General features: G+C 33.6%; 3 protein-coding genes and 1 long non-coding RNA gene across 12 annotated transcripts; 2 read left to right on the plus strand and 2 right to left on the minus strand.

The window, feature by feature from the left end:
- Positions 1-19076: 19076 nt before the first annotated feature.
- On the minus strand, positions 19077-20956 carry LOC132065664 (osmotin-like protein). The gene is made up of 2 exons (XM_059459154.1): positions 20437-20956; positions 19077-19649 (listed from the first exon to the last, which is right to left on the minus strand). Exons 1-2 carry the CDS (start codon positions 20891-20893, stop codon positions 19342-19344), a joined length of 765 nt encoding a protein of 254 aa, XP_059315137.1. The 5' UTR covers positions 20894-20956; the 3' UTR covers positions 19077-19341.
- Positions 20957-38118: 17162 nt separating this feature from the next.
- LOC132065665 (inner membrane protein PPF-1, chloroplastic) lies at positions 38119-53044 on the minus strand. 9 transcript variants are annotated; one of them, XR_009416766.1, is made up of 13 exons: positions 52607-53044; positions 50756-50866; positions 50435-50509; positions 50029-50089; positions 46547-46620; positions 46356-46460; positions 46056-46163; positions 45855-45958; positions 45223-45372; positions 45024-45150; positions 43632-43743; positions 43305-43414; positions 38119-38963 (listed from the first exon to the last, which is right to left on the minus strand). XR_009416766.1 is itself a non-coding variant. In XM_059459157.1 (12 exons), the coding sequence occupies exons 1-11, from the start codon at positions 52916-52918 to the stop codon at positions 43636-43638; spliced, it is 1335 nt and encodes a 444-aa protein (XP_059315140.1). In that variant the 5' UTR covers positions 52919-53044; the 3' UTR covers positions 40326-40645; positions 43632-43635. The 9 variants fall into 9 exon arrangements, 4 of the variants coding, with proteins under 4 accessions (XP_059315140.1, XP_059315139.1, XP_059315141.1 ...); XR_009416763.1 differs by lacking the exon at positions 38119-38963 and adding an exon at positions 40326-40645; XR_009416764.1 differs by lacking the exon at positions 38119-38963 and adding an exon at positions 40326-40658.
- Positions 41282-41765, plus strand: LOC132065667 (uncharacterized). Its single transcript, XR_009416767.1, has 2 exons — positions 41282-41405; positions 41483-41765. It is a non-coding gene; the product is annotated as an uncharacterized LOC132065667 (long non-coding RNA).
- Positions 53045-67388: 14344 nt separating the features above from the next.
- Positions 67389-68191, plus strand: LOC132062979 (uncharacterized). The gene has a single exon (XM_059455430.1). It carries the CDS (start codon positions 67473-67475, stop codon positions 68010-68012), a length of 540 nt encoding a protein of 179 aa, XP_059311413.1. The 5' UTR covers positions 67389-67472; the 3' UTR covers positions 68013-68191.
- Positions 68192-71154: the final 2963 nt, after the last annotated feature.

Below are 71154 nucleotides of genomic sequence, written 5' to 3' on the forward strand. Positions count from 1 at the left end.
AATCAAGTGGTAAAAACCTTTCAAGCTTCAAGCATAAGAAATTTACTAAAGGGTCAAGGAGACCTAAGGTAGATCCTCCATGGAAAGAAACTTACTTAATTCCAACAAGGAAAAGTGGCATTACAAGAAGAAAGATAACATTAAGTTGCGATCACCACTGTCAATGTTTGTTCTTCTTGTATTAGGTTTCTCTTCATCAACAAAATTGTGAAAAGTACTCTAGAGAATCTTTTTTTTCCGGTGGTTCCGGACACTTAATGATGATTTATTTATGTTAAATAGTTATCATTCCACTTATGACTATTATGTGAACTAATATATTATGACATGCTATTCGAGTAATAAAGATGTTGTTGTTATTGCATGGCATTTATTACAAAGCATGCAAGATTGGGTCACATCGGGCAAGATATAATGAATTGGTTGGCTAAGAAAGGACACATGAGTTCTTTCTCCAAAATAGACATGCCAACTTGTGAGCATTAGCTTACCGGAAAGATTACATATAAACCATTTGGGAAGGCTAAGAGAGCTGACTTTTTATTGCAATTAATACATTCAGACGTCTGTAATTCAATAAATATTAAGGCTAGGTTTGTTGTGTTTCTTTTCATTATGTTTGTCAATGATTTCACGTGCTTTGATTATGTCTATTTGATTTCTCATAAATCTGAAGCACTTGAATGCTTTAGAATATATTTAAATGAAGTTGAGAATCAATTAGAAGGTGTGAATATCGATCAAGATAATTTGATAAATTATGTAATGAAAAAGGCATTACCAGATAGTTAACTATTCCTAGCACACCTCAACAAAATAGTGTAGCAGAAAGGAGGAATAGAACACTATTGGACATGACAAGTTCCATGATGGCGCAGGAAAATACGTTATTGACTGTGGCCTACATATTAAATAAAGTGTCTTCTAAATCAGTTACTTCCACTCCCTATGAGCTATGGACTGGTCATAAACCAAACCTGAATGATCTACGACCTTGGGGTTGTGTTGCTTATGTAAAAGATCGTTTTAATAAGTTTGGTATACTTGGTCCAAAAGTTAAGAAAATTATCTTTATAAGATACCCTGAATACTCCAAGGGGTATGTGTTCAATGGTGATTAAAGAATGGAAGTGTTACTAAAACTGAATCACGAGACATCATATTTCTGAAAAAATAATTTTCCAAAGTAGGGTGAAATTAGAAATGGAGAGTCTCTTTATGAAGTGTTGAATTCAGATAGTTAGCAAATGTCTTCAGGCATGTTTAATAATCAGTAGATCAAGGATTGGTTCTTGATCTAAGTGGTATCTCCCACAGAATTCAATTAGCCTATTTCTGTGAGTGAGGCTTGAGTGAGCCCCGGAAAAGATGAGTGGATGAAAGAAATGAAAGAAAAATTAGAGTCCACGAGAACCAACAAGGTCTGGGATATGGTTGACCTTCCTCCTGGCGAAGAGCTATTGGAAACAAATGGGTTATCAAAGTTAAATGCGGAGTGGATGATTCAGTAGAAAAATACAAGGCATGATTGGTGGAAAAAAGTTTTACTCAAGAAGCTGAAATAGATATTGAGAAAACCTTTTCACTAGTTGTGAAGCTTATCTCAATTCGCTTACTTTTGGCTATTGTTGCATGTTTGGATCTAAATTACACGGACGTGAAGACGACTTTTCTCAATGGAGAACTAAACGAGGTAATCTACATGGAACAACCAGTAGGTTTCATCGTTAAAGGTCACGAACATAAAGTTTGTAAATTGAAAAGATCTATTTATGGCCTAAAACAGTCTTCAAGGAAATGGTATTTGTAATTTCACAAGGAGGTGGTCTTATATGGTTTTATCATGATCAATGAAAACTACTGTATCTATGTGAAAAAGTCCAATAGAATGTTTGTAATTTTTTTCTTTACGTGGATAATATTTATTAGCCGAAAATAATTTGGAGTATGTGAAAACTATCAAGTCATGGCTTTCAAAGTCATTTGACATGAAAGACATGGGTGAATCTGACTATATATTGGGTGTTAAGATCCAAAGAGATCATTCCAAATTTTTTTTTTTTTTAGTATGTCTCAACAAACATAGATAAAGAAAATTCTGGAAGTTTTTGAATGAATAGTTGTAAACCCATGGATGCTCCTATGGAAAGAGGTGAAACTTTGAGCCTTGATCTGTGTCCAAAGACCTGGAAAAAAAAAAAGGAAGACATGTCTCGAGTTTTATATACAAGTGCTATCGGGAGCTTGATGTACAATATGATGTGTACTCGACCAAACACTTTTTATGTCGTAGGTATGGTTAGTAGGTATCAATTTAATCCTGAAAGAGATCACTGGAAAGCAGCGAAGAGGATTTTTGGATATCTAAAGTGAACTGCAGATTACTCACTATGCTAGTGGATCTAATTTACTCACGAGTATACACATATGATGATTGGAGTGGTGACCGGAGTGATAGAAAATCGACCTCCGGTATGCTTTCTTACTTTATGGTGGTGATGTTTTATGAAAAGTAAGAAACAAATTTTCACGGTCCTTTCGATTAAGCAAGCTGAGTTTGTGGCTTGTGCATCTGCAGTACAAGAAATTGTTCGATTAAAAAAATTCTTTGAGCATTTGAATATTGCAAAGAATTTGCAGGATCCCATGATTTTATATTGTGATAGTCAAGCAGCTATTCCACAGACAAGGGATCCTAAGTATCACAATGAGACCAAACAAATGGATATTCAGTATAACTTCGTATGATATCACAACAAGTGGAGAAATAATATTACAATACATACCTACGCAAAGATGATAGTTGATCCTCTTACAAAATCAATATCTAGAGACAAGTTTGAAAAACATGTTGTGGCTCTAGGTTTGCGAAGGATATGTTAGTATCGATGTATTGTAAAATGTTTTGGTTATAATAGTATACTCGCCAATGAATTATACTTGATGTTATGTTGATATTCTATATGCATGTAATGATATCCTAGTGAAGGCTATAAGTGTGTCGAACAAGTCACGAGATCGGCTCTCTCACACGAGCGATCGCCTCTAACGTCGAGGAACGTGTAGAGATTAGACCTATCGAAATCTTAATTAGTGCAAGGTCATGTATATGTTTCGATAAAAATTTAGTCTTGGATAGAGCTCAGACTAACGGATTACAATATCCTTATGATTTGTTTTGAAAGCCAGATGTAAGTTTCTCTAATAAGATGAATTTGAGGATCATTGAAGAGAGATGCTCGGGTTAGACATCTGAAGATGTCTAGATGAAAATCTTTACGGTGTTGAATGAGTAAAAGAATGAGATGCACGTGCCAATATAAGGTGAGAACACTGTAGCATGTGTTTCATACCACATGTGCTTAGCGACCATTGAGTTAATGGAAGAATGAATCTCTGCTTCTTTATTGTGTGAGACCCAGAAAGTCGAAATTGACTTTCCACAGGAATACCCTTTGACCTTTACTGTATCTTGAAGTACCAAGAAATGTTGCTACTTTAGCATGTCACTAATAGCTACGAGTGATTTGGCAATGCAGTGCATGTCTAGGAAAGCAGTTGATTTGGGATGGATAGTTTCGCGTAGAAAGGGAAGACAACGAAGATTAAAAATGTAGCTTGTATTCACAGATTGACCATTACATTTACCATAAGCGTAACAAGTGCAAGTGTGGATAAAGTTACAATGAAGTCGAGTTCGCCTCTTTCAAGGATGAGGGATCGGATGACTAGCTACTGGAGTAGCGAATGATGTCTGGGGTGTTGTGAGTAAGAAGATCCTTTTGTTAGTGGTGAATTCTTTCCGCATGTGATTGGATTTCTACATGGAGCTATTAGACAACCTTAGTTGGTTTTGGAATGTTATAACTCTTGATGCTCGCAGGTCGCACGAACTATTTGCCAATGTGTGTTATCGATATGATACTTATTTGGGTCTAGCTCATCAAGAGCGAAGTGGGAGATGTTGGATTTTCAGTTTTGGGTCGCCCTATATGGGCTGACGCGATCCGTATGTAAGGGATAAGGATAAGAGAAGTTAAAATAAAACTTCCCAGTAGGGATGTTACTACTCCACGTTAGTTTTTCTCTTTTAAAGGTGAACTGCTCCTCTTCTAAAAACAACTGTATCTGCTCCCTTTTTGAAGAAAGAAAATTCTTTCTTTCTCTAATTCTCTTAAGAAAATAACACACAAAATCGATTAAGGTATTTAGTTTGTGAATATTAACTTTGTTTCTTAGTGATTTGTCACGATCCAACCGGAGGGCCATGACGGGCACCCGGTGCTAACCCACTCGAGTACCTCTTATCGTACTCTCATATTCACATCTAGGTGAGCCACATGGCTTACTCGTAATTTATATGCATCAATAGTGCTAATCTCGTTAGGCAACAACACATTTATATCATCATCAATAACAATGCCCATATCCATATATACAAGCCGATGAGGCTATCAAAATGATATACAAAATATAAGCCGACAAGGCTACAAGACATCTAACCATCCACAACTGTCTACGAGCCTCTAAGGAGAGTATGTCACATCATATAGGCGGGATAGGACCCCGTCTTGCCCATAGGTATATACACAAAAGAATAATACCAAAAGCTGTAGCTACGGAATGAAATGGAGCTTCTCTATGTAGTCCCTGAGTGAGAAGTCTATGGATCAGTCCTGTCTCCCTGTCCACCTGCGGGCATGACGCGATTTACAAACAAAAGGACGTCAGTATGAATAGTTTACTGAGTATGTAAAGCATAATCAACATCATAATATGAGCATAAGATGGGAGAATCGGGCAGTAGTAGAGCCATCATCATAATTACTTACTTGTCTTTCATAGGGACCTTCCATTTCTAATGCGTGCTTGTGTACATACATATATGCGTATACATATGTCCATATCCGTATACATATCCATATCCATGATCATATACATATTCGCATCCATATTCATGTCCGTATTCATATACATATTCGTATCCATAGCATACCTGACCATAAAGGTTCGGTGGTTTCACATACCCGGCCATGATAAGGCTCGGTGTCATACATACCTGGCCCTACCAAGGCTCAGTGTTATCCGTACCCAACTGCAGTGGTGTGCGCGCGATAGATATCATACCCGGATATATAAGCTCGGTGTTACATAATAGTCATCTATACTTAGACACGTATACATAAAAGTCCATAAGTATCATCAACATCATTGCCATCATTGTTTCGTTACATCTATCCTTATAGGTTCAACTATCATACAAAGGAAGTACTAGTATCGTGAAAGTATCGAGAATCATGAGCTTTGGTATCCTTAGAGGTAGAGTCATTTATAAATCATTATGAAACTCCTAAAAGGATATATATATATATATATATATATATATATATATATATATATATAGAGAGAGAGAGAGAGAGAGAGGGCAAGGGAACCATGCCTTAATGAAAGAAGGATTAGCCTTACATAACTCTTCTTCTCCTCAACTATTTAACGCTCGCCGTTGAAGCTTGATTAATCTACATTTAGAAGGATTTTACACCATGGTTAAGCTTTAATGACACTCTTAAATTCAAACTAGAATGGTTCATGATTTAATGAAAATTGGACAGCATTTCCCCTATTTCGTCGACTTCCACCATATCACAAAACAACTCCCAACAACCACAATAATATCCACAATATCATAATCAAGTAGTCACATTCGATTTAGCCTTCAAAATTCATCCTTGTGTTCAACTTATGCTAGCAACTTCATACCCATTTTAGCACATTTTCATATAATGCGTCTTCATCACCATTATTACTTTCCATAGCAATATTATACCCATATTATACTAAGAATCATAATTCAAGTTAGCTTACTACTCAAAAACCTCATAAAAACTACATTTAGAACTCATCTTCCACTTTTTCCTTCTACCCAAGTTGTTCAACAAATAAACATTCTTGATAGTATGTAATAAGTATGAAAACTAACCTTTTATCTCATAAGAATGAGCTTTGAAGCAATCTTATCAACTTATATGAAAACCCTAGCTTCAATATCCAAAGAATTCTGGGAGTTTATTAACCCTAGCAAGACCTCTAGCACATGGGTATCTTGATTCTTGTCTCTTGATATTTAATCTCCCTTGGATTTTGGCTTGGATTAGTTTATGGAGTGGAAGAGAGGGTTTTTTTTTTTAGAGAGCTTTTGGATCTGATTTGGTAAAATGAAATGTCCAAATGAAGTGGAAAGAATTATATAAAGCAGAACTTAAACTCCCATCGGGCAATTCTGCGCCCATTTTGACGGGCCGTATAAATTCACTATGGACGAGTCAAAATGGTCCGTAGAACTTGCCATCAAATATGGTTCACCGTGACCGATTGACGCTGGGCTGGTGCAATTTGACGGACCGCAAAATTTTTTGCAGGCCGTCAAATGGTCCGCAGAAATTTTCTGCTCAGACAGACTGTCGTAGAATAGCCATAGATTTTTACTCAGACGTCACATTGACGAGCGATTTGTTGCATTAGAAACTAGACTCGATGAACTTCAATTTGGACAAAAGAAACACACCAAAACTCCTCATATTCTAGGAGATGTGCCTCACCCAATCTGGACCAAAATCCTGTCCGAAAATTTTGCAAAGTTTTACCAAAGTTCCCACAAACCCCATTCCTTTATTTGTTTATTCTTAAATCCTTCCATAGCTCATTTCATGGGCTTAAACCCCCATAACTATAATATGGGAACATGTAATCTCAAATATCCTAAGGTAACTCGTGTTTCCACGATTAAGACAACTAACGCCTAACGAATTTCAACGGACGAACCTACGAGGTGTAACATGATTCAAAGTTCCACTTGGGGCGATTCTTTTAGTGGTGAGTTCAACGATCTTCTGCTGCGCCAAAAGGTACACAATCATTGTCTTGCCTCGCAATTTTTTCTGACAATATATATAAATTTCTTTATATATTAACTGTCACTTTAGATCTTTTCATGTCTAATAAGAAAACAATAAATACAAATTATAATTTACTAAATTATTCCTATTTTATAAAAGTTGATTGATTATTTTCATTTCAATACTTGACTATTAAATACTTTCCAAGAATTACACAATGCTAAATGGGAAGAATTTTATGGGCAGAAAATGGTAAAATGTCTATATTGTCCTTCTTTACTTTTGGCTCCAAACTCTACTATTTTCCCTCCAATTATTTCCTTCCAAAAAAGTAATAATTACATTTTAGCATGTTCATCTTTTTATCTTTTCAATATATTAAATATTTAAATTAAATTTATAACTTCAAATACTTTAGCATTGAATTATATGAACTGAATTTGATTCAATATTATTTTTAACTGGAAATTCTTGCTTGTAAGAATTTCTAATTATATGTTTATATTTTAATTAATTTAATTAACTACTAATGTATTGAAATTGAACTACTATCGAATTTTTTTTTATTTTTTTACCTTTTTTACTAATTCATATTATGATATTTAATTTATTACAATATGAAATATGTATAATACACATCATATATATTTTAACTAGCTTCTCTGCATTTTACATACACATCATCTATACATTTTACCAGTAAACAATTAATTTATGACTCACATTTTTGCATACACGTTTTTATATATTTTAAAATTAAGAAATTGACTCTCTTGCATTACGAATATATGATGCTATACTTTAAAAGTAAATAATTAACTCTTTTAATATACATCCTTAAATATTTAAAAACTGAATGATTAACCATCTCATATTTGAAGTTTTGCTTTTCTTATATTAAGAATTGTGTTAATCGACTTGGACAAATACTAATTTAATTTTTATATTATTCTTAACCTTATATTACATATATGATTGATTTTAATTTCCTTTTTTATTCTACAGTATCTTTTTCTATCTTTAATAGTCCAATAAACTGATATATAGAATTTTATTAGTATATTCTTTTATCTTACCAAACTTATTACTACATTATCCTTTTTATTGAATTGTGCAGTTTTATTTTGAATGCATATTATTAATTAAAAATACAATCTTTGTGGGATTTTTATAAACTATTGAAATTCAAATGTGAAAAATCATTATACATAAAGGTGAAAAATCACTCTACTTATATAAGACAAGGTTAAGTTATAAAAAAAATGGTTTAAATAAATTGATAATATAAAATAATATAGGACATTGGATGATTTACACAAGTGTATATGAAAACATTAATGATTTGATTAAATATATTGTAACTACAGTATTGTACAAGACATTAACTACTATACGACAACAAGTTCGTGTGTAAGCTTTAGCTACATAAGTGAGTAAATATGTGTAAGACTTGAACTTATTGTTATAATTCAACCAAAATAATGTAATTATACAATTATCAAATGTATTATCTTGTGTCGTCGTTCTATCATAAAAAAAAGTTAGTATTATAGTCTTAATTCTTTAATTTTTTTTCCCTAATTTCTATTGTTCACTTAATTGACCATCACATGACTGTTCGATGGATCAACTAAGTTAAATTTTTTGTTAGCATTCAACAAAAATAATATAATAATACAAATATTCAAATATATTTTCTTATTTATACTATCTAAGGATAATATGTTTTATCACAAAATTATGTTCTACATATATAACTCTTGTTACAGTGTATAGGCAGTGAACAAAAACTTATTTCTTCAATTTTCTAAGGAATAATCAAATTTTATACAATTGTTAATTAAGGAAATGTGAGAAAAAAATATAAAACAATATTAGCTCCACATTTTTAGACGAATTTATTCGATTACAAAAAATTTTAACCTGTTATATTATCCTATGATGGTGTATGTTCAAATTGAAAAAAGAAAATGTGACGCGGTCAAATTCGAACCTGTGAATCAATGGTCACAAGGTTGGACTGGTTATCACTGGGCTGCAATAGCTTCATCTGTCGAGTGATGTTAATCAAATTGTATTTATCTGCTTGATAATTAGAGGGACAAACTAATAGGGTTAATTTTATAAAGAAATGGTTTAATCAACCCATAATACACAACAACATAGGACATTGGAGATTAACAGAAGTATATATGCAAAAAATAATATTTTGATTAAATATATTGTAACTACATTATCGCACGAGACATTAGCTACTATATGACAACAAGTTCGTTTGTAGAAGTTAGCTACGTAAGTGAGTAAATATGGGTAAGTCGTGAATTTGTTGTTATAATTTGTTGTTATAATTCAACCAAAATAATGTAATTATACATGTTATCAAATGTATTATCTTATGTCGTAGTTTTATTACAAAAAAAAACATAGTATTGTGGTCTTAATTTTAAATTATCTCTAATTCCTATAGTTGACTTAGTTGACCATCAGATGACTTCATTCGACGAATCAATCAAGTTAAATTTTTGGTTAGCATTCAACAAAAATAATGTAATTATATAAGTATTCAAATATACTATCGTAGGCTATAGTACTACCACAAAATTATGTTCTACATATATATATAACTCTTGTTACAGTGTATAGGTAGTAAACCCGTAACTTATTTCTACCATTTTTCAAGGAAGAACCAAAATTCAATACAATTGTTAATTAGTGAAATGTTATAAAATATTTAATATATATATATATACACACACACACCATTTTTTAAGGAAGAACCAAAATTCAATACAATTGTTAATTAGTGAAATGTGAGAAAATATTTAAAATACACACACACACACACTTTTTAGAAGAATTTATCCAATTTTGAAACACATGTTTAAAATTTTAGTTACAAAAAATATTTTAACACGGTATATTATCCTTTAATGATGCATCTTCAACCAAATCTTATTTCTTCTATGTTTTAGAAAAAATAAAAAATAGTATTAATTAACAGAATGTGAGAAAAATACAAATCAGATTAAATTTTTTGATGAATTTACTCGGTTTTAAAACTTAAATATGTTTAAAATTTTAGTTTTAGATTTAATTTAATTCATTATATTATCCTTTAATGATGTATGTTTAACCAAGTCAAATTTGCTGTTAGAATTCAACAAAAACAATGTAACTTACAAGTAACGAAATACATTATCTTATGCTACAGTTTTATCATAAAATTATTTTCTACATATATAACTCTTGTTTCCATTTTCTAAGAAAAAGCATAATTTAATATAATTATTAATTAATGGAATGCGAGTAAATATAAGAAAGTTTAATTTCACAATTTTTAGATAAGTTTACCCGATTTAAGAAATTAAATATGTTTAAACATACATCATTAAAGGATAATATAATAGATTAAATTAAATGTAGAAAATATATTTAAACGTGTAATCAAGATAGCCTTTCATTATTTTACTACATATGCAATTCTTTGGATAAAATGAATAAGGTGTATATGCTTTAGCACATTCTTTATTCTACACCAAGTAAAAATTATTTTCTACATTTAAAAGTAATCACTCTAGCCTTTCATTACTTTTTCCTTTTAAAAGAAACTTATAAGATTGTCACTATTTTTAGTTAAGAAAAAAACTTTTAAATTGTAGATATGAATAAGAAAAGAAAAATAAGTTGATATTTAAAATCTTGAAAAGCTAAACCCATTAAATGTGTGTAAGAAGAGAGAGAAACTTTACTTTTTCTATACATTGAAAACATAAATCTATCATTATTTTAATAGAAAGAGTAAAGTTCAAAATTTTCATCCTACTTTTTCATTGAGGGCATAAGCGGCACAAAAAAAAAAATGAAATGTCCATAATACCCTGTTCTGCTACCCGTTCTGTCCACAATTTCTGTCCAAAAAATCATTTTCCTTTAAACTAAAGTGTTTTTAAAGCTAAGACGAGGAAATAACTATTGTTTACAGAGCCCAAGACTTTTGTAACCCAAAAATAAATTTTTGGAATCAAAATAACCCATTAAAAAAAAAAAAAAAACCTAAAAAGTCTTTACGCACATATTATGTGCGTAAAAGGACCAAAGTGTAGTTTTACGCTTTAAGTCCTTTTACACACGAAATACGTGCGTAAAAATCGCTTGACCTCTATTCTTTGCAAATCAAACTCAAAATTAAGCTTTTTTCCATACTTTGACCGAAAACTAGTCACGTTTCAAAACACCGGAATATAAATATTTTATATGGAACTTAATGTCTTTTTTAGCGTACAATAATGTCGGCTCATTATATCAGGTATACATATATGTTTGGATCGTCGTTTTAGAGTTGTAAAGTGCTCCCAAATAAGTTTAAACTTGTTATCTTTAAGTTTTTTTTTGGTACATTCACCAGAAAGATTAGTCACGTTTGAAATGTCGGAATATAAATATTTTATATAGAACTATATATTTTTTTTGAGTGTGTACAATAATGTCGTCTCATTACATCAAGTATACATATATGTTTGGATCGTCGTTTTTAGGGGGTTGTAAAGTGCTTTCCGTAAGTTTGAAACTTGTTATCTATCGGTTTAATTGTCATATTTTATAGGGTTTAATTAATCCGGGACGTCGCATGAGTTATTAATAATCGACAATAAATACTAAAATAACTAATTATCATTAAAAAAAAATACCCAAAATATATATAATATTAACATAAAATGTATATTTTATTTACAAATACACGATCTCCTAACGCCTAAGTAAGACCCCACCACCCTCACTATCATCAGGATCCTCTTTCCTCCTGCTTTAATGATAGGATGATCTATGCCATGATCATCGCTTTCTTCCCTTCTTCGGACTACTTTGGGTGAAAATATGCTTCTGTGGGAGACGGCGACGGTTTTCACCTCGTAGCCTCGATAGATGTCTCGGGAGATGACTCAATCGGAGGAAATGAGACTACAGGGACCACTTGAAGAATGAACTGAAATAAAATATAAACAATTTAATGTTTCATAAACTAAACATGAAATAACATATAAACAATTATTTAATAAATTATTTCTTTGTAAAAAAACAAACGGTCGACTCGCCTCTGAGATAGGCGGTCGGAAGGGCTCCTTAAGCTAGCTCCTCAGCAGTCTCTGAGCGCTACCCGTAGCATGTAGGGAGGTGGAGACGGGTCAATCTGGACAGGCGGAGACGGGTCCACAGGCGCAGAAGAATGAACCTATAATACATGTAAATAATTTAGTTTAGATTAATAAAATACTTAATTAATACATTATTTTATTGTAAAAAAATAAATACATATGTCGATGGGGCTCTGAGATGGCATGTAGAGGAGCTCTTGAGAGGCGATGGAGCGAAAGATGCGAGATGGTGCAGGAACACCGTGCAATTTGCCAGAACGAAAAAAAAGTAGTCATCGAAAATAATATCCAAGTCCTCGTCTCCGCCTCCAATATGTAAGATCCTAAGCCTTTTGTGGAAATGATGCCAAGGATCATAACATGGGAGCATCTGCAGCGTATATCGAGTCTTTGTGAAGTTGACGGCTTTGGAAGAAGAAGGGGCCACATGGCCAGACGGAGCACGACGGAGCTATATCGTCGAGGCTGTCTACTAGACCTCTGCCGGCCCAGGCCACCTCTACCCCGGCCCGACCACCTCTGTCGGGCCCTACCTCATCGACCCTACCACCTCCCGGGGAGACACCTGCTGGTACATCCTCATCGACACGATGCCACTCCTGTGCTGTGTCATACCAGTGTCGGTAAGATGAACAACGTTGCGTATATACGCTATCATCGGTCGGTGGACTCGTGGGGAATGCTCTCTCATGGCGTATCACGAGCAGTCATCCGTAGCTGCATATATTTGTAAATTTTAAAATTAAATAAATTCGTAAAGCAATACATAATAAGACGACGATTGAATAAACTTACCCGGCGCCTCGTACGGCTGCGAGAGTGATGCGTATCCTCGGCCGTGGGACGCGACGTCGAGGGGTTGGCAATCGAAAGCGAGTGATATGCATGTACCACATCGTACTCGTGGACCGGAGTGTCATGTCCGACCGCCGCTAGAGTCGTCATTCTCGCGTTCCAAGCATTGACTTCCTGGTGCATACGCGCCTGCAATGCCGCACTGTCAATCGAACACTCATCTCTGGTGTAGTGGTAGTGCTCCTATTGTGTAGCCGCAGGTATGTTCTGCACATGCCCAAACTGCCGTAATACGCGGTCGGGTGCGTGATGCTCAACGATGTCTATATGGATCAATGGACAACGTGCAGTCCACATGTGCTCACCGGCAAAACGCTGGCTTGGTGACCCAAAATACGATGCGTACGGCGTCCGTATGAAAGCTATAAAGGAATTCAACTAGTTAACAATAAAAGACTAACAAAAATAACAAACTAATGTTAAATCAAAAAAAACTTACCTCGAGCGTCGTCATGCGGTCTAAGCCCGATCCTAAGCGGGAGAATGACATAGTGCGTCTCCACGCCCCTGCGAGTACCGGCCTCGCGACCATCTCGCGCGTATGGCATATCCTCGGCAACGTAGTCATCGGGAGGGTGGCGGCTATAAGTGAAAAGGTCTCAACCTAGTCCACACCCATGCTCTGTCAGTCGTCAAAAAAAAAAAAATTATTTATCGGTCGTCGTTTTGAAAAAATATATTTAGTGTTTTATCTACACACACTTAAATATATTACACGAAGAAAGGGCTAAATGCGAGCGACCTCAACCCTCTCACCTATAGAGGCTCGATCAAATCCTCTCGTACGTAAGCCGGAGACGGCGGCGCCCCCATAACATCCCGGTTTGGTCTAGGTCCTCGATAAAGAACGCTCATATCCGCGCCGACGTGTTCGGGGACATGATGCCCCGAATATGATGAGAAGATATAAGCAAGCACGTCGGTCAACATCGGCCCCAGGGCGTCGCCTCGCCAATCGGATGCTTTGCAAATCTACGAGGCGCGAAGTGAGCATGGAGGGAGGGACCGCAACAACCGACTCCGTCCACGCATATCCTCTGCGGAGGCTCGAAACCGGTGAGCCTAGCCGTCTCACCGCGATACGGCGGCATCTCGGAGGGGCTCCGCTCTATATAATGCTTGTCCCGTCATACGTGCAGACCATAAATCACCTCGACGTCCGCGGGGTGGGGTAGCCTCGCTAGTGCGGAAATGAAATGTATGGGTCTCCGGTCGCCGGCCTCAATCATAACGATCACTAGAGCCCTATGGTGCGCAAGCCGACCAACCTCGATGCACTTCGGTAGATACCGCCCCCGACGTAATATATCCATGACACGGGGATGTGGGGAATAGCCTCTAGAATATCCATGTTGACTCCCCAAATAGGTACGGACCCTCTCTTGAGGATGCTTGGTGCATCCCCGTACATGCGGGACTATGCCCGTCTTTAGATAAAGTACCTCTCTGTTGTCGAAGGGTCCTAGCTCCATGGTGGTGTCCTATCTATTTTAGGCATTTTAAATTAATCATTAATACATGAAGTAAGGATTAAAGTGGTATATTTTTTACGCATTTTAAATTAATCATTATTTTTTTAATTAATCTCTAATACGTAGTATTAGTTATGTAATCTTTTACCGAGAAATTATACAAAGGATTGAATCCTAAACTAAGGATTTTCAATTTCTAATTAGCAAATAAATAAATTAATAATTAACAAATCAAAAAATTAACAATTAGCTAGCAAACAATTAGCATATAATTAATAAATAAACAATTAACTAACTAATCAAATAATAAAAAATTAATTAGCATATAATTATTAAATAAAGCGAGACACTAACTAATCAAATAATTAACAAATTATTAACAAATAAACAATTGGCTTAACAAAAACTAAATAAATAATTCGCTAGTCTAACAATTGAAATAACAAATCTAACAATTACCAAATACTAAATAAGCAACTAATAAACAATTAACAAATTAACAACAACTAAACAATAAAAAAAAAATGAAAAAACGGGCTGAAAACAGTCCTTTTGCGCACAAAAAAAGTGCGTAAAAATTTTTTTTGTCCATATTCACACAATAGTGATGCTTAGTTTAATAAATAAACAATTAACAACAAATGAAGAAAAAAAAAATTAAAAACGGGCTGAAAACAGCCCTTTTGCGCACAAAAAAAGTGCGTAAAAGTACTTTTTTATCCAAATAGTAATGCTTTGGTTAATAATGTAATAGAAAAATCGTAGTGAAATACCTAGATTGAAGCTTTGATTTTGAGTTTTTGAATTGAATGCTACGCCGCTTTATTGCGAAGAAACTTATTCTTAGACTTCAATCTACCACTTTTGGGTTGGAAATCAACAAGAAAACGATGTTTTTGATCGCGTGAGGCCCTCGAAAGGGACCTTTAATGGGCGATTTTCATTTTTTTTTTTCGGGGGGACCAGGTGGGGAAGAAAATAAGACGGTAGATATATTTTCTTTTTTACGCATAGATTCTGTGCGTAAAAGGACTTAAAGCGTAAAATTACACTTTGGTCCTTTTACGCACATAATCTGTGCGTAAAGCCTATTTAGGTTCTTTTTTTTTTTTAATGGGTTATTTGATTCTAAAAATTTATTTTTGGGTTACAAAAATCTTTACATCGCTCATTTTTTAAGCGGTGAAGTTTTTAGTAACGACAATTATTTATTGGTCCAAAAGGAAAAACATAAATGAGAAAAGAAAAAGGAAAAAGATGTTTGAGAAAAAACTAGAGAGTACACTAGATAAGGGCAAAAGCAGGGGACGCTAGAACCGATGAGATAGATTCTTGCTTAAAGTAAAGAAGGGTGAGAAAACACATGTCAAAAGAAAAGAGTTAAAGTCATTTTTGGTCCCTCAGTTACTAATAAATTTTGATTTTAATTCTTATAATATTTGATTAAGCATATTAAATATTAATTTAATTGTGCAGTTTTGATGTCTTTGGTTGCGAATATTCACTAATGTACTATAATTATTAACTATTGTATTACTTAATTACTCATATATTATATTAAGTTTGTATTGTTACACCATGTTTACTGGTAATATAATTCCATGTATAGTCAAATATAATATTTTCTACATTGAAGGACAAAAAATACACATTTGAATTGATTGAAGGTTAAATATATTGAGGTATATATTACAAGGAGCAAAAGAAAAACTTACTAATAACTTAGGGATCGTTTGGTAGTTGATTAGAGTTATGCTAGTATTAAAAATATATAGATTAATTATGAAGGTATCTATGTATTATTTTACGCATCATAGTTGGTATATAAAAGCGAAGCATTAATGAAAAATCTTCATCTTCAATAATAATACAATAGTTTGGCTCATACTCTCTCATAAGTATATATGTATTGGTTATGTGTTTCTAAATTACAAACCAAATAACGTGTTAATTTTATTATATGAATAATTTAACTTCTAACCTGCTATCAAATGACCCCTAATAGGGATTAAATAGGCTAATTATCTCAAAAAGGTCAAAATAGAAGGAAAAATAAGTGGGGCCACGGAGGAAGAGATATTGGTGTTTTGCAAAATCCAAAGGTGAGTGTGTCATATGTCAGGAACTCTGAAAACACTCCACACAAGCTTGTACCGTATGACATGTCTTCAGAGATCCATGCCTTACGCTCTTAGGATCGTTTAGTAGGTAGCCAAAATTATTTAGATGGTATAAAATAATTTCAAAATAAGTGGGATAAGAAGAGATATTTTATCTTTTAAACTGAGATGTATTTTATATTTTATTTGGTATAAGGTATAAATTTATTTTTAGAATAAATTTATACCTTGTATTAAATATGCTATAAAAAAATTAGTATTAGGATATTCCAGCTTATACCATGCATCAAACGACCCGTTACTGATACTGGTCACCTTTGATTTTCTTTGATTTAATAATTGAATAAGTCCAAAGCTTTATCAGAAAGTACTCAAAGGGTTGGCTCCTTTTTACAGGACACTGGAAGGTGGCATCCAATGTTAAATTTTGAATTGGATACGGAGTTTTTATTTTATTTTATAGATGCACCTTGTCAAATTGAGTACTACTTCCATATTAAATTCCATGTTGTTTTATAAACTTGCTAATTTTGAGAAAGAATTTAAGTTTTATATATATTGATAATTACTATTTTTATCATCTTATGTATTTCAAGAAAAATACGTCCAATTAGCTAATACTCCCTCTATTCCTTTTTACTTGTCTCTTATACTGAATAATAAATTTTCCTTTTTACTTGTCCATATCATTAAATAACAACATAGAGTACTAATAGTCAAATTAAATTTTTAAAACATAATTAATAAGGTTAATTTGGTAAATAAATTCTTAATAAATACTTTCGCAACAGGAGTGTCAAATCAACATAAGCCTAGTAAAATAAAACGGAGGGAGTACCCTTTTGGTCCCAAATTATGTCCGTGTTTGATTGATCATTAATTTAAGAAAGAAAAAAAAATTAAAATTTATAGTTTAAAACACATCATAAATATATTAGTGTAGCTATAAATTATCTCGTTAAATTTAAATATAGAATAAAAGATTTAAAATTAAATTAACCTTAAATTAAAAATATAATATTTTTTAACAGATTAAAAAACCTAAGCTCTTTTGGGAAATTGCACCTACATAACAAAGAGTATCATTCTGTCATTAGTTTAAATGGTTAAATCACATTCTGGAAAAGACAGAATTGTAAGTCCCCAAATGGTTTGTAAATTGAATAAAAAGTGTGACGGTCTTTTGATATACTCCCATATTTTTAACCATTAATAATTTATTCATCTTGGAAAGCAAAATATATCCAAAAGTAGCATTGTTTACTGGCTGGCGTTTCCATTTAGGCAATTTGTTTGGAAGATAAAGAAAGGTTGGAGACACTCAAACAGACGGCAAATAAAAAAGTGACTCATAAGGTGTTTATCCGATACACTCAATCTCTCAATTCTTTTTTATTAGTACGTCTCGAAAAGAGCAAAATATTTTTAAATTTGTATCTTTTTAGGTTTAACTTCACTCACATAAATATTATAATATATATATTTAATATCATTTTAAAAGTTTAACACGTAAGAATATACTCCCTCCATTCCTTCTTATTTGTCCTCCGTTGATTTAGTGCTTTTTAAAATTACTTCCTCCGATTTAAAAAGAGTATCCACTTAACTATTTACACTCCATATAAAAATTAGTAATTTGACTAAACTATCATTATTTAAATAAGTATACTGAAATTTAGTCACTTAACACTTCATAAGAATAAATCTAAAATAAAATAAGATTAGCTTTTTCTTGATTTGAAAAAATTAAATGGATGCTCTTTTTGAAACGGAAAAGTACTATTTATTGATTAAGGATCAATTTTTCCAAATCATTCATATTAATTATGTTTTAAATTTTAAATTTGACTATTAATATTTTATATAGTTATTTAATGATAGTGATTATATAACAAGAAAATTAATTTTTAGTTTAAAGGACTAGTAAAGACAACGGGACTACAACATACGTAAACAACAAATTTCAATTTTTTATTTATTTCTTTAATTAATAACGAGTTCAAACTATGTCACATGATAAAAATTAAAATGAACTGCAGCTGAATTTATCAAGAAAATGTGTGCACTAACAATGGGAACTAAGAAAGTTACAAACTTTAGCATTATAAACTCACACTTCTCCCTCGAATCCAAAACACTAGTGAAACAAACTTAAAACAACATGACAACATTACCTTACAATTTCAAATCCATACAACATAAAACACCCCAACCCCCACCCCCTTCCAACTGTAACAAAGCAAATCTAACCTAATACTTACACTTAACACTAATCCTTACAAATATCCAAATTTCGCTTCCCCCACATCAACTTTCAAATTTTCTTGAACTTCCAACAAGGTCATCTTAAAATGCCATTGACATCAACAAGAGCTTGATTTTCTCCAATTAGTGACAGAAAATGACCTTTAGCTCACGAGAAGACGAGCATTCATGCATCAATCATCATCTAAGGGCTATCGCGAGCATATGCAAAACTATTATGACAATTTATTTCTTAAATTTCATATAGAGTCAAACTATATCACATAAATTAAAATAAAAAAGAGCAGATTTATAAGAAATTTTGTGCACTGGGAATTGGAACCTGAACGCATTATAAATCACACTTCTTCCTCTAATCGAAACATTAATGAAAGAAACTTAACAACATCATGACATTACCATTACCATTACAATTTCAAATCTCATACCACACAAACAACCTTACAACTAAATGTAAACGTACAGAGCAAAACTAACCTATACTAACACTTAACACTAATCCTTACAAATACCCAAATTTCCCATAAGGTCGTCTTCAAATGCCAACGACATCAACAAGAACACCTTAATTTTCTCCATTTTAGTGACAGAAAATGACCTTTAGTTCACGCGGAGATGAGCACTCGTGCATAAGTGAAGGGCTATCATGAGCATATGTGAATGTAGCAGGACAAGCATGCTTAAAGAACTGTGAATAACTCGATGGTTTACAAGTCTGTGGACTATTAAAATGATTCCTACAACAAAGTTCATCAGTTTTATAAGCTTCACAACCACTTTTACACCCAATAACAGGACCATGACCACCATGTGACCTCAATTGCAAAACTGCAGGACATGTTTCCAACAACTTAGCCCTGCACCCAACAACTGGACACTGCCCTTTACCTGTTATTAAAAAAAAAAAAAATGTGAGAAGATATTATGTAATACATACTCCAGAAATCAATTATTCTTAAGGATATACATTACACGCGTATGCTGTTTTAAGAAATACCGACAAATCTCTACAGATTGCAACCGAACCAACATACTCCCTCTGTTCCATCTTATGTAACTTTCTTTTCTAGTTAAAAAAAGACCAACACATTTTTATTTAGTAATAATAATTTAATTTAAAAATATCTATTTTGCCTTCAATGAGATACTTATTGGCACACAAGAATCTTCACATCCTATTTTAAACTTTATACCCAATCAAATACCTTCACATAACTTTAACTTGGGACTGAGAAAGTATATTGTAGCAGAGTCAACAGAAAATCATCTTACTTTATAAAAACTTTAAACTTACAATTATATTTAAATTAATATCAAGGCCTTTTGACATAAAAAACATCCCATATTATCATTTTAACCCAGTTTAACCTATCCTTTTTGTTTCAATGTACTATTTAAATTTATTTTTTTGAAAGATTATCTATAGCTCTCTCTCAAGAGACTGATTATTGTACGTTCACATACACATAAGTTAAACTCATATTCCATCGTTCATTGTATGTGCCCCTGTTTTGAGTTGGCAGAATCTAGAATAGGAAAAGCTGCCTTTATACATGCCATGATAATTTTGTTGCTATACAAACATGTGAAAATGAAAGATAAAATGTATAAAAAAAAAATAAAAAAAAAAGCAGTGCTACATAAAATGGATACAAGCAAGTATATCTAACATTACCTTCATGTGGTGTAACAGTAAGAGGAATATTAAACCCATCAACAAGGCTAACACCATAAGACGAAAAATCAGCATGTCCATGATGTAATACAAACTGTGCCAAGGTGGCAGGTGGAGCCCCACCAAGTCCATCACATTCAATACGTCCACCACAATCACCAGTGGCACAACTAAACTTACCCTGCACATAACTGCACTCAGTTCTAGCCCAAACACGGCCAGACCAGTGTGCAGTTGGTGCAGCAAAAGAGCGGTGGGTTAGCGAATGAAGCGCAAACCCACCGCGCTCGAGCACTGGGTGGCCAGCATTGGGTTGAATAGCTGGCCAGATTGCGTAAGGACAGTTGTTAACTAGGGTTAACATGAGACCAGAGTAGGTGGCTTGTGAGAGGGCAACAAGGGTAAAAAGGAAAGAAAGTGAAAGTAAAGTTTTTGTTGCTGAAGAAGAATTAGCCATGGTTAATTTTGTTTTGACTTTGTGTGGTGGTGTTTTGTTGTGTGGCAAATCGAAGATAGTTGAGGGGTGTTTATATAGAGGAAAGAGTAGTAGAAGGGGCGGATCCAGACTCGTCTGCTGGACAAACATAAATAGTCCATAAGAAAAGTTAATACTGCTGGTGAATCAATAGTATTAGGATTAGTTATCCTTAGCTAAAATAATAAAAATGATAAAAATACTCCTGAGGTCTCTCAAATATTTTTTTCTACTAAATAAGATGGGGGTATTTTTGTAAAAGGATAAAAAAAAATTCAAAATTATGTAATGCATGTTATTTTTAATAGAACAAACCAAACAATCAATAAAAAATAATATCACGATAACTAATTCCAGCATAACTAATCACAATATAACTAATTTCAAAGATAATTTATCTTCAAACTAAACGACCTCTTATAGTATCGGGTTCATCTCAAGCAGTGTATTAGTAAGTAAAAGTTCATTAAAATTATGACAAATCATAAATATAAATTAAACGACCTCTTATAGTATCGGGTTCATCTCAAGCAGTGTATTAGTAAGTAAAAGTTCATTAAAATTATGACAAATCATAAATATAAATTCTAACTTTAAAAAAATACAATGAATTAATGCTAAAAAAATTGAAAAACGAAATTCATAAAATCTACCTCTATTTTTAGTAGAGATGAAGAGAATGACGGAATTGTCCATTGTTTGTTTTTTTGTTCATAGAATGGAAAAGGCAATGGGAAAAGGGAAAGTTTCCTCTAGCGCTGGTTCTGAGGCACGTTGTTTTTGTCCTTGAACAGTGCGACTTTTCTGACTCGGTAAAGATTCATTTTTTGAAAAAGGAAACCGATCAAGTTGCTAGTGATCTCCACTTTGTCCAGAAGAAAAAGGGATGGATCTACGACAAGGGAATTCAGCCAAATCCATTGCATTTTATTTTAATTCGAACACTTTTTTTTTTTTTTTTTGGAAATTCCTAGTCGCTACTCAAAGAAATCAAGACTTGCAGAACTCCGCTTCACCGTTCATAGGCTCACAAACCACACATGAATGTACACCGTTTTGCGTGCAGCAAGTTCACGTCCGATGAGCTCTGACTTAGAAGGTTGTTGGTGAGGAGAATCGATCTCAGGTCTCACACGTGGGAAACCACTCACCCAACCAACTCAGTCAATCCTAGCAAGTAATTCGAACACAATTCGATATTTGAATACAAGACTTCACTTCTTCCATCCCAAAATAAGTTTTGTATTAGCTCATTTCACGCTAATAAGAAAAACAATAAATATAAGGTATAGTTTATAAAGGTTACCCTTATTAGAAATCTTTAATATAAGGGTATAGTTGCAAACGGAGTATTATTTTTGTCTTGGATTGCTAAAGGCACACTTATTTTGAGACAATTTTTTTTGCTAAAGTGACGCTTATTTTGGAAAGGAAGGATTAGTCCACATGCAATTCAAAGTGTACTTTAAGCTTTTTGTACTAGTTCGTTCATCTCATTTTGACTTCTGTTTAGCTATTTTCACGTCTATTAAAAATAATAAATGTAAGGTATAATATACTAAGTTAACCCTATTAAAAAAAATAGATTAAATTTTTCTTCTTAAATACTGTGTACTTTTATTTAATATCAAGGATATAGTTGGAAATAACTATTACATTTATTTCTAAATTTCTAAAATGACAATTATTTTGTAATTTTTTTTAAAGCTAAAGTGACTTTATTTGGAACGAAGGTAGTAACTATATACTCGAGTAGAATTCACCGGTCATTATCCAATTTTAGGCCACACAAACTTATTCCTTTTTACTATATAAAAGTCATCCAATTGTAAAGTTTGTCATGCAAAAATTACTTTTTTTTTTTGCAAAAGTCATCCAATTTTGATCAAGTTAATTAACTAAAAAGAAATCTAACCTGAATTTTAAATAGATTAAAAAGAAAAATGAGACACATAAATTAAAAAAGGAGGAGTACAATATTTTGTTGATTAAGCTGATATATAATATTAGGTCTTCCCTATATTCTAATTTATGTGACATAGTTTGAATCGGTATAAAAAAGAAACAAATACTTTTAAAATTTTGTGGTTACATTTTAAATATGTATTGTACAGTTATAATTTTTTTAAAATTTTTGATCCTAAACATACTATAATATTTGTATAGTTATAAAAATTTCTCATAGTAAAATGAAAGATGTAAAATTAATTGTGTTTTAAATTTGAAAGTATCGTACTTTTTGCGGCGGACTTAAAAAAAAATGTTACATCAACTGAAACTGAGTAAGTAATTGCCGATAAGGCTATAACAAGCCAAATTTGATAAGTTGAAAAAACATACGTAACAGAGATGATCAGAGGTGAATTCAGATTTCAAGAGAATGGTTCATCGTTACTTTTAAGATAAAATATAAAAAATGTTAAAGGCTGTTTAGAATTAAAAAAAAAACTATAAAAGTGCATTTAGTAGAGTTTGATTCCGTAATATTATAGAATTAAACTCAATGCTTAATCAGTGCTCTACTCAGTACAGTTTGACTATGTGTTTCTACAATTAATATTAGATATATTTTAAAAATTATATACATAATAAACTAAGACTATAAGTTCACCTGACCCATTTTTTATACATAAATTCACCCCGCGCGGGAGATGATCTCTTATAAAAATGTTAACAATGGTGATTGAGTAAAATATCTTACATTGTCTTCATTTATTTCGGATGTGAAAGGATAGCAAATGATAAAAATATCAGTAAATATGACAAAAGAGTAGGTGAAAACGACAACTCAAATGAAACAACTCTCTCTATTTGCAAGTGATTAACATTTACTGCCGAACGTTGGAGGGAATGAATATGATTTTTTTTTTTACTTTTAATTAGAATTTTAGGATTTAATTTCGAGAATGAAATTTTTTAAATAGAAAACGTTTTTCCTTTAATAAAATTTATGTAGCACGAATCCGAACTAAAACGAGCACGCAATATGAGAAGAAAACAATAAGATGATTGACATTTCACTACAACTGTTGGCTGTTCAACAAACTATTGCCTCAAATTCATTACTATTTATATAAAAAAAAATACATAAAATTGTTTTTCACCAAAATTAGATTACTCAAAAGCTAACTGTAGAGAATTCTTTATGATAATCCGAAAAATTAGTAATTAACCTACTTCGAATTATCACACTAATTGTAAAAGAATAATTTTATATTCACGTAACTATAGAAAAAATAATAGCAAAATATAAGTTGTAATCGACCAGTTAATATGTTGATCGGCTAATCATATTATTAAACAGCCACAACAGTATCATATCCAGTATAATTCCACATGTGGGGTCTAGAAAAAGTAGAGTGTACACAGACCTTTCCCCTAATTTGGGATATCAATCCCACCATGTTCAAGTGATCGAGATAAGTCGAGCGAGATTGAGAATCGCCTTAACGATTGATTGTAATGGGTCTATCATTTAACGTATATATGTCATGTCGTTTTTGTTTTAGTACCTTTGTCGTCCTTCAGTCTCTTTGCCACCTTACCTTTTTTATGAATCATTAGACGTATGGCGGGTAGTATATCTATATATAGGTCGCGAGGCTATCAGTCGGTTCATCCAATTGTCTCTCCTGATGCTTTTGCTATTGATTCGACCACTTCTCATTATTAATCTTCGTTCGCCTTGGACCTCGCTCTAGAGTTCTTATGAAGACTCCGGTGGTGCATAAATATATGATAGGGAGTTTATCAAACTATAGTAGGGGTGTAAAACGGTGACCTTCTTTTTAAAAATAACTTGATACAGTTTTCCTGGGTCAATTTGGACTACCTATCAACTCATCTAAATGGGCTGAATTGTGCGGGTCAAAAATAGACTTAGTTAAAAATTAGACAAGTCAAACCTATGCGAGTTTGCATGTTATATTTTTATGGGAAATATACAGTCAAATACCATTCGTCCATCTAGTTTACAAAATATGTACACAGTATATAGGTAGTGTATACTTTATACTAAATATACATATACTATACATATAACACTATTAGAAAAGTGCGAATTACATGGGGAATTTCCTACGGAATAAATAAGAAAATTCGCAGGTAACCTAGTTTCCTGCGAATTTTCCTACAAAAAAAAAAAAAACAATCCAATGAAAAAACCTTCGTGGATAATTATTACCTACGGATTTTTAAATCCCCAAATAAGTTACATGGGGATTTAGAAACCACATATAAATTACCTGCGAATTTTCTTGCAAAAATTACTAAAAATTCGCAAGAAATTTTTGATAAAAATCAATGAAAGGAAGGATATTTCTTGCAGATTTTCATGTTGGGGAGGGGGGGGGGGGGGGGGTTGTGAAAATAGAGGTTATAATTATTTTGTTTAATTTTAATTGACTTTAATAAAATATTTTCTATTTTATAATTTAAAATTTATTTGCAATATAATATTTTAGGAATTTATTGTAAAATCTACCTCTATTCTTATGGATTATATTTTTGTATTGCATTGAAGTATGGTTATAAAGTTATCACTCTTTGTTATTTCACGTATCTAAATAGATATTAGAGTTTTGATTATTATTATTATTATTAAAATTAATTTTTCTGTTTATGCTCATTTGTTTCATTATAGAACATCATTTACTTACACTTGGTTTGTTGTTGTAATAGATTTTTTCAAAAAAAAAAAAAAAAATAGATCATGATTTTAACAAAGTAAAAAGAAAAGGGCAAATGTTGATAATATAAGATTAAAATAAGCATTAAGATAATTTAATTGACATATGAGAAGGAGAATATGTTCAAAGTTGAGGGGAGAATTTGATTTATAAAGTAAAGTTGGAAGAGTTTTACTCTAAATAAATTAACTAAGTATGATGATGTTATTAATAATTATGTCTAAATTACTCTGCGTTAAACCTTTTCTTTTCAAGACCTTATTAGGGTGAATTAAACAGTATGTCCAACAAAATATTAATACAAACCATAATATGCCTAATGACATGTTCAATCCAAACAAATTTCACATCATTGATTTTCATATGGAATCAACATTTTCTCTAAATTTATACAAGTATAAATAATCAATAAATATAAAATAGATAAAGTCAATATCGAAGGACGTTGTTTGAATATTGACTTTTACTTTTATTATTTGGAGATTAATTTTAAATTATTTAATTTGCATACAATCACTAATTTTTGTAACTGGTAAAAACTATATAATTCCTTATATCTCTAATAAATAATTCTCAGCTAAATTTACAGCAGTAAAATCTCCAAATAATTCCCTATGTAAATCCCCACGAAATAATTTCCAGCTAAATTCGCAGCAACAAAATCCCCAAGTAATTCCCTAGGTAATAAAAACTCCAGGTAAATCCCCAAGAAATAATCCCTAGATAATTTGCAGCAAAAAAATCCCCAAGTAATTCCTTAGGTAATAAAATCTCCAGATAAATCCTCAAGTAATAATCCCCAGCTAAATTCGCAGGAACAAAATTCCCAAAAGAATTCCCTAGGTGATAAAATCTCCATGTAAATCCTCAAGAAATTATCCCCAGATAAATTCACAGTAATGAAATCCCCAAATAATTTCCCAGATAAATCCCCAAGAAATAATCTCTAGGTAAATCTGCAAGTAACATTACATGGGGATTTTCCTACGAGTTCACAAAGAAAATAATTTTCTTATACTTTTGGTTGTTTACCTGCGGAATTACCTACGAAAATGATACGTGGGGATTATTTTTCCAAATAAATCTGCAGGTAATAATTTGGCTCTAAATGGCGCCAAATTTACTTGCGGAGTTACCTGGAGAAATAGTATCCGCAAGTAAATATTCTAAAAATTAGGAATTTTTAGATTTTCGCATGAAAATCCGCAGGAATTACATGCGGAAAATATTCCCAGATAAAATCCCCATGTAAATTGAGTTTTTCTAGTAGTGTAATATACTTATCTATAGATAAATATACACAACATATACAAACAAAGTATATAGGTATAGTGTATACTTCGGCCATATTTGATAAACTAGATGGCTGAAGGGTATATTTTCGTAAGTTTTTCTATGTTTAGGGACTAATTTTGTCACCCTAGATTATAGCATTCACTAAACTATTGGCTTGTTAGCATTTACTCAAACTATTGGCTGTTCAAAAATGTTTTGCTGATTAAAGAGATGTACCGTCGAATTCATCACTGAAACAATTTTAGTGCCTAGTTTGAGATGAACTAGCTTGTTAATTGTATATAATACTTCTAGGTCCCACTCCCCTGATCAACTCAAGTGTTTCGTTCTTCATTCCGTCGTCGACCCTATCTATGTTTCTATGATGCCCTAAGAACACGCTCATTCTTCAGCCGTAGAGAGACTTTTGAATTGCGAGGTACCATTACAAGCTCAATATATACGAGTGATTATTTTCGATGCGAATTTGATATGACATAGGAGAAGCCGCCCTTTATCAAAAATTATATTATTATATTATTTTTAATAATAAAACGGGGTTCCAGGGGAGGGAGAAGGAGCCCTTGACCCACTGGAGGATTTATTCAAGTAAAACTTACATAAATAACTACCTTTTAACAGCTTCTAACAAGTTATAGCTATAAGTTGAAGATTTACAATTCGTAGCTGCTTTTGGCTGTATTTCAGTTGTATCTCGCATTTTTGAAATACAGTGAAATATAGCGAAATACAGCGTGACTGTTGAATAAAAAAAAGGCTATATTTATGGCAATAAAAATCTTTTTCAAATTATACGGTAAGTTGTATTAATGGTTCCATGATTCACGCAAACCTCATGAGGTTCCATTACAGCTAACGTCTCTCTATCAAAATCACGCCATTCAAAAGTTTTTTGCTGGTTTTTGTTGTATTCGGTTGTATTTCGCATTTTTGAAATACACAAAAATACAAAATTTGGCAGAGTAAAAATAGGTTGTATTTATGGAACATATTCTCTTCTTTCATTTTAAATGATAAGTCAAATTAAATCAACCATGTATCACGCATAACGGCTGAAGTTCCATAACAACCCACGTTTCTCTCTCCAAATTACTCCATTCCAAACTTTTAGAAATACTTCCAAATACAGAAAAATATACACTCGAATGCAATGAAATATGGTTGATTGTTTAAGAAATATAAAATTGTAGTATGCGTATATACAATGGAATACAATGAAAAGTATCAGAAACTGTGTCGTAAATTAGAAATACATTGAAATATAACGAAATATACTGAAACAGTACACTGAAATATACAGAAATATTCTGAAACAGTACATTGAAATATAGCGAAATATACAGAAATATACTGAAACACCACAACCACAAACCCTACCGAACTACCACAACAACTGGAAAAACCCTCCTCCTTTCTCCGCCGCCTTTCTTCCGATCCACCATCCTACTTCACTCCAAAAACCCTACCGAACCACTACAACAAATTGGAAAAAACCTCCTCCTTCCTCCGCCGCCTTTCTTTGATCCACCACTGTCCTCTTCCACTCCAAAAACAATACCGAACCACCACCAAAAACCATTAATACATGAAGCATATGGAGTTCAGATCTGAAGAACTAGAACCTTAAGGTTTTTTTCGAGTTTGGAGATGGAGATGGTAGTAATAGTGGTGGTGGTGGTGGTGGCGGCGGCTCCGGTGAAACCCACTGCTCCCTCTTTTTCAGATCTGAGTGTATTCTCAGATTTGGCATCGTTCCACCACCGTCGCTGCCACCTCATCATCATCAACAACAAGAGCAATGGCAGCGACATCTTCGGCTTTAGCAGCCGCCGGAGTAAAGTCATGGTTGTTATTCGACTAGGAAGCAGCAACAACTTGTGCAACAACGATGTTGCTACAATTTCTATGAGCTTTAACGCTCAGTTGCCTCACGAAGTTCGGCTGAAGGAGAAGAGAGGCCGGAGATAGAGAAAGGGAGGGAGAGAGGCGGCAGTGAGGGGAAGGGGAGAGAAGAGAGAGAATTTTTTTAGGGTTTGGAGAAGATGATAAATCTTGAATGTGTAGTGAGGGAGAATAGAGAGGTACATGTATTTTAAAAGTTATTGGACCAGTTATGAAATGTAATTTTGAAAAAATAAAGCTACAAAAATTAAATAAAAAATAAGGTAGTTATTATTCATAAATAAGTCTTAGAGGTAGCTATGGGAAGTAAATTTTCCTTTATTCAATCACATAGTTTGGGCTCCTAGAATATGGCGCCCTTGGGGCTTTCTATTTGATTGTATCGAAAGGCCCAATGAATTGGGATTTCCCTATTGGTCCAGGTCATTTCAGGGCAAGCGGATCATTTATGATGAAGAGGATGCGCTTCAAGAGAATGATTCGGGCTTCTTGCAGAGTGGAACTATGCAGTACCAGACACGAGAGTGTACCATGAGAGAAGCAAGGAGGTTAACCTCTTTCAAATATACAACATGGATTTTGGCATTGTAGTTGGACTCTTATGTCGATCCGAATGAATCATCCTTTCCCTGAAGGTAAATCTTTGCCTGAGGGTTTTCCAGATCCTTTTCTATTTTGTTTACTAGTATGCGTACCCGTGCGATGCGCAGAAAATATTAAAGAACATAATTATAATCTGGTAGGTGTACTAAATCATATTACTTTAGAAAAATTTCAAGTGTCATCTTCTTTCTTAATGCAGTGTACTTAATAACAAAATCTTTATGAATTTAACGAAGCAAATGATATATACTGCTAGAATATCTTGTCAGTTGCTTAAATAGATATAGAATTTATTTTACTATTTTAATAATATGTTTATTATTCTTATTTAATCTATTGCTTAAAATTGTATCACAATATTTTATGGGCGAAAATCATTTTTTCCTTTCATTTTTGCTTCAACACCACCCCCTCGCCCACCACCTTCTCTTACCTCAATTGAACATTTTACGTACCTGTTTACCCTCTAAATTACTAAATTTTTTCTTGTTTTATTTTTGATACTATGATATTTTTTTTATCTTTTAACATATATTATCGACTTTATCTATACTGCTTTATTTATCAAGTTAAAACGTGAAAAACAATTTTCAGACATTATAATGTTAGAAAAATAAAATGATAGAGTACAATAACATTTTTATTAGAATAATTAATTCAAAAAATTCAAATTCAAATATCATTGTCTTTCAATACAAATCAAAGTTCAATTTCTTTTTAATCTCAAGCAAAAAAAAATTATTTCGATTCTAATTCAATTTGTGTTTTACGCCAACTCAAATAATTGAATATTGCAACTAAGTGGTCAAAATGTATTATAAATGAATTTATCTTTATTTTGCAATTATGTCGTTTGTTTGGACAAACTAATTAGTAGTCTAGATAGTAATATAACTCCAAAAGATTAGGACTATACTTTTATTTGAATTTAAATTCATAGTTTATATTTCAATCAAATTAATTTTTTAAAGTTTAAACTAGTTCATCATTCAATCAAATTCAAATTCTTTATCTTTCAATTCAAATACTTTTCTTGTCTTAGGATCTTACACGTGATATCTTGATCTATACATACTAAGATATGTTTCAGGTCAATTCAATATATTTTTTATCACTCGCACTAATTACTGATCAACCTACGCGCAAGAACATACCACATGCATATGTATAAAGGTGAGCAATTAAGTAGTATATTTTAAGATATTCATGCATCATAAAAGAATAAGTTAAAATAAGCCAAAACTGTTAATGTAATTGATATATAGCCATACTTAATAACTTATAGAACACACACACACATAAATATTTTTAATCACACACACACACATATAAAAATAATTATAAATTTTAAAAGTTACTGAGATTAAAACAACTAACAAAACTTGTACAGTTGTACTAATCTAACTAATACCCAAAGGGAGTAGTCACCAACCGGTACATCATTGCTTGAGATATCGGCTTGTCACCTTCAAGCATAAGTCTTTAGTATAACCTGTGAAAATTACTTATATCATTCAACTTTCAACTTTCATATCCGGCAAAATATTTTGCTGAAAACAATAATATGCAAATTGTATGTTTTGCGTTATCACATAAGGCAGAAGTTTTTCAACTACTTCATGTCACTAATTAAAATGCTACAATAGATAGTACATTATATCATAAAAATGAAGATATTTCAAGTCGAATTTTCTTACCATTAGCATGTCCATGCAAACTTCTCTACTGAGCTTTGTTGTTTATTAGAAAAATGTATCTTCAAGAAATCAAATCCATCTTTATTCACAAGATATTCCTTCAAGTAGATATACCTTCCTGAAAAGAATCTAGTACTCTTGAGTAGCTGCATGTGAATCAACATAAACAAAATGAATCGCGAAATCCAAGAGTTCAAAAATTCATTCTTACGAAATTGAAGAGATGAAAAGACAAATATATAGAAAAAGAAGACAAATAAATATCACTAATCCATTAAAGTACCACCAAAATTAAAGCTACTAAATATCAAGAGCATGTACACAACAAAAATTGAGCATAACTTTAAGAGATGAAACATGTAATCATACAACACTGATTTTCCTCCATCCATAATGAAATACAACGAAGGTAGAAATTTAATAGCAATAGAAATTTTGATCTAGTGTTTGTTCTCTTAAAGTTAAAATTGTGTTGTATTATATAGAGCTACATTTCAAATATATAATGTTCTTTTTAGTATTTATGTTAGTATATAGTAGCATATCTTCAATTTTGTTAGATAAAAGAAGACTCCGTCGTAATCCAAATTGTTAGAAGTTGCTATGATTTTAAATTCAAATTTAAATACTTTTAGATATATCGTATAAAATTTGTAATATTAAAGAAGTTTTGAGTTGAATAAAAGAAATGATAAAATCAAATAAATATTGACAGAAGACTCCAACATTATCCAAATACTCTGGATTTTTTTTTTTTAATTTCCTTTTTGTTCGGATAGGTATATAAGATTAGGTCTAGATTTGATCTATCTAACCAATTATATCAAACAAATAATACTCGAGTTCCATCCTGCATTTCAAATTCAAAATGTTTTAACCTTTTTGCAGATAAGTGTTAATAGAAGCCAATGTTATATCGTAATCATAATTCCAGGAGGATTTAAAAATATTATCTCTAAAACTCCATCTTTTAATTCATTTTTTATCTATTCATTTTTTTTTTTAATCTTTTAGTCAAAATCAAAAGTCTTATTACAATGCTTATTAACTTTGTCTTAAAATTGCCAAGTGGCTTGTTATTAGCCTGCCACTTGGCTTAACCACGTTGCTTGTACCTCTCCTATTTTATATATATAGAATATAGATATAGACTTTTAATGTTATTGGGAAAGATGGACTACTAAGAATCAAGTAATAACATAAATTGTTATTTTAATTTGTTTTGCAACTATCACTATAATTTGATTATTTGTAATTTATTTTTTTCTATTTTTTTCAAAATTACCACTGGGACTTACTATAGACAATTTCATGTAATTCATTTTTAAATAATTTGATTATGTAAAACAAATATTTACGCTACTAGTAGCGCATGAAAAAATAGACCTAATTAGCGGTCATGCATGATAGTTATCCGAGGCTAGTACTTATCTAAACCGATCTTTCTCCATCCAAAATTGAAGATAGAAATAAAAAGATTCCCTTTTATATTAGTTCAGTTTACATATTATCTTATTTTTCTCCATCTTTTCACTTGTTAATGTTAATTGGATAGAAAGGCTAGTAGGTAGTTTAACGTATTTTTTCCTATTTCTAGAGTATTGTATTTTTCTTATAGTTTCATATGCTTAGATTTCCGTTACTACTTGATGTTACTTTAGTCTAGATTACTGTGCTCTTAGAATTCTTAAATTATTATCTTTTCTGCTTGTTGCTACTGTCTTTTTTCTCATTTTTTTTTTTTAGCCGAAGATCTATCGGAGACACCTTCTTTACCTTCTCAAGATAGGGATAAAGTCTGCGTACGTACTATTCTCCCAGACTTCAGTTGTGGAAGTACACTGGATTGTTGTTGTAATGTCACTTATTCCATTGGAATTAAAGCAAACAGGTTGCTCATGCTTTTAAGCTTGTATTAATCTTTTCTCCCCTTTATCTCTTTTTCTCATACTTTTCCCCCAAAAACTTCCCTTACCATCACACAATATTTGACGACTCTACTAGGTTTTGACACTTTTACAATCTCCCTATCACCCTCTCCTTTTTCTTTCAAAAAATTGAGATATATATTAAATAAACTTTTCTTTTTTATTAAATTTTTTTTATTAGCGCGTAAAAATGTTAGGTAAAGTTGGATTCTAAAGATGATGGAGATGAGATGACAAGGTCATGGATTAGTTTTAAACTGGCAAATGTAACATGGAAAAGGAGAAAACAATATGAAGTGTCAAAAAGGAAAAGAAAAGATACCAACAAAAAGATAAAAAGAAGAGTTGGGACATCTTTGCCAGGAATATTACTCTAATTTTCCCATATCCCAATAAATGGACCCCCTCATATGTCGCGTCACATAAAGTAAAGGTTAAAAAGTACTGCTATAAGGTACTATTATTGATATGTACCCGCTAAACCATGTAAAAGGTGGAGTTCGCAACCCTAATGAGGCATTTTTTTCTTTTTGTAAGGGATCAAATCAAATATCTACATATACCCAACTATGAGTTTGAACTAATGTCGGTCTAACGAGCCTTGGCTATAATGAACCCATATAGGGCATGAATTACATGTGCAATTCGCAGAATTGCCCTTCGTTTGGGGTGGTCTTTAAATTTTGCCCCTCATATTTGAAATCTTTAAATTTTCTTGTCCCGCATAAACCCATAGGTTAAGGGTTCGAACCCACGCGCAATCAAAATTTTAAAAAAAAAATTAGCAAGACAAGTTTAAATTTATTTATGCCTGCAACGAAGATGCAACATGAAGGAATTCTAAAGTTATGCGGACCGGCATACTTATGCCTTATGGGCGGACTTGGCATAAGTATGCGGTCGACATAACTTTGATAATTCATTCAAAAGTTTATGCCGGATCCAACATAAAGTTTGCCCATTAAAAGTATGCCCCCGCCCCGCGTAACTTTGTGAAGGAATTACCAAAGTTATGCGGACTCGATACTTATGCCTTATGGACGGACTTGGCATAAGTATGCGGTCCGCATAACTTTGATAATTCCTTCACAAAGTTATGCGGGTCCGTATAAAAGTTTGCCCGTTAAAAGTATGCCCCAGCGTAACTTTGTGAAGGAATTATCAAAGTTATGCGGACCCGCATACTTATGCCAAGTCCGCCCATAAGGCATGAGTATGCGATCCCAGATAAATGTGTAATTCCTTAACAAGTGTATCTTTGTTGGCGGCATAGCGAAATTTAAACCCTTGCGAATTTTTTTAAAAATTTCGATCCGCGCGTGGGTTCGAACTCCGGGACCTATGGGTGTTAGCCGAAATGCGAAAATTTAAACATTTCAAATATGAGGGGCAAAATTTAAAGACCACCCCAAAAGAAGGGCACTCCGCGCAAAAAAATGATATTGACAGGGCCGCTTCAAGCTAAACTTCTAAGAGAGGCTTTAATTTTTTTTTTCTTTTTTGAGAAAGATCGTCTCTTTTTAAAAAAAAAAAAAAAATTAAAGTCAACTTTTCTCGTTTTATTTAGATGCGAAGTCATTAATTACCGTTTTATAGTCGTCAAGAACAATGCAAAGTTGTTAACAATTTTTTCAAATCAATTTATTCGGAAAAAATTCAACTGACTATATAACTAATCAATCACGTGACTAAAAAAATTTCTTCTCTTTTTTTCTTTTATAAATATTGTGCACTCCGTCTGTCTCAGTTTATGTAACACAATTTGGATTTTAATAGTTCAACTTCTTATTTTTATTGTGAGTTCAGACATACAATATTTAAGTTTTTTGTAAAATAATTTACATATTTAGAAATTACATAAAAGTACCATAAGTCACAATATTTTTGAAATAAAGTAGGATAAAACTTAATAGGGAGAATAACCTATATATACATAAGAATAGGGTATATTTACAAAATATGACGATACTTTTCACTTTACAAAACATATCAATAGATTTTTTACAAAACATATACAAAAATTTTTGCTCAAATTTTGTGTATGAAAACTGTATGAAATGTGTATATCTCCCTTAAAGCTTAAAATTTTCGCTCAAAATTTAGTATATGAAATGTGTATATCTCAGTCAAGACTTAAAAATTTTGCTCAAATTTTCATGTATGAAAAGTGAAACAGGTATGAAATATGTATGTCTCGCTCAAGGATTAGCATGTTAGGTTTTTGAAAATTTAATACAACTACAACAACATTATATACAACTTTCATACAATATTCATACAAATTTAATACAACAACAACATAGAAAACTTGAAAAACACTTTTCTGAAACATAAGTCATGATTCTACCATCATTCATAGGGTTTTATGCTTTACATAATTCACGATTCTACCATTATTCATACAATTCATTACTCAATCTCCTAAGAACTAAACTATTAACAACAATAATAATTAGAAAACTTTCGAGAAACTAATTCAAATACCTAATCATGTAAAACCTAAAAACATAAACACCAACTAATTATTCAACAGATTCGTCAATTATCCCCCACCTCTCTATTATTTTCACAGTTTGTTCTCTCATCGGAGCTACGGTGGCTGCCGACTCACTTGCACTGGCGTCGGCTTCATCCGTCGGATCTATCTCACCGTCGTTCGTCGCCGAATCTATCTCACCATCGTTCACCGCCTGTTTTGCCGTCACTGTTGTTGCTTTCCTCATCAGATCTGCTCTCAAGAACTGAAGTTTTGACGATTAGAGATAGAGATGATTTGGTTTCACCTTTTGCATTCTAGTTTCCCAAATCTTTTGTGTGGTCCTGCAGCGTGTGTATGATGAATATGATATATTATGAAGTTCTTCGTTTATGTATTGTCTATGAATATCTTCTCTGTTATGGATTTTTAGGCTCTGTGCATTGAATTTCCGCCCATAATATAGGGTGGCTTTTAATTTTTTCCAGATCTAGTATGTTTTGTAATTAAGTTGGTATATTTTGTAAATAAGAAAAAATATTCTTATATTTTGTAATATAGGATCTTAACAAGTATTACTATGTCATTTTCCCAACTTAATAAAGAATGGGGTCCCAAAAATTTGGGGGCCCAAAGCCATTGCCGCAGTGGTTTGGCCTTGGGCGGATGGCTTTGGGCCGGCCCTGAATATTGACCTTTTTTATTTTCAAATGGGCAATTTGCAGGATTGTCCTTTGCTGGGGGTGGTCTTTAATTTTTGTCCCTCAAATTGGCAGTCTTTAACTTTTGTCCTTTACTAAAAATCCCTTGGTTTCGGGTTCGAATCTCTGCTCAGTAAAAAATTCGCAAGGTAGAGTTTGGATTCGCAAAACAGAATTTTGCAAAATTCTACCTTATGATTTTTTTTTTACTGAGTTGGGGTTCGAATCCACAACCTCGGGGTATTAGGCGAAGGGCAAAACTTAAAGACCACCAATTTGAAGGACAAAAATTAAAGACTACCCCAAATGAAGGGAAATCCGCGCAAAAAAATGTTTTCAAATCATGTGTATTTTACGTGTATTTGTCGTGCATTTTCAATTCATATGTATTTTACGTGTATTCGTTATGGTCGCTTCGAATATGTAAAGATTTTTATTTCAATGTTAAATAATTTTCGAGTCTTTAACTGTTTTTAAGATTTATGAATGTCATGCTTGGTTTGACTTGCATATTCATCGCATGATATCTTCTCTAGAGTCTTTCCCCGATATTGAGTTAGGGATTCGATGCTGCCTGCTGAGTACAACCTTGTGTGATAATATTTTTGTTTTTCACTCTCAAGCGCATGTGAGTTGGACATGGGGATACAATTTACAATCTAGGCATTCGACTCATCCAACATTGTTATGGTATCAGTGGGCACATATAATGTCATGTCTTTCTTTAAATTCTTATATTCAGTCAGTTAGAGTAGTGTTATTTGTACTTTTATGTACAAGAATTGTAAATGATTTTAGCTATTAAATCAGATGTTTATGATTTATAAGTTCATGATTTTAGCTATTAAATCAGATGTTTATGATTTATAAGTTCAAGATCATAGAATGATTCATCGAGTTCAAATCTTGATAAGTTTTTTTATGTCTTAAGTAAAGAATTTTCATCCAAATCTTATTTTCGCATTAAAGTATAACTATTACTCCATTATTTTTTATAATAACTTAGGGAAAGTTACATATATAGACATCCGACTAAAAATATTCACAATTAGATGGCCACAAAATTTCAACATACAAATCATAGACATAACTAATTGCAATGGCTAACAGATGTAACCCAACTAACTTTCAAACCGAACGTGCGAAGATCTCGCATTACCATCCAGCTGCCATCACACCTCTATCACCACACAGCAACCACCGGACAACCATGCCCACTCCCTCTAGATATTAAATTAGAAAAAAACAGACTTACACGTCCTTCGAACATTCTCATCAACCCCCAAACTGTACTCACCACACTTGAAAAATAAGATCTAAAAGAGAAAAAGAAAGAAAGAAAGAATGAAAATTGAGAGAAAGATTTAACACTATATATAAATAAGATATATTTATTTTCTATATATGTTATAAATTGTAAGTGCACTGCATGTACGCATTATTCACTGTATATACACTTTGTATACGTAGTGTATACAAATTGTACAAGCACTGAATGTTTATAAATAGTGTATATGTGTTATATAAGTGTATACACACTTTCCATAACACATATATAAATACCCACCGTGGTCATTGTGATCCTTCATGTTATTTTTTCTGTATAATCTGTGTACAATAAATATATCATTAATGTCTACTCAGTGTATAATGTATACACACTAATCTACATTATACACTAATCATACATCTATTATACAGTTTCTATACACTAATTACACAATGTATTAATGAAAAAGCACCCAGGAACCGACAAACTTGACCCGAAAAAATTAATCTTCTCCAGCAATGACCATTGTTTTCCTCCATCGCTCATAAAGCATTTGCCGACCACCATCGTAGTTTGGCCGAAAATTATCTAGAGAAATACAAGCATTTTTGCATGTCAGTGAAAGAGGAGGAGATAGCAACAAAAAAAAAAAAAAAAAAAAAAAAAAGAGAGAAAAACGGTGGCATGTTGGTGTTCCCTATAGTGGATACGAAGAAAAATATGGAGGGGTATGTGGTGGTGATCGTTGGTGGGTGGAAGAAGCGAGAAGAGAGGAGAAGGAGAAGCATGACATGTAGAATGAGATTGAAATAGAGGAGCAGTGATGGAAGTTTACGGTTTGCCTCTCATTTACTAATAATTTGAGCTTAAAATCTTATCGGGCATTTTACATAAATGACTATATTTTAGGAGTTTAAAATTAGGCATAGCTACATTTTCAATATTTACATGGCGTAGCTACTTTTTCTTCGCTGTATTCGTTTTTTGCTATTTTTTTTCACTGTATTCATGAAATGACTATCTGTATTCATAAACGACTCGCTGTATTCATGAATACAGCGAGTAAAACTGAATACATAAAAACATAGATACACCAAAAATTAACAAATACACCCTAAAAAAATGAATACAATCCAAAAATTTAACAAAAAAGTGAATACAATCGCCGTATTAGTGAATATAACAACACCAACCACTAGTTCGGCCAGATTTGCCGGAAATTTCATAACAACAACACAACAACCCTTCGCCAGAGTTTTGTGGCCAGATCTGCCGTGTTTGTGGCGACGTGGAGGTTGTGAAGATGGTGGTTTCACACCTACAGACTACCACTTATATGTTGTGGTTCGTCACCGTGTTGTTGATGGAGTTCGCTGGAGCACCGCTTTCTCGCCGGAGAAGAAAGGAAAAAGGGGAAGGGGCTAGCAGTGGCGGTGGTGTGAGAGATGGAGCAGTGGTGTTGGAGTTTTTACCTGCGGCGGATGTCGGCGGCTGAGGGAGGAATAACGAGAAGAGAGGAGATTAGGGTTTTGATTAGTTATATTGTGTAATTGATATACCAAATTTAGCTACGGGAAATAATTAAGTCAAACTATAGTTACCTACTAATAGTAAGCTATGCCATGTAGATTTCCCAAATGTATTTCAGGTTAAAAGCTACAAAGTTGGGCCATTAAAATTTGTGGCCAGTGAGTGTAGTTATCCCGAAAACTTATAGGCAAGTTATACATTTGTCCGGCCGATAAAAAATAATTACATTCGTTAGCTATATACAAAAAATATATAACATCGTGTATAAAAACTTAGAATTTATGTATCTTATATAGCAATATAAAAAAAATATACGTTTATTGGCTATTAGGTTAATCGGCGGCTACTTATGACAATTTTTCAAAACTCCTACAGCAGGCCCGACCATCTAATTTTTACCGTATCCGTGATGGCATTCATGGTCCTAAACTCCAACTTCCAATTTGAAATTAATCACAGTATTCTAGATCTCAGCTCATGTGCTGCTAATGCAGACACGAATTAAGGTAAAATACATGCCAACAAACCTTATCTGCGGTGTATAGTCAATGCATAACAAGTACATAATCAGTGTACACATTAATTATACACCGCATGATTGTAAAAAATAAAGATTATGATTACTTTTTCTTGTTCTGTTGGCCTCTGTTTAATGTAAATATGGGTGATCTACAAGAGTGGCCTTGGAATGAGTAGTCCTGAACTTTTGACCTCGCCTGTCTATGGGCGAAAAATGACTTTTGACCTTGAAGGTTTGCCCGTGGGACAAGTTAAGGAGTCAAAACTTCAACACCATCCATTTTCACGATCAGTATAATTTCCTTTGTAAAGATCCCTTTTAATTTCCCCTACTCCTTCATTTATCGTTATGCTGCTAGGCAACTTCCTTTTTTTCACTATTATTAGGCTTCCTAATCCTCACCCTGCCTTCCTTTAATTTTAGATGAAATTACTCTTAATCTCGGGCGCACCTGTTCTTTCTGGATTTTGGCCTTGTGTAGAGGGTTGCTAGTGGGGTCATTAACAATTCTACCCTTATTTTCTGCTGGTCTCTAATTTTTGTCCTTCAAGACAAGCAACCTTTTCACAGGATATAAATTTATATTTTCGCATGACTATATCCTACAAATTATGTTCCGCGCCCTTAAAGAACTTATGCCCCGCTACGCATAAGTTCGATTGCTAAGGATAAAAATTAAAGACCAATCCATTTGGAGGGTAAAACTTAAAAGACTAGCTCGTTTGAAGGAAAAAAGTGCAATTTTTTTCTTGCTATAGGGGGGAAGAAGGCGGGGAAGCATGAAGCCTGCATCTTCCATCAGATTAAAGAAAAGACACGAGGATGGCACCACCCTTCAAATTAAAAAATAAAAATAAAACAAAGATAAGATTTCCCTCTCACTTAGGAGTTTCGTAAACACAAAGCACTTATCAAAAAGGAGTAGAAAAAACAGAGCAACTTGCCAATTGACAATTGACAAATGACTGAACAAGACGCGAACCATGAGAAAACTTTAGCTGCCAGCTACTGGAGTTTAAATGGATGCAATTGTAACAAATCACGTTTTTCCAATAAACACAATGGCAAAACAGCCTCTCTACCTCACGAGATCGAGTTAAGATCTGCGTACACTCTACCCCACCTGTGGGATTACACTGGATATGTTGTTGTAAAAACAAAACAGTAATGTGTATTTTAGGAAAAGTGTGAGGGGCAGACAGACAAAGTCAACGACAGGTTCGAGCACTCAAAAGGAGAATAATGCTATGACTTGTAATTCATCATGGACACAATGATGACTGAACAAGAAGTCAATTCACAATGAAGAGAGCCAGATTCCTGATCTTACCACTTGTTACACAAAAAGGCATAGGATACCCCAGCAACTTTATCTAACATTCAATGTTTTCAACATTAGTAATGATTACCAATTATATGCTACCTAAAATCTCCCTCTATATTGGAAATGATTTCCCCACTTATAAGTTCACCTTCTGCTGCACCCACTTTCAACATTCCAATGCTAAAGATGAAGAGAACAGAACTCCTCCTCTACCTCCTTCTCATATCGACAATATGGGCGGCATGTCGACATGATTATAACTTCATTCCCATGGCTCAAGCTATAAAAGCAGGCAAGTAACAACTCTTCACTGCTAATGAAACACTAATAAATGAATGTAATGCACTATTTTCTTCTTTCCAGCTATGGTAGTTGTAGCAAGTCGTGTTTTTCCTATTTTCTTGAACTCCAGGATTTCCTATACAAAACAGTTACGTGATTTTAGTATTCAAGTATATCAATGGATCTAAACTCTAGCTTCTCTATCGCAGTTAAGTCCAAAAAAAGCTCAGTGTTCTACAACTTGAGATCAACAAGAGGACACATTCTTGCTAATTTGGTAAGTCTCACAAGTACGGAGTCTCTATTCCGCAGTAGTTTATGCATGGAGTCACTAATCAAACTATTGTGGAGCAGGGCAAGTATGAAAAGATTCATAAACCACCATCTGGACCGAATCCAAATGGAAATCATCGTCCACCATCAAGGACCAAACACAACTGGAAATCATCGTCCGCCATCAGGCCATGAACAGAAGAATGAGCTAGCCGTATGAGACCACAATTTTAGAATTGGAGGTTAGACAAATATGTAGTAGTTAAACGATTTCATCTTTAGGCTATTGTATTTGTAAAAACAGTAGGATATCCTTTCAGATTGGAATTACATTTCCCTTCAGTTACTAAGCAGTCCAGAAGAATGGTGTTTATCCAATCTATAGTCCTTACTACTTCACACCTAATATGCTCTACTGCAAACAATATTTATCAATCTACGACTATCATTATCTAGTTTGATGAATACTTAAAAAGTAAGCTAAAAGTGAGTTTTGATTAAACTAAAAGTGAAACCAAAGCTCATTTACTGAAGCCCAAGCTCCTACGAAACCATACAAATCTTGTAGGTCCCCAAAGAACAACTCACACGCTCGCATCAGTAACAGAGAGATAAGAATGAAGATTATGGTACTGACTAATGAAGAAAAATAGATAAAACTTTAGACCAGCTGCTTAAAATTCTATGGTGCCACCACCTTACTGCAAATTCGATGCATCCCCTCATCAGAACACACTATTGTCCACTCAATTCGTGGTTAGTATTCATACGATAATTGGTACCATAAAGCCCACACGCTACGTCAAAAAAATATGGCAAAATTTAGCTTTTCTTAGCTAAGCTCGTTGTTAAACTTGAAAGAGCCTGAATAAATCTTCTTAAGCAATTTGCCAATGAATCAGGCTTTCTTCATTTAGCAAATAGTCCTTAAATAGATGACCGGCATGAAAAGGGCCACTAGACAGAGACTAAGATACATTTGCATATATACAAGTCAAATTGCCAACTAAAGTGCGTAGTCTCTCTTCTGCTTTAGTTTATGCACATAGTCTCTAATCAAACTGTTGTGAAGCAGGGAAAATAAAAGAAGATCCATCTACCACTACTGAGCCAAAGCCAACTAGAAATTGTTGCCCGCCATCAAGGTCATGACCAGAAGAACGAGCTAGCCATATGAGAACATAATATTTGTTGAGAGTTGGAAGTTAAGACATGTATGTAATAGTTAGAAGATTTAAGATTTAGGTTATTGTGCTTGTACAAACACCTGCATATCTTTGAGCATGGAATTTTATTATCCTTCACCAACTAAACTGTCGGAAGAGTAATATCGTCTAGTCTAAAGTCCTTATTGCTCCACTTCTAATATGCTCACTGCAAAGAGTACTATCAATTCATAACTATCAAAAATTAGTTCTCTATAAATTTTGAGAAAGTATTAATTCTGCGAACACATCATATTAATTCTGCGTACACATCCCTCTCCCCAGACCCCATTTGTGGGATTACGCTGGCCATGTTGTTGTAACAAACTGAAAGAATTTAGTATAATCTGGTCGTCAAAACTAAAGCTCTTTTTTTAATACCCAAGAAATCCCCCAAGGGTTGGTGGTACACAGTTCGAAACTCGATTATGCCCTCCCTACACTTCTCCACTTAAATACTAGACCTTTTTTAATATATCACTTGCTGCATTCTTGCCCCGAGACAAAAGCCAAGGGGACCAAACCGAAGCTCGTTTATGAAGACAAACTCTAACCCAGGATACTAAGAAGGCAAATTAATCTTGTAAGGAAAGAAAACAACTTCCATGGCAGGCATCATTAATGCAGAGGAAAATAAGTAACTAATGAGGAAAATAGAGGAAATGTTTGGCCCGCTGCTTAAAATTCTATGGTGTTACCATTGCAGACTTTCATGAACCCTCCTCAACCCCTCTCATCAACCACACTTGTTGTCAGCTGAAGTCATGAATATTGTTTGCAGGAGAATCGGTACAAGAAAGCCCACATGCTACACATGAAAGGAATATGATAAATTTAGCTTTTGCTTGCTAAGGTGGTGCTTAAACTCGCAAGCGTGTGAATTCACTTTTGCATACTTATCAGGTTCTCGTCATTTGGCAGATAGCCATTAAATAGATGACCGGCATGAAAATGGCCACTATACACTAACTAAAATACAGATTTGTCAAATATACAAGTTAAACTGACAGCTAAAGAATTATTACCGCTTTATACAGCACGCTTCCTTTTTGATCTTTTACTCTTCCTCGGCCCCGAGTAATTCGGAACTTCTTTACTACTGCTAGAAGCATAAGCCTCTTCAAGAACTTCTTCATCCTGCAGCCAATATTTATCAAGTGTATAAGCTCAAATTCAGAACAATGTCTTCCGATTGAAAATTTATATGTTTGCCAAGCAGCACCAAACAAAACAACACATATTGGGGGTACTAAGAAATTATTCTTTTCCCTCCTCATCAAACTGAAACAATCAAGATTTTGAAATGCTCCCAGCAACTTAAGTATCCATGAGCCTAGAATTACGTATGCATATATCTCCAGTCTCTGAGTGAAGCCCATCAAACTTTCAGCTTGATTGCGTAACCAATCCCTATGCATTTTTGCACAAGATTATTGATTTACAATTGAATTTTTGAGTAATCCTTGCTCAAGCTACAGAGGAAAAGAAATTATTTAAAACACCAGAGACATAAAGTTTTCAATTTGTTCTTTCCTCAACCACCACTCCTCGAGCAGACGAATTACCGAAAATAGTCAGAAATATATAGGGCGAGAAATACATAGGGAGACTATGAAAATTGGGATGTATAAAGGCAATACACTATTAGACCACAAATATAGAGCAGATGTGTCTTCATGCACTTCAATTTACCGAAAAGCAGAATCACTGGTTTAATAATTAGAGTCAGGACACTCCTAATTAAAAACAAACTCCAATCAACTGGAGAAAGATCTATTTTCAGACAGCAATAAGATACAAAAACATATCTATGTTATAATCACATGCAACTTTTGTCTAATAGTGTTTGCATAAGGGTTCTGTACTGACATTTTTTGCCAATATATGTCATTTACTAGATCAAAAAAAAAAAAAATCAAAAAGAAAAAGAAGAAGAAGAAGAAGAAGACCAAACTACAGAGGTGACGAGAAAAAAAAAACTATGATATTTCCAACTCTAACAATGTGAATCTCCGTCTTTCCTTTGTTCCACTTTGTTGTATAGTATTTTCTTTTCACTGTCACACAACTGTTCTCTTCTTAGGCTGGCATGATGGGGTCTAAGGACAGCATAGTTGTGCATCTAGGAACCACGACACCAACCATGACCAAGCCTAGGTGAACAAATCCTCGTTTTTATTACATGGAAGACTTGACTTGATAATAAGTGAAAAAGGAAGGATAGTACTTTCACACAGAGAACTTTTATAATGCAATAAATCATCGTCCCTTATTAGTCCAGAAGCCATCCATGTCTTTTATTGTCCTTGGACATGCCATTTCGTATTCATCGACTAACAACTAAATTTAATCATGCAAACATGTCTCAGATGAACTGTCAGCGGAGATCAAATGCAAAACAATAATTTGATGTTTACCTTGGGCTTGGTGTCATCATCTGGTTCGTCCTGAGAATCAGATATAGAAGCTGATAGTTCAACCTTATCGGTAGGGAGTGCCTTGGTTGCCTTTTTCTTCTTTTCATCATCTTTTAGCTGCCTGAATCTGTCTCCATGAAAGTTGTCGTTAGCTAGGTAGACATTGTAAAGTTGATTAACTTTGAAATATTATACACACCTCTCTCCAGATTGTTCAGGTTGAGAGGTAGTTCTCTTTGCACGTCCAGCACTAATGATACCACTAGCATCTCCACTCACAGCAGGCTTTGCACCACCTAACTTGCGCAACCATACCTGCTGTGCCGTGGTCAGCACGTTATTTGTGAACCTTGAAATTCAACATAAAAGATGCAAGTTAAGAAACTATCTTGTTTCATTGATTATAATATCGAGAACACAAATCTACTTTTGAGTTAAACGAGATGAAAGCAGAAGCATGATAATTTTTCAGTTGTTGCCTTATGAGAGAGATTCTAAAAGGAAAAAAAAACTAGGATAGATGTTGAGCAACTTTTTTCGAACATGTCTTTTGACCGGAAAGTTTGAAATAACTCAGAAAGTATAAGGATACATCTTATTGTATGAAGGCAGCATTGAACTTTCTTTATCCTCTCCTCTCATTCAGTGATATGGTCACTGGTAACAAGTGAATAGAAAATTTCAATTTATTTAAGCAGATTAATGTAGTTTTCATTTAGAAAAATGATAATTCACACCAGGATTTTATCGTATCAGATATGTTTAAGACCAATAATTGTGCATCAGAGGCAACATAACATAATTACTGTAAGTAAGAACGTAAGAGCTCACCAGTAAATTGTTAACCCTGACGGAACAGACAAAGAGAAATAGCCAATCATGAGCGGAAGGAACTTGAAAACCAGAAGTGTGTTCTTTTGAGCTGGATCATCTGTCTAAGAAGAGATTTTGACGATTTCAATATAATATGACAGAAGCACCCAAAACTAAGATCAGAAGGAAATAAGCTGGAAGATAAATTCAGGTTCGTACTTGGGGAGGTTTCATTATCTCCATTGAAACATATTGCGAAACAATTAGCAGGACAGGCAAAACAAGGTAAGCCACTGTGTCATGCCAACCCAAAGGTGGATGCCCATCCTGAAAATGTCAACAGATTTCATGTCCATAATCATACTAAAATGTAGTTAGTATTACAAGCAGATTTATCTTCTGGGAACCAATTAGGTGAGATGAAAGGGGGTAATTGTTCCACCCTTTTTGTGATTAGGAAGATCACTCAAAATAAGTTTTAGCCATGATATAAAGGTGTAATTAGGTTATGACACTGACCACAAATGGGAATAGCCAAGAAATTCCAGTTCCACTCTGTCGAGCAGCTATAGAAGTCGGGCCTCCCAAAGAAGGAATCCAAAAGAAACCTTCAGTCAGCAATCCCTTTTCAGAAAGGAAAACAGGTAAATATATACTCATTATCTAAATCAATAAGTAAGCACATACAATAATACTAACTTCTTCAATACCTCATTTGCCACATTAGAGAGAGCTTGATAAAGACCAATCCAAACTGGTATAGTGGCCAAAGTTGGGAAACATCCTGTTATCGTGTAACCACAAAGCAAAAATTAGATAAACCAAAACGGAAGTGCAAGGACTTCCTAAATTCATTACCTGGAAGCTAAACTTAAGATGGAAAGAAATACACATCCAAACCATACAGAAGCTCACAGCGCTTGGGGGCTGATATAGCCCTTTAGGTGTGGGTTCACTGGAACCCAACTTTTGTTCATACCATGTATTTCTATTAAGAAAATCTATAAAATGTCTATTAATAGTTGGTTGTGAACCCAGTTATTATTTTACTTTAACTTGAGATCATTGTAAGTACCCATAAACTTCAAAACCTGGATCCATCTCTGGCAGCGCTCATTATTTTATGGCATGGTCCCTTATTAACTGGCATCGAAATTTGCAATTAGTTGATGTGCTACAATTAGCACATGTCAAACAATTTGTAGTTTTTATAGTGTGGTGGGTTCATTAACCTTGTGGAGGTTGTTTATTGAAGCTATAACCTGTCCGTTAATGATGCAGTTATCCTTCAAGTTGATGCATATTTAACAACATACATAGCTCTAATGACCCTCTGTCACAACTAAAAAAGCATAGCAATTCAGTGTATCTTTCAAATCATCATGTGTTTTAGAATTGTGGTATTCGCATAAGACTTAAACCCGCGGGCATAAAGTTGAAACCTTTAATGCCATTTATAACCACTTCAGTGCAGCTATTGGCCAGACAGTTCATAGGATAATGCACCTGAAAACTTACCCCAGGTTGCTAAGTAGTTGGGAGCCCTTACTTCTTAAAAGACAAACCCTTTCTTCTTTAACAACTCATAGCCTCAAAGGAGTATCGCTAGGATAGATAAGAAAGAAGAGGTTTTTTCAAAAAAAAGAAAAAGAAAGAAGAGGTTGACTAACTTAAAGCTATTGTTCATCACTTGAGCCAGTGTTGTCAAAGGCTCATTTAAAGCGCGCTTAAGCCCTGAATCTCAGAAAAGCCCAGGGAGGGCGCTTCGCTTAAGCTAAGCTTCAGCATAAGCAAACCATTAAGGTGTGAACCTCATTGCCCATTAGTCCTATCCTGAGTTGCCAGGTACTTAACAATAAATATAATAGGCAAGGAGATATATTAATTATTAAGGAAAACATTATGAATTAGTATGCTACTTTTTTCTTAGTTGTGCCTTTTTATGGAGAAAACACTCAAAATACCCCCCAACGTTTGACCGAAATCCCAACTACACACCTAACCTTTGCGTTGGTCCTATTACCCCCGGACAATTTTTTTCAGTATTAAAATGCCCCTTTTTTGCTGATGTGGCAGTCCAATATGACAAACCCCAATTGTTAACAGGCGCTTGTCCACACACGCTTGGCCCACGTGCCACATCTTTAATTTCCCCCCTTTTTTTATTAATTTCCTCTTCCTCCATCCATCTACTCTTCTTCAAAAAAAAAAATATATCTCTCAATTTTCCATACTCCACTTTCAATATGAGGATCCGAAAACCCATACCCAATTCTCCTTCATCTTCATCAACATCATCATCATCATCATCACCATCATCTTCATTATACAGTTTCTCTTCCTTAACAAACAACTCCTCCTTAGCATCATCAATAGATTCATCTTCATCAACTTCATCACTCACAACCCACAGATATCAAGGCCTTAATCTCCTCGTTAAAGCCATTCATCAAGTCACTAATGGCTCTGTTGTGGGTGTTCCTTACGTTCAAAAAACAGTCATTACAAGAAGGAAAAAAAGAGTTCTAAGTTTTGATAATTTCTTTATTGTTGATTCTTTGCCTAAAAGACAACAAAAGAAGAGATTGAAAACTGTTCCTACTAAGTATCAAGATTCTCTTTTGATTCAATCATTGAAGACAAAGCCTAAAAGCAAGAGACTTCAAAGATCTGCTAAGATTTGTGAGGAATTTGGGTCTTGAAATTGGTTTTTTGTTTATTTTATGAGATCTTAGATGATCTTTTCTTTTAGTGGTATTAATTTGCTATATAGTACTTTTTCGGGGGATGTGTATTATTTTTTATGTTTTATGAATTTATAATGGGTATTATTTTGACAAAAAAATGGAGATGGGTATTAAATAGGGTGAAGAAGATGATGAAGTAGCCTAAAAATGGAGGGAATTTAAATTTATCTATGTGGCAGTCTAGTTGGCATTTTAAAACACGTCAGATACTGTTTTTTAAAGGCTATAACGCGCCACTAAGCGGTGTACTCACGCTCTTGTCCACATCAACAAAAAAGGGGCATTTTAATACTGAAAAAAATTGTCCGGGGGGGGGGGTTAATAGGACCAACGCAAAGGTTAGGTGTGTAGTTGGAATTTTGGTCAAACGTTGGGGGTATTTTGAGTATTTTCTCCTTTTTATGCTTAAAGCCCCAATAGATCTGGAGCATTTTTTAAAGCAATTCACCATTGACATCACTATTTGAACTTAAACAGGAGATGAAATACGTTATTGGAAGTGAAAAACCAAAATATTAAAAAGCAAATTTCGGGTCATAGAGCAGTGTCCTCCGGTATTGAGGAACTAGTTTTGGTGTTCATGGTCATCTATGCTTCTCCAACCATTCTGTAAACTAAGTCAAAAGTTGCACTTAGCTCGAATCAATTCACTATCTCAAAATTCTTCAACACTGAAAGGAGCACTACTATATCGGGTGAGTGCTGCGTTGGCAAGGGAGAAAACTGGAGGAAAGGAAGATGTTGATTCACCGATCCTGCAAATATTTTTGGCTACTTTGTCTAGAGAGTATCAAAGATGTTTTTAAGACAATGTTGTATCTATACGTATTCTCCAATGCAATTCTAATGTTTGTACTTTTGGCTTTTTGGTGTAACAAGCTAAATGTTAGATGAAGACGCAGTACTGGAGTTCCTCAGTCCCATACATTTATAAACAGCAACTGAGTTTTAGTACACTGTATATATTGTGCACCTTCTTGTGCTGCTTCACGGAATACAATATCAGACTTATCCAAAAAATAAAACAAGGGAGTTGATGAAGTGAGTGCTACGGATGAGGAAATAACTAAATGATAACTTCAGATCCAACAGACATCGGAGATTGAAAAGGAATAAAACTGAAATCCATTTAATAACAAATTCTGGATGGAAAAATATCACTAGGCAAGTTCTAAGATGTACTTAAATAAGAACTAAAAATGCAAAACCTAGACCGGACAAACTATGAATGAGCAGATATGTAATTCTTTATCTGATTATGTGGCTCTCAATACACTTCCACGATATATAATTTGCGATTCACTACTAGCTAGGGGAGAAAAGCCATAGCAAGTTTCTAGTAACATACATGTTCAATGCTTCAAGCCAACTAGAAGATCAAACCGAAAAAGCAAATGGACGCATAACTAGAAAAAAGAGTGCTGACTGCTAGAATGAACAATTACCAGCAAGAGGATTGACCCCGGCCTGCTTATATAAACGCGAAGTCTCAAGTTGGATTCTCTCCTGAATGAAAGATAAGATCAAAGATGTAAGTTTTGTTTCCCGATCACCACATAATAAGGACACGACAATAATCATAATTCTGTAGGTATAGCTAGATAAGATTACAAACACCCTTCCTTTTATTTAACAAGTTTTCTTATCACCATAAGCAATAATTTTTTTCTCTTTTGATAAGAGAAGCAATACAATAGCCATACAATGTCAATTTGCTCATATTTCACTCTTTTTTAGAGCACTAAGTACCAAAGAATGTCAAATACATAAGCCAAATTAAGAAGGTCATATGGTTCTGAAAAGAAGTTTAGATGAAACAGCAAGCATCAATCAACGTGAATGGGAGCGCACCTGATTTCCAGCATATCTTTGTTGAATAGCTTTGATCTTTGGTTGGAGATTTTGCATTGCTAATGTTGATTCAACCTTTCAAATGACATAATGTCATACATCAGTAATAACTCCATTGTAGTGATTAACGATTGCTAAGGAACAAAAGAACAGGGAACTCCTGTTGCCTTGAGTTTGACAAAACGATAAATTCTCTAAATTCAAGTTCTCATCCCATTGCATTATTAATAATACTAGACAGACGTAACTAAGTGGCAAGACCTGAAATACCAGACCAACTCTAAAAATCCAGGTCTAGCAGGAGCTGCAGCACAGGCTCACCTGTTGCTTTGTCAAAGGGAAAGTGACAGCTTTCACCAGGAGAGTAAGCAATATGATTGCAAATCCATAGGCATAAGGCACATGCACAGTTTGCAGTCCATCCTTCATCACCTGAAAAGAGCAAATTGAATGAATGAATAGAGTACTTGACTACTATAGTAAGAAGACAATCCTCCTAAAGCTAAAACCAAAACATAATCTATCTAGAACTGAAACAAAATAAGCTGCACTGCTGCAGTACTTATACTTCGCCATGTGATCTAATGAAGACAACCAACCTGTTGTCCTATGAGAATCTTGATAAGGTTTCTTCCACATCCTTTAACTTCCTTTTTAAAAAAAAAAAAAATGGGAGGAAAGGAAGAAGGGGAGGAGGAGAGTGGAGTGCTCAAATCTGGTAGGATAAGGGGGAAATCTGGTTGTCGACCTAAATTAACATGAAAGATGACAAGAGTTAATAGAGAAGTCTTTAAATAGGTAGAAAAAATCCAAAAAAGAAAGTTCAGTTTACTTCCAGTGCTATCAAAGGCGCAAAGAAAAATAATTTAAAAGAAGCAGATGCTCAGGTTTGGTAGGACTTTAACTGCAAAGCGCAATTAAAGTGTGGAACTTAATGAATAAAAGCGTAAATGAAGAGAAACAATAGAATATATGTATGTAACTCAAGAGTAATAACCATAAACACAAACAACAATTACGCGGATACATGTTTCAGCATCTGGTGCCTAAACTGAAGTCCCCCCTAAGAGACGAAGCGCTTCGCCTGTTTTGCATCTCAGGGTTTAACTTGCCTCAAACAAGAACTTGAGAACACTATAATGTCACTTTTATCTTGCTGTGACTGATCAGAAATATTACTTTCCAGCAATTAGTATATATTATGATTAGTTAGATATGTGTTGCGCAAGGATCGTTCTAACTTATGCTGCTATGCAGTATATTTCTAACATAAACTCTGGATGAAAAGGAAACGATGACCAACAAACTACAAAATCCGTGAAAGAGGTGTCAGGCATAATAACAAATTCAAAATTGAAATGGATATAGTTTGAGATATTTAAGCAAAACAGCACTATTGAGAGTTAGAGACTCTTAATTATTAGTAGGAAAAATGATTTCAATGTAACACTCCTTCCGTCCCAATTTATGTGGCACCTTTTGGATTTTCAGAGTCAAAAGAATAAAGAGTTGATCCCGAGTTTTCATTCGACTTTTAAATATTTTGAATTTTCAATTATTGTGACTTATAGTATTTTTATGTAAATTTTATTTCAAAAAACGTAAAAGTTTCATGTAGGAATTTACAGTCAAAATTTAACCCTTTTTTTTTAAATTGTTAAAATTTTGACTCTCTCTCTCTCTCTTTTGTTAAATTGTTTTATTATATAGGGGTAGGGAAGGGGAAATGGGGGAGGGTATTACAAGGTGGGGGAATCGAACCCTCACCAATAAGATAAAAGTTCAAGTAGTCAACCAATTGAGCATACTAAGATCCCCCAAATTTTGACTCTCAAAATTTGAAATGTGCCGCATAAATTAGGACACAGGGAGGGAGTACTATTTAAACATAAACTTTGAAAACTATACATAAGGCAGCAAGTGAAATAGTTATTATGAATACGCTGAACCTATATAGAGTCGAGAAAAAGGAATATTAAAACTAAAAACTAGTAACAATTGATCAGACTTAGGTCGAAACTATGTTCAGTAAAACCGATAACAAGGCAGCAAGTCAAATAAGTATCACTTATTATCAATATGCAGGACCATTATTTGAAATTTTCTATGGCCAAAGTTTTAAATGAAGTGAAAAAAAAATCGGAAAAAAGTGAATAATTGTCATGGCCAAACCTTCAACACAACTTCCATGGCATCAGAAATGAAACCGAACCAACCACCAGTTTTCTGAGCAGCAGTAGCATCGGAAGCAACAGCAGTAGGATCAGCAGCCACGGCAGCATCAGCTAAAGTATATATAAGTCCTTCCGCTCGGCTTACAACCGCATCGAAATCAAAAGAAGAGTGAAGCGATTGAATCGGAGGAAGCTCATGGAAGCTGAATTTCACTCTAGTAGAAATAAGCTGCCTTCGCCTGTGAAAGATATTTCCAGGGAGTGATGGCAAAGGAGTTCCGATGAATGATGAAATTAAGGTTTTCGCCATGGAAATATTGGAGTGAAATTCAGCTTCTCATAGAGAGAGGGAAGTTGTGGATGATGATGAAGGGCTTGCTAATAGAGAGAGTGGAGGAGGGAGAACCAAGGAGACAAATATCCCTATCCTTTATTTTCTTATATTTACAAATTAAAATGATGTTTGGCGCTGTGGTTATTTACTCCTTGTTTGGATGGTTGTTTGCTGTGGTTCTGTATTGTTTTTTATGAAATCATGTTTATTTTTATTATTCTTAAAATTGTGTTATATAATGTTGTAAGCCAGTTGTGATTTCGTGGTTATATAACCATTAAAAAGTGTAATTTTTATAATTACGAATTTGATGATTCTTGTGTGATTACGTATTTTATTTTTTCATTATACCCCCCACCTCACCCCACCCACCCACATCCATCACCCTGTCCGCTACCCCCCCCCCCACCAAAAAACCCAACCTCTACCTACTTATATTTTAATGTTCCTATTTTATCCTCTATCTTAATTTTATTAATATATAAACTAGTTTGTAATTAAGGGTTATGGGATTTTAGTAACCTTACATATTATTATACAGTACTATACAATCAAACCAAATAATAAAATATTGTTAAATCATAACAAAAAGCGATACAATCTATTCAAATATTATATTTATTAATACAGTACAATACATACAACACGATACTATACAGTATAATATTGTGCATTATGAAACCATGGGTAACGACCATGCATCCAAACAGAGTGTTAGGTTTGTACGTTGTTGTGGTTGGTCCACGACTACTATTTCTTCTCTTTTCGTTTTATTATTATTATTATTATTATTATTATTATTATAATAATAATAAGAATAAATAAAAAACAGTTTCGAACCCATGCTAATCAATAAAAATGTTTTAAAATGAAGAAATAAATTTAGAAAAAAAGCTACTACTGGTTAAGCAAAATTTGAAAAATAGAAATGCAAGCTCAGATGAATGGCTACCCCACTCAATCGATGTTTGTTGCTACTGTAAAGCATAATTTATGAAAAAATTTATTTAATGAAGTTGAAAGTATAATCTCTTTCATTTTCGGGAGAATAAATGTTCTTTAAATATGCATTCTACTTCAATTAGTACTATTATATACTCCCTCTTTTCACTTTTACTTATCCGCTGTTTCAAAAATAGATTTTCATTTTTACTTGTCATTTTTTGCATATCAAAATAAGACAACTTTTTTCTTCCTGTTTATCCATACTATTAAATACTCACTTCACATCATTTTTTTCAAATCCAACAAAAATATGCACCAATTAATATTGGTAAATTATGCGCTTCATTTATTATTTTCTTAAACAGCGTGAAAAGTCCAAAGTGGACAAGTAAAAGTGGAGGAGGGAGTAGTTTATAACCAGGGGCATATCTAGCCTATTAAGTGGGGTTCAATTGAAACCTTAACTTTTGAGGCGAAGCATAAATTTAAGTGTAAAAAATAATTAAAATTATAATAATAGTAGATATGAATCCCTAACTTTTAAAATATAATGAGTTCAATATTAAAAATCTTAAGATTGAACCCACAAAATTTAAATGCTGAATCCGCCTCTGTTTATAATTGCACATAAGTAACTGAATTGGTTTGACTTTCTCTAATGTAGTTCTTCTATTGTTTTAAATATTCAGCTTGATAGTTCTCTTTATATATAATATTATTATTATTATTTCAACAAACACATATTTTAAATATGAATATAAGCCACATCGGATAAACTTGTGAAATACATTTTCCGAACAGTATGGTGTCCGTTCGGAAAGGCCATGTCTTATTTTGAAAATAAAAAATATTTGTTAGGGAAAATATTCCGCGAAATTAAAAATAACTATTTTTTAGTGCAAAAAAAATTTCAGAAATGGAAAAATGAATAAAGTAAATTTGGTCTAAAAAGATTATCAATCAAATCATTTGACCTAATCCGAATCCGAGCCCAGCGACGACGACGGCACGAGGGGAGTCCCTCTTTTCAACTCTTTAAGAGTTAGAAGAAGTGCTTTTATATATAAGCAGACCAATGGTACCTTCTACCACCAATGTGGAAGAAAGAGCACTTAGAAAAGTTACTTCTCCAAATTTCAATTTTCCCTCCATTTTCTTTGTCCCTCCATTTCTCATTCAGACCCACTTAGCTAGCTTATTCATTAGCTAGCTTCAACAATCTCCCACATGAATGGGGAATGGCTATATGACGAAAAACATGCATGCATGAAAAACTATGTGACCCGTAAGCAAAGATTAATTGCATCTGCATAAATAGGTTTCCCGTTGAGCTTTTCGTAGTGAACATATGTTGGATATACTCAGTCAATCGGTAGATTTGATATCTTTGAACCGTCGAACATTGATGTATACCTAGACAATCACATGTCACACAATTAACCCTTTAATCGTCTTTGGTTCTCACTGTTATGTTCGTTTCAGTCATGAACACCATTTGGATTCATGAGTGTGTAAAGCATGGGCCTTTACCTAACATACTCCTTGAAGCGACATACACTTCACACCCACATAGGTGATTCCTGAACGTGTTTTCCCGTAGATACACTATCTGGTCATACCTGCCAAACTTAGAAACCATTAAAAACCTCAAACTTTATTAACTCATTAAAAAGCCTTAATGCTTTATCCTTGTTTCTGAACATTGTCTCATGAGAATGGGTTGAGTTATTTGACAATGTTGAACTGTCATTCACAACTTTGTTTGATCCCTTTGAACCTAGCTCTTGGGATCTCCAGTCTACTAGGTAGAGTTACCGCTATGATGACTTTTCGTAGGCGTTAAACCCATTCCCCTCGATGATCTTTGAACCACCTCTCTAGTTAAGCCTTTTGTAAGTGGATCCGACACGTTATCGCTCGACGTTACATAGTCAATTGTGATAACTCCACTAGAGAGTAGTTGTCGAACGGTATTGTGTCTCCGTCGTATGTGATGAGATTTCCCGTTATACATAATGCTCCTTGCCCTTCCTATTGTTGCTTGGCTATCACAATGTATGCATATAGGTGCCATAGGTTTGGGCCAAAAAGGAATATCTTCTAAGAAATTCTGGAGCCATTCAGCTTCTTCACCGGCTTTGTCTAGAGCTATGAACTCAGACTCCATTGTAAAGCGGACAATACACGTTTGTTTGAACGACTTCCATGACACTGTTCCTCCACCAATCGTGTATTCATATCCACTTGTGGATTTAGATTCTGTTGATCCGGTGATCCAATTTGCATCACTGTATCTTTCAATAACTGCAGGATATTTATTGTAATACAAGGTAAAGTTTTGGGTATGTTTTAAATGTCCAAGAACTCGTTTCATTGCCATCCAATGCATTTGATTGGGATTACTCGTGTACCAACTTAGTTTACTTAGCTATATCTGGTCGCATAAAGTTCATTTGTACATTAAACTTCCCAATACCCTAGCATAGGCCAATTGACACTCACTTTTACCTTTGTTCTTTGCAAGAGCAAGGTTTACGTCAATTGGAGTTTTTGCAGTTTTAAAATCTAAATACTTGAACTTCCACAGTAATCTTTCAATGTAATGCGACTGAGACAGAGCTAGAACTTGAGGAGTCTCGTGGATCTTAATTCCTAAAATTAAACTCCTTAGGTCTTTCATATCAAATTTGCTAGCTAGCATACGCTTAGTGTCATTTATGTCAGCAATGTCTTTACTCCTTATCAATATGTCATCAACATACAAACAAACAATGACTATATGATTCGGAGTGTTCTTAATGTAAACACATTTATCACACTCATTAATCTTGAATCTATTGGTCAACAAAGGTTGATCAAATTTTGCATGCCATTGTTTGGGTGCTTGCTTTAGTCCGTGCAGAGACTTAACAAGTCGACATACTTTCTTTTCTTTTCTTTCCCGAGAACTTCAAACCCTTTGGGTTGTTGCATGTTGATTTCTTCATCTAAATCTCCATTTAAGAAAGCTGTCTTAACGTCCATTTGATGGATTTCAAGTCCATACACAGCGGCTAAAGATATTAACACCCGAATAGATGTTATTCTTGTTACCGGTGAGTACGTGTCAAAATAATCAAGAACTTCTCGTTGTCTGAATCCTTTGATAAGAAGTCTTGCCTTATATTTCTCAATAGTACCATCATCTTTCATCTTCCTTTTGAATATCCATTTGGACCCTAAAGGTTTGGTCCCAGGTGTAATATCAACCGACTCCCATGTATAGTTGTTTAATATGGATTTAATTTCACTATTGACTGCCTCTTTCCAATATTGAACTTCCGAAGAAGTCATAGCTTCTTTAAAATTTTAAGGCTCATTTTCAAACAAAAATGTCACATTTTATCCAAAGGATGTAGACGTCCTTAGACGTTTACTACGCCTTGGATTTTCGTTACTTGGTGTATTTTCCTTTAATTCTTCCCTAGGTCATTTAGATCCTTCGCCAGATGAACCATATTTACCTTTATACCAATAAATAGTTTCAAAATATTCAGTATTATCTGATTCTATTATCATATTGGTATGAATGTTGGGATTTTCTGATTTGTACACCAAAAATCGATATGCTTTACTAATTGTGGCATATCCAATGAAAACACAGTCAACGGTTTTGGGTCCTATTTTTACCCTCTTGTGTTTAGGAGCCTACACCTTTGCTAAATACCCCCACACTTTAAAGTATTTGAAGTTGGGTTTTCTTCTTTTCCATACTTCACATGGAATGGACTGTGTCTTGCTATGGGGTACTCGGGTATTCGGTTAACTGTAAGTAAAGCTTCCGAATACAAGTTCTGCGGTAATCCAGAAGTTATTAATAAAGCATTCATCATCTCCTTTAAAGTTCGATTCTTTCTTTCCGCAATCCCATTGGATTGTGGCGTGTAGGAAGCAATTGTTTGATGAATGATGCCATATTCCAAATACACTTCTTTGAAGAAGATTCTATTCACAGCCCCTATCACATCGTTTCATTTTGATCTTCTTGTTAAGTTGTGTTTTAGCCTCATTTTTATAATGCTTGAATGCATCTGTTGCTTTATCTTTACTATTAAGTAAGTAAACATGGCAATATAGCGTACAATTGTCAATAAAAGTTATGAAATACTTCTTTCCACCGCGATATAGTATTGACCTCATTTCACAAATGTCTGTATGAATTAAATCTAACGGATTAGTATTCCTTTCAACGGAGTTGTAAGAATGCTTAGAATATTTAGACTCAACACAAATTTGACATTTTGATTTGTTGCGTTCAAACTTAGGCAATACTTCCAAGTTGATCATTTTTCACAAAGTTTTATAATTAACATGTCTCAAACGTTCATGCCATAAAGAATCTGACTCAAGCAAGTAAGACGAAACCTCAACTTTATTATTGTTGTTAGCAATTACATTAAGTTTGAAAAGGCCCTCGGTAAGGTAACCTTTTCCCACGTACATATCGTTCTTACTTATAATAACTCTGCCGGATACATAAACACACTTAAAACCGTTCTTCACTAGAAGTCCGGTAGAAACTAAGTTCTTTCTAATTTCTGGAACATGAAGAACATTCTTCAAAGTCAATGTCTTGCCCGAAGTCATTTTGAGAGTAATATTCCCATCGCCTTTAACCTTAGTTGTTGCGGAATTTCCATAAAGATCATTTCTTCAGGCCCTGCTGGAGCATATGAGATAAACATCTCTTTGTTGGAGCAGACATGGCGTGTGGCGCCAGAATCGATCCACCAATCTGTTGTATTTCCAAGCAAACTACATTCGGAGAACATTGCAGACAATTCCTCCTCTTCTTCATTCTTCTCATTTATCTTTGCTTGATTTTTCTTTTTCTGGTTCTTGGGGGCATGACAATCTACAGATTTATGTCCAGGTTTGCCACAATTGTAGCAGTCTCCTTTGAACTTTTTCTTCTTAGAATTATTTGCCGACCCGGATGATTTCTTCCTCTTGCTGGACTTTGGTTGAGCAGTCTCAACAATATTTGCACTTGATATCGTTGAATTACTACGAACCTTCCTCTCTGCAGCTTTGTGATCTTCCTTGATCTTAAGACGAATCACAAGATCTTCTAGCGTCATTTCCTTGCGTTTGTGTTTCAGGTAGTTTTTAAAATCTCTCCAAGGAAGGAGGCAATTTTTCAATCATAGCAGCCACTTGAAATGCCTCATTAATTATCATTCCCTCAGCAAAGAGATCATGGATAAGAACTTGAAGCTCTTGGACTTGAGTTCCGACAAATTCCGACAAATTTATTGTCCATCATTTATAGTCCAAAAATTTTACAACTACAAACTTTTTCAAACATGTGTTTTCAGTTTTATACTTCTTCTCAAGAGCATTCCACAACTCCTTTGAAGTTTTTGCAGTACTGTAGACATTGTACAAATCATCCTCTAAACCACTAAGGATGTAGTTCTTGCACACAAAATCTGAATGCTTCCAAGCCTCGATAACCACGAAGCACTCGTTATCCAGTACTCCTTCTTCAGGAACTGGAGCGTCTTCCCTTATGAACCTTTGCAAACTCAGGGTGGTCAAATAGAAAAACATTCTCTGTTGCCATCCTTTAAAATTAATTCCAGCAAATTTTTTGGGTTTCTCCGCCGGTTGCGGTGCTGGAGCAGAATGACTAGACCTAGCAACATTGCTCGTAGAGCCAATGACAAGGGCTATCGTGCCAGTACCAGTAGCAGTCACATTTGCAGTTTGGTCTCCCATATCTGTTTGAAAACCATAAACAAGATTAACAATCGGTGAAGTTTCTATACCTTCAAACCAAATGCACAAACTTATATATATACTTGATGAAGTTTTTATATCTTCAAATCAAGTAAACAATTGAGTAGAAAGCTACGAAAACTTTAATCTCAATACCGGAGTATTTTAGTCTCCAAATGAGTAGAAAGTTACAAAACTTTAATCTCAAAATTGGAGTAGAAAATCTGAACATTTTAGTCTCCAAAAAAGTAACTTTTTACTCCTAAAAAATAGTTTTTTTTTCCTCCAGAAAAGAGTACTTTTATTTCTGAAAAAGTACTTTTATTTTAAAAGGAATACTTTAAAAACCAGCAAAAATGTTGTTTGTTCAAGCCAACACAATTTACTAACTTCGGCAAAGTTTTGATATTCTTTAAACCGAATTTACTAACTCGACAAAGTTTTTATATTCTTTAAATCGAGTAGTAACTTAGGAGTAGAAAAGAACACATAAAAATATATATTAAATTTCTTAAGATTGTTATGCAGACTGTGCTCAAAACAACAAACGACGTTAGTAAAAGAAGGTTCAACCAACAAAACAATATCTCAATAGAACGAGAAAAGAAAATGACGAAAACAGTAAACCAGAAACTGGAAACGACAAAATATTTAGAAACTAAATATTCGAATCCACATAATTCACTGTGTGTCATTAAGGAATTTAATCCCCTCAAGTACTAGAATGGCAGAATGCAGATTCTATTTTTGAAAATTGCAGTAGTTAAAAAATGAGGCATTGCCTCTGTATTATAGCCTGTGAAATACCTGTTCTGAACAGGCATGGTGTCTGTTCGGAAAGGCCATGTCTTTTTCCGAAAATAAAAATATCTGTTAGGGAAAATATTCCGCGAAATTAAAAAATAATTATTTTTCTCCAAATTTCAATTTTCCCTCCATTTTATTTTTCCTTCCATTTCTCATTTACACCCACTTAGCTCGCTTATTCATTAGCTAGCTTCAACAATCCCCCAACAAACAGCATGTGTCGCATGTTGGTGGTGTGATGTTTTAGTGATTTATGAAAAACTACAAGAGAAATTAATATATTTTACTTTTAAAATTTAATTTTAATAACCAGAAAATAGCTTGGCAAACGAAAACACATGAGAATAGGAAATACTACAAGATATTTATGTGGAGTAACATCAAATTTAAAGAGAAAAATTACAAGCACAGACTGAAGAAAGAATAATAAAGGCATGATATGCAAAATAAACGCCAACGAAAAATTTAATAAACAAACAAAAGTATTATCATGATTCATGATAACTGAAATGTAAGTTCCAAGTTGTCCTTTTAAACTTGACGATTTTTATTTTCAAAAATTAAATTTTGCCCCGCCCCGCACACGCCCCGAACTTTACACCGGCCTAATTACCCCCACCCCCCCCCCCCCCCCGCCCACCCCAAACTTGGTAGTATGATTGCCTGGAGTAACTCAAATTTAAAGAGAAAATTACAAGACGACAAGAAAGAATAATAAAGACATGATATGCAAAATAAACGAATACACTCTCTTTTAGGAGCGTGAAAGGGATGAGAAATTGAAAAATCTTCTTCCAAGTGGATATTTTTCAATTGTTAAACTCCACATAATCAATATAATGTTTTTTGTTGTTCCAACTGTATTTCTCTTTGATTTTTTCTTATATACATTGAATATTTTATTCCTATTGTGTTGTTTTTTATTTTTATTTTGGATACAATGATTATTCATTTCAACTATGTATTTTCTTTCTTTTTTGGATCCAAATCTATAGAACTTAGCTGAAACTCTATTTATTTTAGACAAATAAAAAGGTTTAGCCAAAGTAATGAAGTTTAAACGGTGTAGCGAAAGAGGGAAAAGAAGATTCAACACATCATGAGCACCTTAGATTGCAGATGAGGATGAACAATGGCAAAATCGATCTCCAATTCAGAAGTGAAGGAGAAGATCGACACATTTTCTACACTTTATTTTGTTTCTAGACTTTTCGTATTTGCTGCTTTGTTTCTTATTTTGTATAGACATTTGCTTTTGACTAAACCTAGCAGAGAATGCACGTTATTTTCCATAAGCATTTGAAAAATTGGGTAATGAACAGGTAGAACATTATTTTCCATAAGGTAATCATTAAGCTATGCAAATAAAAAGTTATGGACCATCATTCAGTAACAATGTACATAACTGTAGGGATGTCTACTAAATATTGCAATTACTTAAATATTGCAATTACTTAAATTTTATGTGAAGATTGTTGAGTGAAATAGACAACAGCTTAAGAAGACATAGGAGTATAAGGGATTCAGTAAATAGAGGTCGGTTAACAAATAAGTTGCAACATATAATCAGCTGTAAAATCAGAGAATTGTCTCAAAAATAGAGGAGAGTGAAATGGTTAACATCTGAAAAATCCGACACAACTTTCTTTCAAATTTTCATAAAGGATTGGAGTAGGAAACTTGAAAGGGCTTGCGGGAAGGAGTTAGTGATACAGTACTATTTTTCTAAAAGGAGGGATTTCTTTCCAGTAAAAAAAGATCCCAAAACGTGTGCTTTTTGCAATTGGAAAATATAAAGTAGAGGAAAAAAGAAGACAATTAGCTAGGAAAATAAATGGGAAATAGAAGCGATAGAGGATATAATGTTTAGAAATCGAGAACAAACAGTACCTATTTCCGTTCCTTCTCTCCATTTTCAATAGCATTGGTGAATACATGTATTGGGGACTAGAGCTAGGTAGATATGAATTTATCATTAAAAACATATAGTCATAATCTAGAGATGTCTTTTATTGCCTTTTGTTTCTTAGTTTTAGTTTTTCTATTGCTTACATTCTCCAAATATATCATCATTAGATGGAGAACTAATATATACTCTGAAGCTATAAAAAACATACAATTTCTCTGTTCAAGTTGCAGAGAGTAAAAACAAAAGCCAACAATATGAGTAATGAACAGGTTTCAACATCAGTGCTCTCCCTTCTCCCTTACCTAGAAGTAAGATTCAATTTCTTTTACTGTGTACTCGTCTTTTTCTTCTTAATGGCTAATAAGACTTGATGAATTTTTGTCTAGCTGTTATTATGCTAAAAACAGGAGGAGAACCACTTTCTAGTCATGCTCAATTTCTCATTGCAGACTGAGCTACACAAAGTGAAGCAAGTAGTTTATGTTTCTATCACATAGAAGTCATATGAGAAGAAGAAAACAACACAAAATAACAACACATTCAGCAAAGAAGCATGAGTATTGATTAATTCAACCGAACCTCTCATCCAACAACGAGATTAAGTTGCAGACTATATCAATCGTGTGATTGAGTGAGTCATTTATCCAGCAATACATCTTTCCACTGATGCTGCAGAAAGCGAAACTGGTTTGCTTCAGTCACTTGTATTCAATGGGAAGACTGTAGCCTTTGTTAAAAGACCTGCTCGAAAGTCGGCTAAAAAATGGGATGCTTTATCGTCCAGACATGGACTTGAGGGAGATCCACATGTGAGTTATTAAGAGTTTAATCCTTATTCATTTAGTCCATTTTCATATGCAGAATTTTAAAATGGTCGGTTTATGTGGCACTAACAATACAATTCGTGACTTTGGTGATGGAACTTCTACGCTCTATCATTCTGGATCTGGCCTCTGCTTTCTAGTAATAATCTACCAAATGAGCACATTTTCAGTTCTTCAAGACCAAAGTTGATTATCTGCATAGAACACTAAGCAAATTACCTCTTCATCATGCAAAAAAAAAATTCTGAAATCTTGTTTTTTGTCACGACTACCACGGTCTCAACTGTTGTCCATAACTTGAATTTTGCATGTCCTATCAGGTGTCGCTGGTGTTGTTTGATTGATGAGTGATTTGCTGTTACGCCATTAACTGTAAACCTTTATTCAAAAGCAAAGGAGGCGTGCATTACGCATCTCAAAATGTTGATCTCTCTTTCATTCCAAGATTGTATGCTCAGTCATTTCTCCGGTCACTAAGGGTGCCTGTTTTCTGCATGCCATGATTATCAAATGCCTCTATTTTCCAATTCCAATGATTTACTTTGGCCATCAGTTATTATTTCTAACTACCATTGTTGCAACCAATAGTTCCTCTTTAGCTTCAGTTCCTACTGTTGTGCAGACCCATAATAATGATTCATGTATATCCCACACTTGCATTTCCAATTCCCTTAAAATTTCAGCCAAAATGGGCAATCTTGATGAAGGTAAACACATACATGCAAATATAATTAAGTTGGGTATGACTAACGTGCTTTCCCTGGGAAACTAGCTTTTGCATATTTATGTAAAATGCAAGGATTTTTTTGATGCGTGCAATCTGTTCGATGAAATGGGTGTTACAAATATTGTAACTCGGAACATGTTGATATGTGGTTTAAGGTACTCTAATGAGCGTTTTAAGACAAATCATCATTTGGGATTTTGTTATTTCAAGAAAATGTTGATGGAATTGGTGTACCCTGATTGTATTACTTTCAGTGGATTGATTCGACTATGTGTGGAGCTAAATGATGGTGTTTGGTTGGCTAAAGAGTTGCACTGTGCAATTTTGAAGCTTGGATATGATCAAAGTTGCTTCTTGGTGCAACTCTTGTTGATTTGTATGGAAAGTTTGGGTTGGTTGGAGAGGCTAGGTTTGTTCTTGATGGGTTTTTGGCGCATGATTTGGTCTTATGGAATGTTAAGGTTTCTTGCTATGTATCAAATGGGTTGGGTGATGTTAGAAAGGAAGCGGATGAAGGAATTCAATTACTAATTTACTCCTAAAAAGAAAATTACCACTCAAATAAATTGGTATTGGTCATGGGTATGATAGACAAATAACCATGTGGTCATTTAATGAAATCATCCAAGTAAACAGTACACGTCACATTGCATTTAGTACAACAAACCAGTGTTGTGTTCGTCCACTCCACTACCTTTTCTATTGTACAACAAACCAGTGTTGTGTTCGTCCACCCCACTACTGTTTCTATATATATAATATATAATAGAATAGTTGGTGTGGACCAAAACCTACTAACCTTAATTTTTTTATTTTTTTTTTAAAGAAGAAGTTTAGATGGTGTATACTCTACACAAAAAAATTGTGTATTTTTCTTTTTCATGTAATGACTATTTATTTCAATTGTGTATTATTCCTTTTTTGGGTCAAATTGTAAAACATCTGGTTGGAATTTTCTTTTTTCTTTTTATTTCTTCTATAAATGCAATGACATTTGTTCTAACCGTGTAAATTATCTTTTCCTGACCAAATGTATAAAAATAACTCTATTAGAATATCATTATCTTTAGCCAAATAAAAAAATTCTAGTCAAAATATTGTTGCTCCAGTTTTTTTATTTGTTTATTTTACATATTTGGCCTGAAAAAATGATTTAAATAATTGGTGAACTTAAAAAAGTAAAATATATATATATATATATATATATATATATATTTATTTATTTTATTCTAAAAAAATGCCACACGGACAAAACAATCCATGTGGCAGCGCGTGTGTCATACCTCCATGAATTGTCAGCATCCAGGGGGGGTCGTGGCTATTAAATTATCAAGTCAAGGGGGTAATTAGCCAACGTAAAATTTAGGTGTACACTGAATAAAAGTCGTCAAGTTCAGGAGGGTCCCGATCTATTCTGTCTTCTATTAAATGAAATCTAAGTTTTTTGTCATACAAAATTATATATATATTGAAATAGTGTTCAAGTAAAAAGTAAAGAGAGAATACATCAGAACTCCCCTGAAGTTAACACCTTTTTCAAAAAGGCACTTAAACTTAGCGGGGGTCCTATTACCCCCCTAAACAACTTTAAACTGATCTAATTACCTCTTTTTGAGCCACCTGGCACAGAGAGTGCATACACTCTCTTAAAGAGAGTGAGTAACCCAAAAACCTACTATGATTTTATTTTTACAATTTTTTCTTTATTAAATGTATTTTTCTATTTTTCTTATTATTTTAACATTTTCTCCTTATTTTTCTTTTCTTTTCTTTCTTCTTTCTTCTTCATTTCTTTCTTCTTCATAAATCATCTCCGCCACACCACCCGCCACTTTCAATGCCATTATTTCTGCCACAACTCCGACCACCTTCTTTTTACTATTACCGCTTCAACTTTTTCTTCAATTTCGAAATCTTATAAAAAAAATTCCTTACATTTAAACAATTCTGCAAAACCCATTAGATTTTAAGATTAATAGAGGCAAGATCTAGCTGTTTTATTCGAGTTTCAGCCCAACCCCTTACAAATTCTGGGACATTCATTGATTCTTTTCAAAACCTTCATTTATAATTGTGCTAAATAAAATTACATGAAAAAGAGATAAATTACTTGATGTAATTGCTAAAACTTTAAATTTACTCAAGAAAAGAAAAACTGTATGTATAGTTGAATGCACACGCAAGAACAGAACATGGAGAACTGTAAGGAACAAGACAATAGAAATTGAAAAACGACCCATTTTCTGAAGATTTTCTCTGTGGTATTATTTTCTGCCCTTTTTCCTAATGAAAAACTGATGAAGAAGCACCTTCATGATTGGTTTTCAAATGGGTTCATGAGCATATATTCTGTGATTTTGGTTATCAACTACTCAACAAACACTTTGTCTTATTGTCGGGGGTGGGGTGGTGATGGGGGAGGGGGTAGAATAAAGAAGAAGAAAGAAAGAATATGAGGGAGCATAGCTGAAGAAGAAGAACATGTGGGTTGGGGTTCAAAAAATTAGAAAGAGAAAAAGAAATAGTGTAAACAAAAATGAAAAATGAAAAGAGAATGTAATTTTAATTAAAATAACACGTGTCAAATGGGGATTGGTGTGTGGTTAACGCCTACTTGTTAAAAATTGGGATTGGATGAAAAGAGCGAATTAGATCGCCGTTAAAGTTTGGGGGGTAATACAGACTTCCTTGCAAAAGCTTTAAGTGTCTTTTTGAAAAAGGTGTCAACTTCAGGAGGTTTCCAATGTATTCCCTCAAAAGGTAAAATAGTCATTTAACTTTTGAGGGGCAATTTTGCAATTGAAAAATTTAGGGGCTTCCACTTGTAATATAGTACTAGTAAGTGTAGTATAATGATTAGTGACTTTAAACGTGTCATATTACTCCAATAAAAGAGTGTGTTATTAAGGCTAAAATTGAAAGTATAATTATAAACTTATTAGATATAAAAATATGTAATTTTTTAAACAGATTAAAAAAAAAAGTGAAACACATAAATTGAGATAGAGAGCATATTTGATAATGTGGCAATTTGACAAAAAATATATTATTTACTACTCGTTAGAAAATATTCGGTTGAAATTGTAATCATAAAAGAGTATTTGAATGTTGAAATTGTGTTTGCCCAGTAATTTCACTTAGAAAATAGTTAAGCTTTGTGAGTGAAAATTATTTTTTCACTTTAAATACACTATATATACTATTATAAACGGAGTAATATTTAGTAATTTTGCGGCCCCAAAATTGTTGGAGCTTTGCTTTAGCCTTTAAGCCATCATTATTTACACGAAGTGTGTACATACATAACTTTTTAAGAAAATGTGTATGTTTGGTCACCGACTCCACTAACGAAGCCCGTGGCTCCAGCCATAGCATTTCCTAATTTTTCAATTAACAGCTGTACAACTTTTCAAATCGCACACGTTTTTTTCTCTTTATTTTCTGAGATGAAGCAACCATGAACCTTGAATGAACGGTCATAGAAACCCCTTATAACCCCTACCTTCTATTCTTTTTTATACCATCTCCAAGAAAAAAGAGAAACAACAAAGTAAACACATGGGAAACAGATCAAAGAAACTTCTCAAAAATAGACAACAGATACACATTGGCAAATCAAAGGCAGAGTACTCAATCTTGATTTGCAAGAAACACCCTAAACACCGGCAATCCTCATCAGGAGTTTGCTCTGTTTGCTTAACAGAAAAACTCACTCAACTTTCAAGAACTTCACCTAGTAGTAATACAACAACTGTTACTTCTTGTTGTTTTTCGTCGTCGTCTTTGTCATCTTTGTCATCATCTTCTTATTCTTCTTCTTCTCCGATTCATCACACAATGAACAGTACCATGGTTTCTTTCTTGAAGTGTGGTAATAAAAGTAGTTGTGCGCTTACAAAAAGTAGATCCTTGGCTGTTATTATGGAGGAGAATGTGAAGAATATAGGAGGATTTTTGTATAGATTGTTGCATCCAAGAAGAAACAAGAAAGATGATATTAAGGATTTGGTGCATTCAAGAACTACTATGAGAGAAAGGTTGACAGCTAAATTTGGAATCACAAATTCTCTTTTTCACTTTTCAATACTATCATCTTAGATTTAGAATTACTGTAGTATGAGATGTAAAATTTATTTTTTTTAATTTTCTTTTCAATCTCATCCTAGATTTAGAATTAATGTATTCGTTTATTTGATTGTTTATTGTTTACTTATGAAGATACAATGAAAGGAGGAGAAAAATATATACAGTACATGTATGCTCTTTGTACAAGAGAATTGTGAATGTTTATCTCTATTATGAATCATTTTCCATTGTTTTTGTTAGAAATAGCTATGTGTTAATTAGAATATTAATTTTTCCTCCTTTTAAACCCTTCCATTATGGATGTAGGAAAAAATAGATTTTTCATCATAATATGACTAGTTAGGATTTTTGAAGTAAATATTTAGGTTGTGTACAAAGAAAACTCATCTGCTTTGTGTGATCATCCGCTTTAGCAAGGACATAAACCCTAAGAGCCCGTTTGGATTAGCTGAAAAAGAAGTAGCTTTTAAGCATAGGTGCTTAAAGTATTTTTTAAGTGCTGAAAGTTATTTTATAAATAAGCAGTTACGTGTTTGGATAAAAGTGCTTAAAGGGTTTTTAGAAGTAAGGGTAGTATTGGAATTAACAGAAAATATAAGGGATAAAAGGGTAAAGTTGTTGGTTAAACCAAAATGGCTTTTAAGCCAAAAAAAAAAAATTGGTGTTGAGCAGCTTCTTGGTTTTGGCTTATTTTAAGCATTTTTTAACTTAATTTAAGTTGTTTTCTATTTTTGCCAAACACTCAAATAAGTTAAAAATGGCTTATACGCTGATTTGACCAACTTATAAGCCAATCCAAACGGGCTCTAGGTCACCTAACTAACATGGTTACTTGGTGTAAGCCGCCGATGCAAAATAATTTTTACCATCAAATCAATTGATAATGTTGCTCGATTTATTTTACTTACTGGTGTCTTTTAGTCATTGTTGTTCTGGAAAAATGATTAGTATTTTCTTTTGACTTAACGCGAGCGTATATTTTTAAAATTGTTGATCGAAATATGGTAACCGGAATAAATAAGGACTCTTTCTTGATTGTATTCCTGATTCTTTGTTTACTCTTTCCTTGTTTGTAATTGTAATTATACTAGTTTTCAACACGTGCGGCGTTGCACGTGCATATCGAATTATGTAGTATACGTGTTCCAAAATAATATTTATATTATAAAAATATAATCTAAGTAAATACTTATTCATGAAAAAATAAGGAAAAAGTTTCTGTGAATGATCAACATGGATCATCGTAAGATGACTTGTTTATCGAGGTCGAATGATTGGATATCATCTGTACCTATAAAAATGAACAATCAAAGTCTAATGGGTCATTAGCACAAATGCCCTTATTCAGGGGTGGTCTTTAATTTTGGTCCCTCAAATTGCCGGTCTTTAATTTATGCCCTGCGACACTTTAAGTGGCCGAAAATACCCCTGAGATTCTGGGTTCGAATCCCAATAGAGTATTAAAAAATGGTCAATTTGTAGGATTACCCTTCGCTGGAGGTGGTCTTTGATTTTTGTCACTCAAAATGGTGGTCTTTAACTTTTGCCCGAAATTCTGCCTTAACGCAGAATTTGCATGGGCAGATTTGCAAAATTCTGCCATGCGATTTTTTATTTATTGAGCTGTGGTTCGAACCCACAACCTCGGGGTATTAGGCGAAGGGCAAAACTTAAAGACCACCAATTTGAAGGGTAAAAATTAAAGACCACCCCAAATGAAGGGCAATCCGCGCAAAAAATAAACTAAATTGCAAAGCAGAATTTCGTAGCAAATTAGGCTTATTCGGGCAAAAGTTAGGCCTGTAGAATCCCAACAGAGTAAAAAAAAAATCTGCCTTGCGAAATTTCGCAAGGCAAACTTTTTCCTTAAGGCATTAACGCAGAATTTTCGCGAAGTCTTGCCTTACGAAATTGTTCTTTTTTTTACTGAGCGGCGTTCGAACTCAGAACCCAGGATATTTTCGGGCACTTTTTTAAACGAATGACAAAAATTAAAGACCAGTAATTTGAGGGGCAAAAATTAAAGACCAACGCCTTTGAAGGGCAATCCAAGCATAAAAAATGAAGGGTAATTAGATACATGTGTTTGTTCCAATCAAACACCATTGTTTGAAAGTAGGGGTGTTCGTGGTTCGGTTATTGATTAAAACCGTAACCAAACCAATTTAGTCGGCTTTTAAATGTCTAAAATCATAACCAAACCAAATAAAATAATAACCACTGGTTTGGTTATTGTCAGTTTGGTTCTATTTTTCGGTTTATGACTAGCAGCCAGGAGACTTATCAATAAAACATTTAAAAGTTGAAACAGACATGTCTTTTTTTTTTTTTTTCAAACGATAACTTTTATCTATAGTTTAAGATAGAACATACATCATAGAAACATTTTCACTATTAGTGATAGTGTAGTACTCAAGTTACCCAAAGTTTCTAAACTATTACATATAGAGCTAAAAATTAACTTAGTAGTGGTTGCACCATTTTTGTCATCTTAATACACATATCTGGAAATAAGAGCATAGGAGCTTTTAGTTGTTGTTACAAACATACCTATTAAGTAAACATAAAGACTACCTAAAATTAAAATGAAAATATATGAAATAAAAAAACTTTGTGTGATGATCCCAAACTTTGGGGTAGTACTTGCATTTGCCCTCAATTCTCCCATTTTATTAAAAAAATTATGTAATGATCCCAAATTTCAGATGTTTTTCTATCATTATCCCCAAGGCTAGGGTCTCGACTACAAGGAGTTGTTCAATCTACAACCTCTGTCCTTTTCATATGAAAAAGTATTAGAAGTTTAGGTCCCATTCAGACAAGAAAAAAGAAAGGTATAAATTCGAAAAAAGAAGAAGGAAGAAACAACCTAAAATCAAATGGCTGACAAAGAAAGGCTAAAAATTTAAGTTAAAGATATTAGACTCTAATGTGAACTTCTGTTAGTAGGTTTACACTTAACACTTAAAGAGTTAAAAAGACTTAAAGACATGAGCTTGGACATATTCTTAAAAACATGGGCGTTAAACAATCATGTGAAATAAGTAGACCAAAAATCAAATTAATCATTAAAAGGTATAAAATATTTATAATTATTTATGAAAAACTAATATTATACATATAAATAATTATAAAATTTATGTATATAATTTAT

This window comes from Lycium ferocissimum, chromosome 7 (genome assembly GCF_029784015.1).
Source record: "Lycium ferocissimum isolate CSIRO_LF1 chromosome 7, AGI_CSIRO_Lferr_CH_V1, whole genome shotgun sequence".
Taxonomy (NCBI): Eukaryota; Viridiplantae; Streptophyta; class Magnoliopsida; order Solanales; family Solanaceae; genus Lycium; species Lycium ferocissimum.

What these genes read in the sequence shown, in the direction of transcription:
- LOC132065664 (XM_059459154.1), bottom strand. Translation starts at nt 20,893, where the DNA reads ATGGCTAATTCTTCTTCAGCAACAAAAACTTTACTTTCACTTTCTTTC. An exon ending in TACTGTTACACCACATGAAG is followed by an intron (nt 19,650 to 20,436) that starts GTAATGTTAGAT and finishes TTTTAATAACAG; the next exon opens with GTAAAGGGCAGTGTCCAGTT.
- LOC132065665 (XM_059459157.1), bottom strand. Translation starts at nt 52,918, where the DNA reads ATGGCGAAAACCTTAATTTCATCATTCATCGGAACTCCTTTGCCATCA. An exon ending in TCTCTAATGTGGCAAATGAG is followed by an intron (nt 46,461 to 46,546) that starts GTATTGAAGAAG and finishes CTTTCTGAAAAG; the next exon opens with GGATTGCTGACTGAAGGTTT. An exon ending in CTTGGCTATTCCCATTTGTG is followed by an intron (nt 46,164 to 46,355) that starts GTCAGTGTCATA and finishes TGACATTTTCAG; the next exon opens with GATGGGCATCCACCTTTGGG.
- LOC132062979 (XM_059455430.1), top strand. Translation starts at nt 67,473, where the DNA reads ATGGGAAACAGATCAAAGAAACTTCTCAAAAATAGACAACAGATACAC.